The sequence below is a fragment of the Zea mays genome, chromosome 4 (assembly GCF_902167145.1).
Source record: "Zea mays cultivar B73 chromosome 4, Zm-B73-REFERENCE-NAM-5.0, whole genome shotgun sequence".
NCBI lineage: Eukaryota > Viridiplantae > Streptophyta > Magnoliopsida > Poales > Poaceae > Zea > Zea mays.
In genome coordinates this window covers 107,414,384-107,486,472 of record NC_050099.1, presented here as the reverse complement: position 1 = coordinate 107,486,472, position 72,089 = coordinate 107,414,384, and positions in this window count along the sequence as shown.

Genomic DNA, 72,089 nt, shown 5'->3' with positions numbered 1-72,089 from the left:
TAAACACTAAACGCTAAACCCCAAACCTTGAACTCGAAACCCTAAACGCCAAACCCTAAACCCTATGTATCTAAGGATAACTCATATGGCTTTTTGACCATTATGGTGTCCACTAAAGAACCAAGATTGTGATTTGTGTCCAACCTAAACATCAAACCCTAAACCCTATGTATCGAATGCTTACACCTATGGATTTTTTACCATTAAATGGTTTCCACCAAAAACCCAAGAATGTGATTTGTGTCCAACCAATATTAAAATATAAACCAAGTAATAGTAAAATACAGAGACCATAAACAAACTAAGTGCAAACCATAGTAAAATTTTAGAGATAGTACAATTTATCAAAACCTTTATAAATGTCTAGAGACAGAAAAAATTTGCCCAAACACTAAACACTAAAACACAAACCCTTAACTCGAAACTCTAAACCCCAAACCCTAAACCCTGTGTATCGAAGGATAACTCACATGGCTTTTTTACCATTATGGTCTCCACTAAAGAACCAAGATTGTGATTTGTGTAAAACCTATAGTAAAATTTAACCAAAAGAGTAGCAAAATCTAGAAATCGAAAAATTTTAGGCCGAACCATAGTAGGATTGAAGAGATAGTACTATTTATCCAAACATTAATAAATGTATAAAGACAGAAAAATTTGCCTAAAGCCTAAATCCTTAACCCTAAGCACTAAACGCAGAACCCCAAACCTTGAACTCGAAACCCTAAACGCCAAACCCTAAACCCTATGTATCTAAGGATAACTCATATGGCTTTTTGACCATTATGGTCTCCACTAAAGAACCAAGATTGTGATTTGTGTCCAACCTAAACATCAAACCCTAAACCCTATGTATCGAATGCTTACACCTATGGATTTTTTACCATTAAATGGTTTCCACCAAAAACCCAAGAATGTGATTTGTGTCCAACCAATATTAAAATATAAACCAAGTAATAGTAAAATACAGAGACCATAAACAAACTAAGTGCAAACCATAGTAAAATTTTAGAGATAGTACAATTTATCCAAACCTTAATAAATGTCTAGAGACAGAAAAAATTTGGCCAAACCATAAATCCTGAACCCTAAACACTGAAAGCCAAACCCTCAACTCGAAACCCTAAACCCCAAACCTTAAACCCTATGTATCGAAGGATAACTCATATGGCTTTTTGACCATTATGGTCTCCACTAAAGAACCAAGATTGTGATTTGTGTCCAAACACTAAACACTTAATCATAACCCTCAACCCTAAACACGAAACACCAGACCCCAAACACTTAACCCTAAACCCTAACGCCAAACCTAAACATCATAACCTAGACCCTATGTATCGAATGCTTACACCTATACATTTTTTAGCATTAAATGGTTCCCACAAAAAACCCAAGAATGCGAATTGTGTCCAACCAATATTAAAATGTAATCCAAGTAATAGTAAAATACAAAGATCATAAAAAAATTAAGTGCAAACCATTGTAAAATTTTAGAGATAGTACAATTTATCCAAACCTTAATAAATGTCTAGAGATAGAAAATTTTTGCCCAAACACTAAACACTAAAACACAAACCCTTAACTCGAAACTCTAAACCCCAAACCCTAAACCCTGTGTATCGAAGGATAACTCATATGGCCTTTTGACCATTATGGTCTCCACTAAAGAACCAAGATTGTGATTTGTGTCCAACCTATAGTAAAATTTAACCAAAAGAGTAGCAAAATCTAGAAATCGAAAAATTTTAGGCCGAACCATAGTAGGATTGAAGAGATAGTACTATTTATCCAAACATTAATAAATGTATAAAGACAGAAAAATTTGCCTAAAGCCTAAATCCTTAACCTAAGCACTAAACGCTAAACCCCAAACCTTGAACTCGAAATCCTAAACGCCAAACCCTAAACCCTATGTATCTAAGGATAACTCATATGGCTTTTTGACCATTATGGTCTCCACTAAAGAACCAAGATTTGTGTCCAACCTAAACATCAAACCCTAAACCCTATGTATCGAATGCTTACACCTATGGATTTTTTACCATTAAATGGTTTCCACCAAAAACCCAAGAATGTGATTTGTGTCCAACCAATATTAAAATATAAACCAAGTAATAGTAAAATACAGAGACCATAAACAAACTAAGTGCAAACCATAGTAAAATTTTAGAGATAGTACAATTTATCCAAACCTTAATAAATATCTAGAGACAGAAAAAATTTGCCCAAACACTAAACACTAAACACTAAAACACAAACCCTTAACTCGAAACTCTAAACCCCAAACCCTAAACCCTGTGTATCGAAGGATAACTCACATGGCTTTTTGACCATTATGGTCTCCACTAAAGAACCAAGATTGTGATTTGTGTCCAACCTATAGTAAAATTTAACCAAAAGAGTAGCAAAATCTAGAAATCAAAAAATTTTAGGCCGAACCATAGTAGGATTGAAGAGATAGTACTATTTATCCAAACATTAATAAATGTATAAAGACAGAAAAATTTGCCTAAAGCCTAAATCCTTAACCCTAAGCACCAAACGCTGAACCCCAAACCTTGAACTCGAAACCCTAAACGCCAAACCCTAAACCCTATGTATCTAAGGATAACTCATATGGCTTTTTGACCATTATGGTCTCCACTAAAGAACCAAGATTGTGATTTGTGTCCAACCTAAACATCAAACCCTAAACCCTATGTATCGAATGCTTACACCTATGGATTTTTTACCATTAAATGGTTTCCACCAAAAACCCAAGAATGTGATTTGTGTCCAACCAATATTAAAATATAAACCAAGTAATAGTAAAATACAGAGACCATAAACAAACTAAGTGCAAACCATAGTAAAATTTTAGAGATAGTACAATTTATCAAAACCTTAATAAATGTCTAGAGACAGAAAAAATTTGCCCAAACACTAAACACTAAAACACAAACCCTTAACTCGAAACTCTAAACCCCAAACCCTAAACCCTATGTATCGAAGGATAACTCACATGGCTTTTTTACCATTATGGTCTCCACTAAAGAACCAAGATTGTGATTTGTGTCCAACCTATAGTAAAATTTAACCAAAAGAGTAGCAAAATCTAGAAATCGAAAAATTTTAGGCCGAACCATAGTAGGATTGAAGAGATAGTACTATTTATCCAAACATTAATAAATGTATAAAGACAGAAAAATTTGCCTAAATCCTAAATCCTTAACCCTAAGCACTAAACGCAGAACCCCAAACCTTGAACTCGAAACCCTAAACGCCAAACCCTAAACCCTATGTATCTAAGGATAACTCATATGGCTTTTTGACCATTATGGTCTCCACTAAAGAACCAAGATTGTGATTTGTGTCCAACCTAAACATCAAACCCTAAACCCTATGTATCGAATGCTTACACCTATGGATTTTTTACCATTAAATGGTTTCCACCAAAAACCCAAGAATGTGATTTGTGTCCAACCAATATTAAAATATAAACCAAGTAATAGTAAAATACAGAGACCATAAACAAACTAAGTGCAAACCATAGTAAAATTTTAGAGATAGTACAATTTATCCAAACCTTAATAAATGTCTAGAGACAGAAAAAATTTGGCCAAACCATAAATCCTGAACCCTAAACACTGAAAGCCAAACCCTCAACTCGAAACCCTAAACCCCAAACCTTAAACCCTATGTATCGAAGGATAACTCATATGGCTTTTTGACCATTATGGTCTCCACTAAAGAACCAAGATTGTGATTTGTGTCCAAACACTAAACACTTAATCATAACCCTCAACCCTAAACACGAAACACCAGACCCCAAACACTTAACCCTAAACCCTAACGCCAAACCTAAACATCATAACCTAGACCCTATGTATCGAATGCTTACACCTATACATTTTTTAGCATTAAATGGTTCCCACAAAAAACCCAAGAATGCGAATTGTGTCCAACCAATATTAAAATGTAATCCAAGTAATAGTAAAATACAAAGATCATAAAAAAATTAAGTGCAAACCATTGTAAAATTTTAGAGATAGTACAATTTATCCAAACCTTAATAAATGTCTAGAGACAGAAAATTTTTGCCCAAACACTAAACACTAAAACACAAACCCTTAACTCGAAACTCTAAACCCCAAACCCTGTGTATCGAAGGATAACTCATATGGCCTTTTGACCATTATGGTCTCCACTAAAGAACCAAGATTGTGATTTGTGTCCAACCTATAGTAAAATTTAACCAAAAGAGTAGCAAAATCTAGAAATCGAAAAATTTTAGGCCGAACCATAGTAGGATTGAAGAGATAGTACTATTTATCCAAACATTAATAAATGTATAAAGACAGAAAAATTTGCCTAAAGCCTAAATCCTTAACCCTAAACACTAAACGCTAAACCCCAAACCTTGAACTCGAAACCCTAAACGCCAAACCCTAAACCCTATGTATCTAAGGATAACTCATATGGCTTTTTGACCATTATGGTGTCCACTAAAGAACCAAGATTGTGATTTGTGTCCAACCTAAACATCAAACCCTAAACCCTATGTATCGAATGCTTACACCTATGGATTTTTTACCATTAAATGGTTTCCACCAAAAACCCAAGAATGTGATTTGTGTCCAACCAATATTAAAATATAAACCAAGTAATAGTAAAATACAGAGACCATAAACAAACTAAGTGCAAACCATAGTAAAATTTTAGAGATAGTACAATTTATCAAAACCTTAATAAATGTCTAGAGACAGAAAAAATTTGCCCAAACACTAAACACTAAAACACAAACCCTTAACTCGAAACTCTAAACCCCAAACCCTAAACCCTGTGTATCGAAGGATAACTCACATGGCTTTTTTACCATTATGGTCTCCACTAAAGAACCAAGATTGTGATTTGTGTCCAACCTATAGTAAAATTTAACCAAAAGAGTAGCAAAATCTAGAAATCGAAAAATTTTAGGCCGAACCATAGTAGGATTGAAGAGATAGTACTATTTATCCAAACATTAATAAATGTATAAAGACAGAAAAATTTGCCTAAAGCCTAAATCCTTAACCCTAAGCACTAAACGCAGAACCCCAAACCTTGAACTCGAAACCCTAAACGCCAAACCCTAAACCCTATGTATCTAAGGATAACTCATATGGCTTTTTGACCATTATGGTCTCCACTAAAGAACCAAGATTGTGATTTGTGTCCAACCTAAACATCAAACCCTAAACCCTATGTATCGAATGCTTACACCTATGGATTTTTTACCATTAAATGGTTTCCACCAAAAACCCAAGAATGTGATTTGTGTCCAACCAATATTAAAATATAAACCAAGTAATAGTAAAATACAGAGACCATAAACAAACTAAGTGCAAACCATAGTAAAATTTTAGAGATAGTACAATTTATCCAAACCTTAATAAATGTCTAGAGACAGAAAAAATTTGGCCAAACCATAAATCCTGAACCCTAAACACTGAAAGCCAAACCCTCAACTCGAAACCCTAAACCCCAAACCTTAAACCCTATGTATCGAAGGATAACTCATATGGCTTTTTGACCATTATGGTCTCCACTAAAGAACCAAGATTGTGATTTGTGTCCAAACACTAAACACTTAATCATAACCCTCAACCCTAAACACGAAACACCAGACCCCAAACACTTAACCCTAAACCCTAACGCCAAACCTAAACATCATAACCTAGACCCTATGTATCGAATGCTTACACCTATACATTTTTTAGCATTAAATGGTTCCCACAAAAAACCCAAGAATGCGAATTGTGTCCAACCAATATTAAAATGTAATCCAAGTAATAGTAAAATACAAAGATCATAAAAAAATTAAGTGCAAACCATTGTAAAATTTTAGAGATAGTACAATTTATCCAAACCTTAATAAATGTCTAGAGACAGAAAATTTTTGCCCAAACACTAAACACTAAAACACAAACCCTTAACTCGAAACTCTAAACCCCAAACCCTGTGTATCGAAGGATAACTCATATGGCCTTTTGACCATTATGGTCTCCACTAAAGAACCAAGATTGTGATTTGTGTCCAACCTATAGTAAAATTTAACCAAAAGAGTTGCAAAATCTAGAAATCGAAAAATTTTAGGCCGAACCATAGTAGGATTGAAGAGATAGTACTATTTATCCAAACATTAATAAATGTATAAAGACAGAAAAATTTGCCTAAAGCCTAAATCCTTAACCCTAAACACTAAACGCTAAACCCCAAACCTTGAACTCGAAACCCTAAACGCCAAACCCTAAACCCTATGTATCTAAGGATAACTCATATGGCTTTTTGACCATTATGGTGTCCACTAAAGAACCAAGATTGTGATTTGTGTCCAACCTAAACATCAAACCCTAAACCCTATGTATCGAATGCTTACACCTATGGATTTTTTACCATTAAATGGTTTCCACCAAAAACCCAAGAATGTGATTTGTGTCCAACCAATATTAAAATATAAACCAAGTAATAGTAAAATACAGAGACCATAAACAAACTAAGTGCAAACCATAGTAAAATTTTAGAGATAGTACAATTTATCAAAACCTTTATAAATGTCTAGAGACAGAAAAAATTTGCCCAAACACTAAACACTAAAACACAAACCCTTAACTCGAAACTCTAAACCCCAAACCCTAAACCCTGTGTATCGAAGGATAACTCACATGGCTTTTTTACCATTATGGTCTCCACTAAAGAACCAAGATTGTGATTTGTGTCCAACCTATAGTAAAATTTAACCAAAAGAGTAGCAAAATCTAGAAATCGAAAAATTTTAGGCCGAACCATAGTAGGATTGAAGAGATAGTACTATTTATCCAAACATTAATAAATGTATAAAGACAGAAAAATTTGCCTAAAGCCTAAATCCTTAACCCTAAGCACTAAACGCAGAACCCCAAACCTTGAACTCGAAACCCTAAACGCCAAACCCTAAACCCTATGTATCTAAGGATAACTCATATGGCTTTTTGACCATTATGGTCTCCACTAAAGAACCAAGATTGTGATTTGTGTCCAACCTAAACATCAAACCCTAAACCCTATGTATCGAATGCTTACACCTATGGATTTTTTACCATTAAATGGTTTCCACCAAAAACCCAAGAATGTGATTTGTGTCCAACCAATATTAAAATATAAACCAAGTAATAGTAAAATACAGAGACCATAAACAAAATAAGTGCAAACCATAGTAAAATTTTAGAGATAGTACAATTTATCCAAACCTTAATAAATGTCTAGAGACAGAAAAAATTTGGCCAAACCATAAATCTTGAACCCTAAACACTGAAAGCCAAACCCTCAACTCGAAACTCTAAACCCCAAACCTTAAACCCTATGTATCGAAGGATAACTCATATGGATTTTTGACCATTATGGTCTCCACTAAAGAACCAAGATTGTGATTTGTGTCCAAACACTAAACACTTAATCATAACCCTCAACCCTAAACACGAAACACCAAACCCCAAACACTTAACCCTAAACCCTAACGCCAACCCTAAACATCATAACCTAGACCCTATGTATCGAATGCTTACACCTATACATTTTTTAGCATTAAATGGTTTCCACAAAAAACCCAAGAATGCGAATTGTGTCCAACCAATATTAAAATGTAATCCAAGTAATAGTAAAATACAAAGATCATAAAAAAATTAAGTGCAAACCATTGTAAAATTTTAGAGATAGTACAATTTATCCAAACCTTAATAAATGTCTAGAGATAGAAAATTTTTGCCCAAACACTAAACACTAAAACACAAACCCTTAACTCGAAACTCTAAACCCCAAACACTAAACCCTGTGTATCCAAGGATAACTCATATGGCCTTTTGACCATTATGGTCTCCACTAAAGAACCAAGATTGTGATTTGTGTCCAACCTATAGTAAAATTTAACCAAAATAGTAGCAAAATCTAGAAATCGAAAAATTTTAGGCCGAACCATAGTAGGATTGAAGAGATAGTACTATTTATCCAAACATTAATAAATGTATAAAGACAGAAAAATTTGCCTAAAGCCTAAATCCTTAACCCTAAGCACTAAACGCTAAACCCCAAACCTTGAACTCGAAATCCTAAACGCCAAACCCTAAACCCTATGTATCTAAGGATAACTCATATGGCTTTTTGACCATTATGGTCTCCACTAAAGAACCAAGATTTGTGTCCAACCTAAACATCAAACCCTAAACCCTATGTATCGAATGCTTACACCTATGGATTTTTTACCATTAAATGGTTTCCACCAAAAACCCAAGAATGTGATTTGTGTCCAACCAATATTAAAATATAAACCAAGTAATAGTAAAATACAGAGACCATAAACAATCTAAGTGCAAACCATAGTAAAATTTTAGAGATAGTACAATTTATCCAAACCTTAATAAATATCTAGAGACAGAAAAAATTTGCCCAAACACTAAACACTAAACACTAAAACACAAACCCTTAACTCGAAACTCTAAACCCGAAACCCTAAACCCTGTGTATCGAAGGATAACTCACATGGCTTTTTGACCATTATGGTCTCCACTAAAGAACCAAGATTGTGATTTGTGTCCAACCTATAGTAAAATTTAACCAAAAGAGTAGCAAAATCTAGAAATCAAAAAATTTTAGGCCGAACCATAGTAGGATTGAAGAGATAGTACTATTTATCCAAACATTAATAAATGTATAAAGACAGAAAAATTTGCCTAAAGCCTAAATCCTTAACCCTAAGCACCAAACGCTGAACCCCAAACCTTGAACTCGAAACCCTAAACGCCAAACCCTAAACCCTATGTATCTAAGGATAACTCATATGGCTTTTTGACCATTATGGTCTCCACTAAAGAACCAAGATTGTGATTTGTGTCCAACCTAAACATCAAACCCTAAACCCTATGTATCGAATGCTTACACCTATGGATTTTTTACCATTAAATGGTTTCCACCAAAAACCCATGAATGTGATTTGTGTCCAACCAATATTAAAATATAAACCAAGTAATAGTAAAATACAGAGACCATAAACAAACTAAGTGCAAACCATAGTAAAATTTTAGAGATAGTACAATTTATCAAAACCTTAATAAATGTCTAGAGACAGAAAAAATTTGCCCAAACACTAAACACTAAAACACAAACCCTTAACTCGAAACTCTAAACCCCAAACCCTAAACCCTATGTATCGAAGGATAACTCACATGGCTTTTTTACCATTATGGTCTCCACTAAAGAACCAAGATTGTGATTTGTGTCCAACCTATAGTAAAATTTAACCAAAAGAGTAGCAAAATCTAGAAATCGAAAAATTTTAGGCCGAACCATAGTAGGATTGAAGAGATAGTACTATTTATCCAAACATTAATAAATGTATAAAGACAGAAAAATTTGCCTAAAGCCTAAATCCTTAACCCTAAGCACTAAACGCAGAACCCCAAACCTTGAACTCGAAACCCTAAACGCCAAACCCTAAACCCTATGTATCTAAGGATAACTCATATGGCTTTTTGACCATTATGGTCTCCACTAAAGAACCAAGATTGTGATTTGTGTCCAACCTAAACATCAAACCCTAAACCCTATGTATCGAATGCTTACACCTATGGATTTTTTACCATTAAATGGTTTCCACCAAAAACCCAAGAATGTGATTTGTGTCCAACCAATATTAAAATATAAACCAAGTAATAGTAAAATACAGAGACCATAAACAAACTAAGTGCAAACCATAGTAAAATTTTAGAGATAGTACAATTTATCCAAACCTTAATAAATGTCTAGAGACAGAAAAAATTTGGCCAAACCATAAATCCTGAACCCTAAACACTGAAAGCCAAACCCTCAACTCGAAACTCTAAACCCCAAACCTTAAACCCTATGTATCGAAGGATAACTCATATGGCTTTTTGACCATTATGGTCTCCACTAAAGAACCAAGATTGTGATTTGTGTCCAAACACTAAACACTTAATTATAACTCTCAACCCTAAACACGAAACACCAGACCCCAAACACGTAACCCTAAACCCTAACGCCAACCCTAAACATCATAACCTAGACCCTATGTATCGAATGCTTACACCTATACATTTTTTAGCATTAAATGGTTTCCACAAAAAACCCAAGAATGCGAATTGTGTCCAACCAATATTAAAATGTAATCCAAGTCATAGTAAAATACAAAGATCATAAAAAAATTAAGTGCAAACCATTGTAAAATTTTAGAGATAGTACAATTTATCCAAACCTTAATAAATGTCTAGAGATAGAAAATTTTTGCCCAAACACTAAACACTAAAACACAAACCCTTAACTCGAAACTCTAAACCCCAAACCCTAAACCCTGTGTATCGAAGGATAACTCATATGGCCTTTTGACCATTATGGTCTCCACTAAAGAACCAAGATTGTGATTTGTGTCCAACCTATAGTAAAATTTAACCAAAAGAGTAGCAAAATCTAGAAATCGAAAAATTTTAGGCTGAACCATAGTAGGATTGAAGAGATAGTACTATTTATCCAAACATTAATAAATGTATAAAGACAGAAAAATTTGCCTAAAGCCTAAATCCTTAACCCTAAGCACTAAACGCAGAACCCCAAACCTTGAACTCGAAACCCTAAACGCCAAACCCTAAACCCTATGTATCTAAGGATAACTCATATGGCTTTTTGACCATTATGGTCTCCACTAAAGAACCAAGATTGTGATTTGTGTCCAACCTAAACATCAAACCCTAAACCCTTTGTATCGAATGCTTACACCTATAGATTTTTTACCATTAAATGGTTTCCACCAAAAACCCAAGAATGTGATTTGTGTCCAACCAATATTAAAATATAAACCAAGTAATAGTAAAATACAGAGACCATAAACAAACTAAGTGCAAACCATAGTAAAATTTTAGAGATAGTACAATTTATCCAAACCTTAATAAATGTCTAGAGATAGAAAAAATTTGGCCAAACCATAAATCCTGAACCCTAAACACTGAAAGCCAAACCCTCAACTCGAAACTCTAAACCCCAAACCTTAAACCCTATGTATCGAAGGATAACTCATATGGCTTTTTGACCATTATGGACTCCACTAAAGAACCAAGATTGTGATTTGTGTCCAAACACTAAACACTTAATCATAACCCTCAACCCTAAACACGAAACACCAGACCCCAAACACGTAACCCTAAACCCTAACGCCAACCCTAAACATCATAACCTAGACCCTATGTATCGAATGCTTACACCTATACATTTTTTAGCATTAAATGGTTTCCACAAAAAACCCAAGAATGCGAATTGTGTCCAACCAATATTAAAATGTAATCCAAGTAATAGTAAAATACAAAGATCATAAAAAAATTAAGTGCAAACCATTGTAAAATTTTAGAGATAGTACAATTTATCCAAACCTTAATAAATGTCTAGAGATAGAAAATTTTTGCCCAAACACTAAACACTAAAACACAAACCCTTAACTCGAAACTCTAAACCCCAAACCCTAAACCCTGTGTATCGAAGGATAACTCATATGGCCTTTTGACCATTATGGTCTCCACTAAAGAACCAAGATTGTGATTTGTGTCCAACCTATAGTAAAATTTAACCAAAAGAGTAGCAAAATCTAGAAATCGAAAAATTTTAGGCCGAACCATAGTAGGATTGAAGAGATAGTACTATTTATCCAAACATTAATAAATGTATAAAGACAGAAAAATTTGCCTAAAGCCTAAATCCTTAACCCTAAGCACTAAACGCAGAACCCCAAACCTTGAACTCGAAACCCTAAACGCCAAACCCTAAACCCTATGTATCTAAGGATAACTCATATGGCTTTTTGACGATTATGGTCTCCACTAAAGAACCAAGATTGTGATTTGTGTCCAACCTAAACATCAAACCCTAAACCCTATGCATCGAATGCTTACACCTATGGATTTTTTACCATTAAATGGTTTCCACCAAAAACCCAAGAATGTGATTTGTGTCCAACCAATATTAAAATATAAACCAAGTAATAGTAAAATACAGAGACCATAAACAAACTAAGTGCAAACCATAGTAAAATTTTAGAGATACTACAATTTATCCAAACCTTAATAAATGTCTAGAGACAGAAAAAATTTGGCCAAACCATAAATCCTGAACCATAAACACTGAAAGCCAAACCCTCAACTCGAAACTCTAAACCCCAAACCTTAAACCCTATGTATCGAAGGATAACTCATATGGCTTTTTGACCATTATGGTCTCCACTAAAGAACCAAGATTGTGATTTGTGTCCAAACACTAAACACTTAATCATAACCCTCAACCCTAAACATGAAACACCAGACCCCAAACACGTAACCCTAAACCCTAACGCCAACCCTAAACATCATAACCTAGACCCTATGTATCGAATGCTTACACCTATACATTTTTTAGCATTAAATGGTTTCCACAAAAAACCCAAGAATGCGAATTGTGTCCAACCAATATTAAAATGTAATCCAAGTAATAGTAAAATACAAAGATCATAAAAAAATTAAGTGCAAACCATTGTAAAATTTTAGAGATAGTACAATTTATCCAAACCTTAATAAATGTCTAGAGATAGAAAATTTTTGCCCAAACACTAAACACTAAAACACAAACCCTTAACTCGAAACTCTAAACCCCAAACCCTAAACCCTGTGTATCGAAGGATAACTCTATGGCCTTTTGACCATTATGGTCTCCACTAAAGAACCAAGATTGTGATTTGTGTCCAACCTATAGTAAAATTTAACCAAAAGAGTAGCAAAATCTAGAAATCGAAAAATTTTAGGCCGAACCATAGTAGGATTGAAGAGATAGTACTATTTATCCAAACATTAATAAATGTATAAAGACAGAAAAATTTGCCTAAAGCCTAAATCCTTAACCCTAAGCACTAAACGCTAAACCCCAAACCTTGAACTCGAAACCCTAAACGCCAAACCCTAAACCCTATGTATCTAAGGATAACTCATATGGCTTTTTGACCATTATGGTCTCCACTAAAGAACCAAGATTGTGATTTGTGTCCAACCTAAACATCAAACCCTAAACCCTATGTATCGAATGCTTACACCTATGGATTTTTTACCATTAAATGGTTTCCACCAAAAACCCAAGAATGTGATTTTGTGTCCAACCAATATTAAAATATAAACCAAGTAATAGTAAAATACAGAGACCATAAACAAACTAAGTGCAAACCATAGTAAAATTTTAGAGATAGTACAATTTATCCAAACCTTAATAAATGTCTAGAGACAGAAAAAATTTGCCCAAACACTAAACACTAAACACTAAAACACAAACCCTTAACTCGAAACTCTAAACCCCAAACCCTAAACCCTGTGTATCGAAGGATAACTCACATGGCTTTTTGACCATTATGGTCTCCACTAAAGAACCAAGATTGTGATTTGTGTCCAACCTATAGTAAAATTTAACCAAAAGAGTAGCAAAATCTAGAAATCGAAAAATTTTAGGCCGAACCATAGTAGGATTGAAGAGATAGTACTATTTATCCAAACATTAATAAATGTATAAAGACAGAAAAATTTGCCTAAAGCCTAAATCCTTAACCCTAAGCACTAAACGCAGAACCCCAAACCTTGAACTCGAAACCCTAAACGCCAAACCCTAAACCCTATGTATCTAAGGATAACTCATATGGCTTTTTGACCATTAGGGTCTCCACTAAAGAACCAATATTGTGATTTGTGTCCAACCTAAACATCAAACCCTAAACCCTATGTATCGAATGCTTACACCTATGGATTTTTTACCATTAAATGGTTTCCACCAAAAACCCAAGAATGTGATTTGTGTCCAACCAATATTAAAATATAAACCAAGTAATAGTAAAATACAGAGACCATAAACAAACTAAGTGCAAACCATAGTAAAATTTTAGAGATACTACAATTTATCCAAACCTTAATAAATGTCTAGAGACAAAAAATTTGGCCAAACCATAAATCCTGAACCCTAAACACTGAAAGCCAAACCCTCAACTCGAAACTCTAAACCCCAAACCTTAAACCCTATGTATCGAAGGATAACTCATATGGCTTTTTGACCATTATGGTCTCCACTAAAGAACCAAGATTGTGATTTGTGTCCAAACACTAAACACTTAATCATAACCCTCAACCCTAAACACTAAACACCAGACCCCAAACACTTAACCCTAAACCCTAACGCCAACCCTAAACATCATAACCTAGACCCTATGTATCGAATGCTTACACCTATGCATTTTTTAGCATTAAATGGTTTCCACTAAAAACCCAAGAATGCGAATTGTGTCCAACCAATATTAAAATGTAATCCAAGTAATAGTAAAATACAAAGATCATAAAAAATTAAGTGCAAACCATTGTTAAAATTTAGAGATAGTACAATTTATCAAAACCTTAATAAATGTCTAGAGACAGAAAAAATTTGCCCAAACACTAAACACTAAACACTAAAACACAAACCCTTAACTCGAAACTCTAAACCCCAAACCCTAAACCCTATGTATCGAAGGATAACTCATATGGCTTTTTGACCATTATGGTCTCCACGAAAGAACCAAGATTGTGATTTGTGTCCAACATATAGTAAAATTTAACCAAAAGAGTAGCAAAATCTAGAAATCGAAAAATTTTAGGCCGAACCATAGTAGGATTGAAGAGATAGTACTATTTATCCAAACATTAATAAATGTATAAAGACAGAAAAATTTGCCTAAAGCTTAAATCCTTAACCCTAAGCACCAAACGCTGAACCCCAAACCTTGAACTCGAAACCCTAAACGCCAAACCCTAAACCCTATGTATCTAAGGATAACTCATATGGCTTTTTGACCATTATGGTCTCCACTAAAGAACCAAGATTGTGGTTTGTGTCCAACCTAAACATCAAACTCTAAACCCTATGTATCGAATGCTTACACCTATGGATTTTTGACCATTAAATGGTTTCCACCAAAAACCCAAGAATGTGATTTGTGTCCAACCAATATTAAAATATAAACCAAGTAATAGTAAAATACAGAGACCATAAACAAACTAAGTGCAAACCATAGTAAAATTTTTGAGATAGTACAATTTATCCAAACCTTAATAAATGTCTAGAGACAGAAAAAATTTGGCCAAACCATAAATCCTGAACCGTAAACACTGAAAGCCAAACCCTCAACTCGAAACTCTAAACCCCAAACCTTAAACCCTATGTATCGAATGATAACTCATATGGCTTTTTGACCATTATGGTCTCCACTAAAGAACCAAGATTGTGATTTGTGTCCAAACACTAAACACTTAATCATAACCGTCAACCCTAAACACGAAACACCAGACCCCAAACACTTAACCCTAAACCCTAACGCCAACCCTAAACATCATAACCTAGACCCTATGTATCGAATGCTTACACCTATACATTTTTTAGCATTAAATGGTTTCCACAAAAAACCCAAGAATGCGAATTGTGTCCAACCAATATTGAAATGTAATCCATGTAATAGTAAAATACAAAGATCATAAAAAAATTAAGTGCAAACCATTGTAAAATTTTAGAGATAGTACAATTTATCCAAACCATAATAAATGTCTAGAGACAGAAAAATTTTGCCCAAACACTAAACACTAAAACACAAACCCTTAACTCGAAACTCTAAACCCCAAACCCTAAACCCTATGTATCGAAGGATAACTCATATGGCCTTTTGACCATTACGGTCTCCACTAAAGAACCAAGATTGTGATTTGTGTCCAACCTATAGTAAAATTTAACCAAAAGAGTAGCAAAATCTAGAAATCGAAAAATTTTAGGCCGAACCATAGTAGGATTGAAGAGATAGTGCTATTTATCCAAACATTAATAAATGTATAAAGACAGAAAAATTTGCCCAAAGCCTAAATCCTTCACCCTAAGCACTAAACGCTGAACCCCAAACCTTGAACTCAAAACCCTAAACGCCAAACCCTAAACCCTATGTATTTAAGGATAACTCATATGGCTTTTTGACCATTATGGTCTCCACTAAAGAACCAAGATTGTGATTTATGTCCAACAACTAAACACTTAATCGTAACCCTCAACCCTAAACACTAAACACCATACCCCAAACACTTAACCCTAAACCCTAACGCCAGCCCTAAACATCATAACCTAGACCCTATGTATCGAATGCTTACACCTATGAATTTTTTAGCATTAAATGGTTTCCACAAAAAACCAAAGAATGTGAATTGTGTCCAACCAATATTAAAATGTAATCCAAGTAATAGTAAAATACAAAGATCATAAAAAAATTAAGTGCAAACCATTGTAAAATTTTAGAGATAGTACAATTTATCCAAACCTTAATAAATGTCTAGAGACAGAAAAAATTTGCCCAAACACTAAACACTAAACACTAAAACACAAACCCTTAACTCGAAACTCTAAACCCCAAACCTTAAACCCTGTGTATCGAAGGATAACTCATATGGCTTTTTGACTATTATGGTCTCCACTAAAGAACTAAGATTGTGATTTGTGTCCAACCTATAGTAAAATTTAACCAAAAGAGTAGCAAAATCTAGAAATCGAAAAATTTTAGGCCGAACCATAGTAGGATTGAAGAGATAGTACAATTTTATCTAGGCCATAATAAATGTCTAGAGATAGATAAAATTTTCCCAAACCCTAAAGACTTAACTATAACCCTCAATCATATACACTAAACACCGGACCCCAAACCCAAATACCTAAACCGTAACACCCAAACCCTCAACATATTTATCCAAACCTTAATAAATGTCTAGAGACAGAAAAAATTGGCCAAACCATAAATCCTGAACCCTAAACACTGAAAGCCAAACCCTTAACTCGAAACTCTAAACCCCAAACCCCAAACCCTAAACCCTATGTATCGAAGGATAACTCATATGGCTTTTTGACCATTATGGTCTCCACTAAAGAACCAAGATTGTGATTTATGTCCAACAACTAAACACTTAATCGTAACCCTCAACCCTAAACACTAAACACCATACCCCAAACACTTAACCCTAAACCCTAACGCCAGCCCTAAACATCATAACCTAGACCCTATGTATCGAATGCTTACACCTATGAATTTTTTAGCATTAAATGGTTTCCACAAAAAACCCAAGAATGCGAATTGTGTCCAACAAGTATTAAAATGTAATCCAAGTAATAGTAAAATACAAAGATCATAAAAAAATTAAGTGCAAACCATTGTAAAATTTTAGAGATAGTACAATTTATCCAAACCTTAATAAATGTCTAGAGACAGAAAAAATTTGCCCAAACACTAAACACTAAACACTAAAACACAAACCCTTAACTCGAAACTCAAACCCCAAACCTTAAACCCTGTGTATCGAAGGATAACTCATATGGCTTTTTGACCATTATGGTCTCCACTAAAGAACTAAGATTGTGATTTGTGTCCAACCTATAGTAAAATTTAACCAAAAGAGTAGCAAAATCTAGAAATCGAAAAATTTTAGGCCGAACCATAGTAGGATTGAAGAGATAGTACAATTTTATCTAGGCCATAATAAATGTCTAGAGATAGATAAAATTTTCCCAAACCCTAAAGACTTAACTATAACCCTCAATCATATACACTAAACACCGGACCCCAAACCCAAATACCTAAACCGTAACACCCAAACCCTCAACATATTTATCCAAACCTTAATAAATGTCTAGAGACAGAAAAAATTGGCCAAACCATAAATCCTGAACCCTAAACACTGAAAGCCAAACCCTTAACTCGAAACTCTAAACCCCAAACCCCAAACCCTAAACCCTATGTATCGAAGGATAACTCATATGGCTTTTTGACCATTATGGTCTCCACTAAAGAACCAAGATTGTGATTTATGTCCAACAACTAAACACTTAATCGTAACCCTCAACCCTAAACACTAAACACCATACCCCAAACACTTAACCCTAAACCCTAACGCCAGCCCTAAACATCATAACCTAGACCCTATGTATCGAATGCTTACACCTATGAATTTTTTAGCATTAAATGGTTTCCACAAAAAACCCAAGAATGCGAATTGTGTCCAACAAGTATTAAAATGTAATCCAAGTAATAGTAAAATACAAAGATCATAAAAAAATTAAGTGCAAACCATTGTAAAATTTTAGAGATAGTACAATTTATCCAAACCTTAATAAATGTCTAGAGACAGAAAAAATTTGCCCAAACACTAAACACTAAACACTAAAACACAAACCCTTAACTCGAAACTCTAAACCCCAAACCTTAAACCCTGTGTATCGAAGGATAACTCATATGGCTTTTTGACCATTATGGTCTCCACTAAAGAACTAAGATTGTGATTTGTGTCCAACCTATAGTAAAATTTAACCAAAAGAGTAGCAAAATCTAGAAATCGAAAAATTTTAGGCCGAACCATAGTAGGATTGAAGAGATAGTACTATTTATCCAAACATTAATAAATGTATAAAGACAGAAAAATTTGCCTAAAGCCTAAATCCTTAACCCTAAGCACCAAACGCTGAACCCCAAACCTTGAACTCGAAACCCTAAACGCCAAACCCTAAACCCTATGTATCTAAGGATAACTCATATGGCTTTTTGACCATTATGGTCTCCACTAAAGAACCAAGATTGTGATTTGTGTGCAACCTAAACATCAAACCCTAAACCCTATGTATCGAATGCTTACACCTATGGATTTTTTACCATTAAATGGTTTCCACCAAAAACCCAAGAATGTGATTTGTGTCCAACCAATATTAAAATATAAACCAAGTAATAGTAAAATACAGAGACCATAAACAAACTAAGTGCAAACCATAGTAAAATTTTAGAGATAGTACAATTTATCCAAACCTTAATAAATGTCTAGAGATAGAAAATTTTTGCCCAAACACTAAACACTAAAACACAAACCCTTAACTCGAAACTCTAAACCCCAAACCCTAAACCCTGTGTATCGAAGGATAACTCATATGGCCTTTTGACCATTATGGTCTCCACTAAAGAACCAAGATTGTGATTTGTGTCCAACCTATAGTAAAATTTAACCAAAAGAGTAGCAAAATCTAGAAATCGAAAAATTTTAGGCCGAACCATAGTAGGATTGAAGAGAGTGTACTATTTATCCAAACATTAATAAATGTATAAAGACAGAAAAATTTGCCTAAAGCCTAAATCCTTAACCCTAAGCACTAAACGCAGAACCCCAAACCTTGAACTCGAAACCCTAAACGCCAAACCCTAAACCCTATGTATCTAAGGATAACTCATATGGCTTTTTGACCATTATGGTCTCCACTAAAGAACCAAGATTGTGATTTGTGTCCAACCTAAACATCAAACCCTAAACCCTATGTATCGAATGCTTACACCTATGGATTTTTTACCATTAAATGGTTTCCACCAAAAACCCAAGAATGTGATTTGTGTCCAACCAATATTAAAATATAAACCAAGTTATAGTAAAATACAGAGACCATAAACAAACTAAGTGCAAACCATAGTAAAATTTTAGAGATAGTACAATTTATCCAAACCTTAATAAATGTCTAGAGACAGAAAAAATTTGCCCAAACACTAAACACTAAACACTAAAACACAAACCCTTAACTCGAAACTCTAAACCCCAAACCCTAAACCCTGTGTATCGAAGGATAACTCACATGGCTTTTTGACCATTATTGTCTCCACTAAAGAACCAAGATTGTGATTTGTGACCAACCTATAGTAAAATTTAACCAAAAGAGTAGCAAAATCTAGAAATCGAAAAATTTTAGGCCGAACCATAGTAGGATTGAAGAGATAGTACTATTTATCCAAACATTAATAAATGTATAAAGACAGAAAAATTTGCCTAAAGCCTAAATCCTTAACCCTAAGCACCAAACGCTGAACCCCAAACCTTGAACTCGAAACCCTAAACGCCAAACCCTAAACCCTATGTATCTAAGGATAACTCATATGGCTTTTTGACCATTATGGTCTCCACTAAAGAACCAAGAGTGTGATTTGTGTCCAACCTAAACATCAAACCCTAAACCCTATGTATCGAATGCTTACACCTATGGAATTTTTTACCATTAAACGGTTTCCACCAAAAACCCAAGAATGTGATTTGTGTCCAACCAATATTAAAATATAAACCAAGTAATAGTAAAATACAGAGACCATAAACAAACTAAGTGCAAACCATAGTAAAATTTTAGAGATAGTACAATTTATCCAAACCTTAATAAATGTCTAGAGACAGAAAAAATTTGCCCAAACACTAAACACTAAAACACAAACCCTTAACTCGAAACTCTAAACCCCAAACCCTAAACCCTGTGTATCGAAGGATAACTCACATGGCTTTTTGACCATTATTGTCTCCACTAAAGAACCAAGATTGTGATTTGTGACCAACCTATAGTAAAATTTAACCAAAAGAGTAGCAAAATCTAGAAATCGAAAAATTTTAGGCCGAACCATAGTAGGATTGAAGAGATAGTACTATTTATCCAAACATTAATAAATGTATAAAGACAGAAAAATTTGCCTAAAGCCTAAATCCTTAACCCTAAGCACCAAACGCTGAACCCCAAACCATGAACTCGAAACCCTAAACGCCAAACCCTAAACCCTATGTATCTAAGGATAACTCATATGGCTTTTTGACCATTAGGGTCTCCACTAAAGAACCAAGAGTGTGATTTGTGTCCAACCTAAACATCAAACCCTAAACCCTATGTATCGAATGCTTACACCTATGGAATTTTTTACCATTAAATGGTTTCCACCAAAAACCCAAGAATGTGATTTGTGTCCAACCAATATTAAAATATAAACCAAGTAATAGTAAAATACAGAGACCATAAACAAACTAAGTGCAAACCATAGTAAAGTTTTAGAGATAGTACAATTTATCCAAACCTTAATAAATGTCTAGAGATAGAAAAAATTTGGCCAAACCATAAATCCTGAACCCTAAACACTGAAAGCCAAACCCTCAACTCGAAACTCTAAACCCCAAACCTTAAACCCTATGTATCGAAGGATAACTCATATGGCTTTTTGACCATTATGGTCTCCACTAAAGAACCAAGATTGTGATTTGTGTCCAAACACTAAACACTTAATCATAACCCTCAACCCTAAACACTAAACACCAGACCCCAAACACTTAACCCTAAACCCTAACGCCAACCCTAAACATCATAACCTAGACCCTATGTATCGAATGCTTACACCTATGCATTTTTTAGCATTAAATGGTTTCCACTAAAAACCCAAGAATGCGAATTGTGTCCAACCAATATTAAAATGTAATCCAAGTAATAGTAAAATACAAAGATCATAAAAAATTAAGTGCAAACCATTGTTAAATTTTAGAGATAGTACAATTTATCAAAACCTTAATAAATGTCTAGAGACAGAAAATATTTGCCCAAACACTAAACACTAAAACACAAACCCTTAACTCGAAACTCTAAACCCCAAACCCTAAACCCTGTGTATCGAAGGATAACTCACATGGCCTTTTTGACCATTATGGTCTCCACTAAAGAACCAAGATTGTGATTTGTGACCAACCTATAGTAAAATTTAACCAAAAGAGTAGCAAAATCTAGAAATCGAAAAATTTTAGGCCGAACCATAGTAGGATTGAAGAGATAGTACTATTTATCCAAACATTAATAAATGTATAAAGACAGAAAAATTTGCCTAAAGCCTAAATCCTTAACCCTAAGCACCAAACGCTGAACCCCAAACCTTGAACTCGAAACCCTAAACGCCAAACCCTAAACCCTATGTATCTAAGGATAACTCATATGGCTTTTTGACCATTATGGTCTCCACTAAAGAACCAAGATTGTGATTTGTGTGCAACCTAAACATCAAACCCTAAACCCTATGTATCGAATGCTTACACCTATGGATTTTTGACCATTAAATGGTTTCCACCAAAAACCCAAGAATGTGATTTGTGTCCAACCAATATTAAAATATAAACCAAGTAATAGTAAAATACAGAGACCATAAACAAACTAAGTGCAAACCATAGTAAAATTTTAGAGATAGTACAATTTATCCAAACCTTAATAAATGTCTAGAGACAGAAAAAAATTGGCCAAACCATAAATCCTGAACCGTAAACACTGAAAGCCAAACCCTCAACTCGAAACTCTAAACACCAAACCTTAAACCCTATGTATCGAATGATAACTCATATGGCTTTATGACCATTATGGTCTCCACTAAAGAACCAAGATTGTGATTTGTGTCCAAACACTAAACACTCAATCATAACCCTCAACCCTAAACACGAAACACCAGACCCCAAACACTTAACCCTAAACCCTAACGCCAACCCTAAACATCATAACCTAGACCCTATGTATCGAATGCTTACACCTATACATTTTTTAGCATTAAATGGTTTCCACAAAAAACCCAAGAATGCGAATTGTGTCCAACCAATATTGAAATGTAATCCATGTAATAGTAAAATACAAAGATCATAAAAAAATTAAGTGCAAACCATTGTAAAATTTTAGAGATAGTACAATTTATCCAAACCATAATAAATGTCTAGAGACAGAAAAATTTTGCCCAAACACTAAACACTAAAACACAAACCCTTAACTCGAAACTCTAAACCCCAAACCCTAAACCCTATGTATCGAAGGATAACTCATATGGCCTTTTGACCATTACGGTCTCCACTAAAGAACCAAGATTGTGATTTGTGTCCAACCTATAGTAAAATTTAACCAAAAGAGTAGCAAAATCTAGAAATCGAAAAATTTTAGGCCGAACCATAGTAGGATTGAAGAGATAGTGCTATTTATCCAAACATTAATAAATGTATAAAGACAGAAAAATTTGCCCAAAGCCTAAATCCTTCACCCTAAGCACTAAACGCTGAACCCCAAACCTTGAACTCAAAACCCTAAACGCCAAACCCTAAACCCTATGTATTTAAGGATAACTCATATGGCTTTTTGACCATTATGGTCTCCACTAAAGAACCAAGATTGTGATTTATGTCCAACAACTAAACACTTAATCGTAACCCTCAACCCTAAACACTAAACACCATACCCCAAACACTTAACCCTAAACCCTAACGCCAGCCCTAAACATCATAACCTAGACCCTATGTATCGAATGCTTACACCTATGAATTTTTTAGCATTAAATGGTTTCCACAAAAAACCAAAGAATGTGAATTGTGTCCAACCAATATTAAAATGTAATCCAAGTAATAGTAAAATACAAAGATCATAAAAAAATTAAGTGCAAACCATTGTAAAATTTTAGAGATAGTACAATTTATCCAAACCTTAATAAATGTCTAGAGACAGAAAAAATTTGCCCAAACACTAAACACTAAACACTAAAACACAAACCCTTAACTCGAAACTCTAAACCCCAAACCTTAAACCCTGTGTATCGAAGGATAACTCATATGGCTTTTTGACTATTATGGTCTCCACTAAAGAACTAAGATTGTGATTTGTGTCCAACCTATAGTAAAATTTAACCAAAAGAGTAGCAAAATCTAGAAATCGAAAAATTTTAGGCCGAACCATAGTAGGATTGAAGAGATAGTACAATTTTATCTAGGCCATAATAAATGTCTAGAGATAGATAAAATTTTCCCAAACCCTAAAGACTTAACTATAACCCTCAATCATATACACTAAACACCGGACCCCAAACCCAAATACCTAAACCGTAACACCCAAACCCTCAACATATTTATCCAAACCTTAATAAATGTCTAGAGACAGAAAAAATTGGCCAAACCATAAATCCTGAACCCTAAACACTGAAAGCCAAACCCTTAACTCGAAACTCTAAACCCCAAACCCCAAACCCTAAACCCTATGTATCGAAGGATAACTCATATGGCTTTTTGACCATTATGGTCTCCACTAAAGAACCAAGATTGTGATTTATGTCCAACAACTAAACACTTAATCGTAACCCTCAACCCTAAACACTAAACACCATACCCCAAACACTTAACCCTAAACCCTAACGCCAGCCCTAAACATCATAACCTAGACCCTATGTATCGAATGCTTACACCTATGAATTTTTTAGCATTAAATGGTTTCCACAAAAAACCCAAGAATGCGAATTGTGTCCAACAAGTATTAAAATGTAATCCAAGTAATAGTAAAATACAAAGATCATAAAAAAATTAAGTGCAAACCATTGTAAAATTTTAGAGATAGTACAATTTATCCAAACCTTAATAAATGTCTAGAGACAGAAAAAATTTGCCCAAACACTAAACACTAAACACTAAAACACAAACCCTTAACTCGAAACTCAAACCCCAAACCTTAAACCCTGTGTATCGAAGGATAACTCATATGGCTTTTTGACCATTATGGTCTCCACTAAAGAACTAAGATTGTGATTTGTGTCCAACCTATAGTAAAATTTAACCAAAAGAGTAGCAAAATCTAGAAATCGAAAAATTTTAGGCCGAACCATAGTAGGATTGAAGAGATAGTACAATTTTATCTAGGCCATAATAAATGTCTAGAGATAGATAAAATTTTCCCAAACCCTAAAGACTTAACTATAACCCTCAATCATATACACTAAACACCGGACCCCAAACCCAAATACCTAAACCGTAACACCCAAACCCTCAACATATTTATCCAAACCTTAATAAATGTCTAGAGACAGAAAAAATTGGCCAAACCATAAATCCTGAACCCTAAACACTGAAAGCCAAACCCTTAACTCGAAACTCTAAACCCCAAACCCCAAACCCTAAACCCTATGTATCGAAGGATAACTCATATGGCTTTTTGACCATTATGGTCTCCACTAAAGAACCAAGATTGTGATTTATGTCCAACAACTAAACACTTAATCGTAACCCTCAACCCTAAACACTAAACACCATACCCCAAACACTTAACCCTAAACCCTAACGCCAGCCCTAAACATCATAACCTAGACCCTATGTATCGAATGCTTACACCTATGAATTTTTTAGCATTAAATGGTTTCCACAAAAAACCCAAGAATGCGAATTGTGTCCAACAAGTATTAAAATGTAATCCAAGTAATAGTAAAATACAAAGATCATAAAAAAATTAAGTGCAAACCATTGTAAAATTTTAGAGATAGTACAATTTATCCAAACCTTAATAAATGTCTAGAGACAGAAAAAATTTGCCCAAACACTAAACACTAAACACTAAAACACAAACCCTTAACTCGAAACTCTAAACCCCAAACCTTAAACCCTGTGTATCGAAGGATAACTCATATGGCTTTTTGACCATTATGGTCTCCACTAAAGAACTAAGATTGTGATTTGTGTCCAACCTATAGTAAAATTTAACCAAAAGAGTAGCAAAATCTAGAAATCGAAAAATTTTAGGCCGAACCATAGTAGGATTGAAGAGATAGTACTATTTATCCAAACATTAATAAATGTATAAAGACAGAAAAATTTGCCTAAAGCCTAAATCCTTAACCCTAAGCACCAAACGCTGAACCCCAAACCTTGAACTCGAAACCCTAAACGCCAAACCCTAAACCCTATGTATCTAAGGATAACTCATATGGCTTTTTGACCATTATGGTCTCCACTAAAGAACCAAGATTGTGATTTGTGTGCAACCTAAACATCAAACCCTAAACCCTATGTATCGAATGCTTACACCTATGGATTTTTTACCATTAAATGGTTTCCACCAAAAACCCAAGAATGTGATTTGTGTCCAACCAATATTAAAATATAAACCAAGTAATAGTAAAATACAGAGACCATAAACAAACTAAGTGCAAACCATAGTAAAATTTTAGAGATAGTACAATTTATCCAAACCTTAATAAATGTCTAGAGATAGAAAATTTTTGCCCAAACACTAAACACTAAAACACAAACCCTTAACTCGAAACTCTAAACCCCAAACCCTAAACCCTGTGTATCGAAGGATAACTCATATGGCCTTTTGACCATTATGGTCTCCACTAAAGAACCAAGATTGTGATTTGTGTCCAACCTATAGTAAAATTTAACCAAAAGAGTAGCAAAATCTAGAAATCGAAAAATTTTAGGCCGAACCATAGTAGGATTGAAGAGAGTGTACTATTTATCCAAACATTAATAAATGTATAAAGACAGAAAAATTTGCCTAAAGCCTAAATCCTTAACCCTAAGCACTAAACGCAGAACCCCAAACCTTGAACTCGAAACCCTAAACGCCAAACCCTAAACCCTATGTATCTAAGGATAACTCATATGGCTTTTTGACCATTATGGTCTCCACTAAAGAACCAAGATTGTGATTTGTGTCCAACCTAAACATCAAACCCTAAACCCTATGTATCGAATGCTTACACCTATGGATTTTTTACCATTAAATGGTTTCCACCAAAAACCCAAGAATGTGATTTGTGTCCAACCAATATTAAAATATAAACCAAGTTATAGTAAAATACAGAGACCATAAACAAACTAAGTGCAAACCATAGTAAAATTTTAGAGATAGTACAATTTATCCAAACCTTAATAAATGTCTAGAGACAGAAAAAATTTGCCCAAACACTAAACACTAAACACTAAAACACAAACCCTTAACTCGAAACTCTAAACCCCAAACCCTAAACCCTGTGTATCGAAGGATAACTCACATGGCTTTTTGACCATTATTGTCTCCACTAAAGAACCAAGATTGTGATTTGTGACCAACCTATAGTAAAATTTAACCAAAAGAGTAGCAAAATCTAGAAATCGAAAAATTTTAGGCCGAACCATAGTAGGATTGAAGAGATAGTACTATTTATCCAAACATTAATAAATGTATAAAGACAGAAAAATTTGCCTAAAGCCTAAATCCTTAACCCTAAGCACCAAACGCTGAACCCCAAACCTTGAACTCGAAACCCTAAACGCCAAACCCTAAACCCTATGTATCTAAGGATAACTCATATGGCTTTTTGACCATTATGGTCTCCACTAAAGAACCAAGAGTGTGATTTGTGTCCAACCTAAACATCAAACCCTAAACCCTATGTATCGAATGCTTACACCTATGGAATTTTTTACCATTAAACGGTTTCCACCAAAAACCCAAGAATGTGATTTGTGTCCAACCAATATTAAAATATAAACCAAGTAATAGTAAAATACAGAGACCATAAACAAACTAAGTGCAAACCATAGTAAAATTTTAGAGATAGTACAATTTATCCAAACCTTAATAAATGTCTAGAGACAGAAAAAATTTGCCCAAACACTAAACACTAAAACACAAACCCTTAACTCGAAACTCTAAACCCCAAACCCTAAACCCTGTGTATCGAAGGATAACTCACATGGCTTTTTGACCATTATTGTCTCCACTAAAGAACCAAGATTGTGATTTGTGACCAACCTATAGTAAAATTTAACCAAAAGAGTAGCAAAATCTAGAAATCGAAAAATTTTAGGCCGAACCATAGTAGGATTGAAGAGATAGTACTATTTATCCAAACATTAATAAATGTATAAAGACAGAAAAATTTGCCTAAAGCCTAAATCCTTAACCCTAAGCACCAAACGCTGAACCCCAAACCATGAACTCGAAACCCTAAACGCCAAACCCTAAACCCTATGTATCTAAGGATAACTCATATGGCTTTTTGACCATTAGGGTCTCCACTAAAGAACCAAGAGTGTGATTTGTGTCCAACCTAAACATCAAACCCTAAACCCTATGTATCGAATGCTTACACCTATGGAATTTTTTACCATTAAATGGTTTCCACCAAAAACCCAAGAATGTGATTTGTGTCCAACCAATATTAAAATATAAACCAAGTAATAGTAAAATACAGAGACCATAAACAAACTAAGTGCAAACCATAGTAAAGTTTTAGAGATAGTACAATTTATCCAAACCTTAATAAATGTCTAGAGATAGAAAAAATTTGGCCAAACCATAAATCCTGAACCCTAAACACTGAAAGCCAAACCCTCAACTCGAAACTCTAAACCCCAAACCTTAAACCCTATGTATCGAAGGATAACTCATATGGCTTTTTGACCATTATGGTCTCCACTAAAGAACCAAGATTGTGATTTGTGTCCAAACACTAAACACTTAATCATAACCCTCAACCCTAAACACTAAACACCAGACCCCAAACACTTAACCCTAAACCCTAACGCCAACCCTAAACATCATAACCTAGACCCTATGTATCGAATGCTTACACCTATGCATTTTTTAGCATTAAATGGTTTCCACTAAAAACCCAAGAATGCGAATTGTGTCCAACCAATATTAAAATGTAATCCAAGTAATAGTAAAATACAAAGATCATAAAAAATTAAGTGCAAACCATTGTTAAATTTTAGAGATAGTACAATTTATCAAAACCTTAATAAATGTCTAGAGACAGAAAATATTTGCCCAAACACTAAACACTAAAACACAAACCCTTAACTCGAAACTCTAAACCCCAAACCCTAAACCCTGTGTATCGAAGGATAACTCACATGGCCTTTTGACCATTATGGTCTCCACTAAAGAACCAAGATTGTGATTTGTGACCAACCTATAGTAAAATTTAACCAAAAGAGTAGCAAAATCTAGAAATCGAAAAATTTTAGGCCGAACCATAGTAGGATTGAAGAGAGAGTACTATTTATCCAAACATTAATAAATGTATAAAGACAGAAAAATTTGCCTAAAGCCTAAATCCTTAACCCTAAGCACCAAACGCAGAACCCCAAACCTTGAACTCGAAACCCTAAACGCCAAACCCTAAACCCTATGTATCTAAGGATAACTCATATGGCTTTTTGACCATTATGGTCTCCACTAAAGAACCAAGAGTGTGATTTGTGTCCAACCTAAACATCAAACCCTAAACCCTATGTATCGAATGCTTACACCTATGGAATTTTTTACCATTAAATGGTTTCCACCAAAAACCCAAGAATGTGATTTGTGTCCAACCAATATTAAAATATAAACCAAGTAATAGTAAAATACAGAGACCATAAACAAACTAAGTGCAAACCATAGTAAAATTTTAGAGATAGTACAATTTATCCAAACCTTAATAAATGTCTAGAGACAGAAAAAATTTGCCCAAACACTAAACACTAAACACTAAAACACAAACCCTTAACTCGAAACTCTAAACCCCAAACCCTAAACCCTGTGTATCGAAGGATAACTCACATGGCTTTTTGACCATTATTGTCTCCACTAAAGAACCAAGATTGTGATTTGTGACCAACCTATAGTAAAATTTAACCAAAAGAGTAGCAAAATCTAGAAATCGAAAAATTTTAGGCCGAACCATAGTAGGATTGAAGAGATAGTACTATTTATCCAAACATTAATAAATGTATAAAGACAGAAAAATTTGCCTAAAGCCTAAATCCTTAACCCTAAGCACCAAACGCTGAACCCCAAACCTTGAACTCGAAACCCTAAACGCCAAACCCTAAACCCTATGTATCTAAGGATAACTCATATGGCTTTTTGACCATTATGGTCTCCACTAAAGAACCAAGAGTGTGATTTGTGTCCAACCTAAACATCAAACCCTAAACCCTATGTATCGAATGCTTACACCTATGGAATTTTTTACCATTAAACGGTTTCCACCAAAAACCCAAGAATGTGATTTGTGTCCAACCAATATTAAAATATAAACCAAGTAATAGTAAAATACAGAGACCATAAACAAACTAAGTGCAAACCATAGTAAAATTTTAGAGATAGTACAATTTATCCAAACCTTAATAAATGTCTAGAGACAGAAAAAATTTGCCCAAACACTAAACACTAAAACACAAACCCTTAACTCGAAACTCTAAACCCCAAACCCTAAACCCTGTGTATCGAAGGATAACTCACATGGCTTTTTGACCATTATTGTCTCCACTAAAGAACCAAGATTGTGATTTGTGACCAACCTATAGTAAAATTTAACCAAAAGAGTAGCAAAATCTAGAAATCGAAAAATTTTAGGCCGAACCATAGTAGGATTGAAGAGATAGTACTATTTATCCAAACATTAATAAATGTATAAAGACAGAAAAATTTGCCTAAAGCCTAAATCCTTAACCCTAAGCACCAAACGCTGAACCCCAAACCATGAACTCGAAACCCTAAACGCCAAACCCTAAACCCTATGTATCTAAGGATAACTCATATGGCTTTTTGACCATTAGGGTCTCCACTAAAGAACCAAGAGTGTGATTTGTGTCCAACCTAAACATCAAACCCTAAACCCTATGTATCGAATGCTTACACCTATGGAATTTTTTACCATTAAATGGTTTCCACCAAAAACCCAAGAATGTGATTTGTGTCCAACCAATATTAAAATATAAACCAAGTAATAGTAAAATACAGAGACCATAAACAAACTAAGTGCAAACCATAGTAAAGTTTTAGAGATAGTACAATTTATCCAAACCTTAATAAATGTCTAGAGATAGAAAAAATTTGGCCAAACCATAAATCCTGAACCCTAAACACTGAAAGCCAAACCCTCAACTCGAAACTCTAAACCCCAAACCTTAAACCCTATGTATCGAAGGATAACTCATATGGCTTTTTGACCATTATGGTCTCCACTAAAGAACCAAGATTGTGATTTGTGTCCAAACACTAAACACTTAATCATAACCCTCAACCCTAAACACTAAACACCAGACCCCAAACACTTAACCCTAAACCCTAACGCCAACCCTAAACATCATAACCTAGACCCTATGTATCGAATGCTTACACCTATGCATTTTTTAGCATTAAATGGTTTCCACTAAAAACCCAAGAATGCGAATTGTGTCCAACCAATATTAAAATGTAATCCAAGTAATAGTAAAATACAAAGATCATAAAAAATTAAGTGCAAACCATTGTTAAATTTTAGAGATAGTACAATTTATCAAAACCTTAATAAATGTCTAGAGACAGAAAATATTTGCCCAAACACTAAACACTAAAACACAAACCCTTAACTCGAAACTCTAAACCCCAAACCCTAAACCCTGTGTATCGAAGGATAACTCACATGGCCTTTTGACCATTATGGTCTCCACTAAAGAACCAAGATTGTGATTTGTGACCAACCTATAGTAAAATTTAACCAAAAGAGTAGCAAAATCTAGAAATCGAAAAATTTTAGGCCGAACCATAGTAGGATTGAAGAGAGAGTACTATTTATCCAAACATTAATAAATGTATAAAGACAGAAAAATTTGCCTAAAGCCTAAATCCTTAACCCTAAGCACCAAACGCAGAACCCCAAACCTTGAACTCGAAACCCTAAACGCCAAACCCTAAACCCTATGTATCTAAGGATAACTCATATGGCTTTTTGACCATTATGGTCTCCACTAAAGAACCAAGAGTGTGATTTGTGTCCAACCTAAACATCAAACCCTAAACCCTATGTATCGAATGCTTACACCTATGGAATTTTTTACCATTAAATGGTTTCCACCAAAAACCCAAGAATGTGATTTGTGTCCAACCAATATTAAAATATAAACCAAGTAATAGTAAAATACAGAGACCATAAACAAACTAAGTGCAAACCATAGTAAAATTTTAGAGATAGTACAATTTATCCAAACCTTAATAAATGTCTAGAGACAGAAAAAATTTGCCCAAACACTAAACACTAAACACTAAAACACAAACCCTTAACTCGAAACTCTAAACCCCAAACCCTAAACCCTGTGTATCGAAGGATAACTCACATGGCTTTTTGACCATTATTGTCTCCACTAAAGAACCAAGATTGTGATTTGTGACCAACCTATAGTAAAATTTAACCAAAAGAGTAGCAAAATCTAGAAATCGAAAAATTTTAGGCCGAACCATAGTAGGATTGAAGAGATAGTACTATTTATCCAAACATTAATAAATGTATAAAGACAGAAAAATTTGCCTAAAGCCTAAATCCTTAACCCTAAGCACCAAACGCTGAACCCCAAACCATGAACTCGAAACCCTAAACGCCAAACCCTAAACCCTATGTATCTAAGGATAACTCATATGGCTTTTTGACCATTAGGGTCTCCACTAAAGAACCAAGAGTGTGATTTGTGTCCAACCTAAACATCAAACCCTAAACCCTATGTATCGAATGCTTACACCTATGGAATTTTTTACCATTAAATGGTTTCCACCAAAAACCCAAGAATGTGATTTGTGTCCAACCAATATTAAAATATAAACCAAGTAATAGTAAAATACAGAGACCATAAACAAACTAAGTGCAAACCATAGTAAAGTTTTAGAGATAGTACAATTTATCCAAACCTTAATAAATGTCTAGAGATAGAAAAAATTTGGCCAAACCATAAATCCTGAACCCTAAACACTGAAAGCCAAACCCTCAACTCGAAACTCTAAACCCCAAACCTTAAACCCTATGTATCGAAGGATAACTCATATGGCTTTTTGACCATTATGGTCTCCACTAAAGAACCAAGATTGTGATTTGTGTCCAAACACTAAACACTTAATCATAACCCTCAACCCTAAACACTAAACACCAGACCCCAAACACTTAACCCTAAACCCTAACGCCAACCCTAAACATCATAACCTAGACCCTATGTATCGAATGCTTACACCTATGCATTTTTTAGCATTAAATGGTTTCCACTAAAAACCCAAGAATGCGAATTGTGTCCAACCAATATTAAAATGTAATCCAAGTAATAGTAAAATACAAAGATCATAAAAAATTAAGTGCAAACCATTGTTAAATTTTAGAGATAGTACAATTTATCAAAACCTTAATAAATGTCTAGAGACAGAAAATATTTGCCCAAACACTAAACACTAAAACACAAACCCTTAACTCGAAACTCTAAACCCCAAACCCTAAACCCTGTGTATCGAAGGATAACTCACATGGCCTTTTGACCATTATGGTCTCCACTAAAGAACCAAGATTGTGATTTGTGACCAACCTATAGTAAAATTTAACCAAAAGAGTAGCAAAATCTAGAAATCGAAAAATTTTAGGCCGAACCATAGTAGGATTGAAGAGAGAGTACTATTTATCCAAACATTAATAAATGTATAAAGACAGAAAAATTTGCCTAAAGCCTAAATCCTTAACCCTAAGCACCAAACGCAGAACCCCAAACCTTGAACTCGAAACCCTAAACGCCAAACCCTAAACCCTATGTATCTAAGGATAACTCATATGGCTTTTTGACCATTATGGTCTCCACTAAAGAACCAAGAGTGTGATTTGTGTCCAACCTAAACATCAAACCCTAAACCCTATGTATCGAATGCTTACACCTATGGAATTTTTTACCATTAAATGGTTTCCACCAAAAACCCAAGAATGTGATTTGTGTCCAACCAATATTAAAATATAAACCAAGTAATAGTAAAATACAGAGACCATAAACAAACTAAGTGCAAACCATAGTAAAATTTTAGAGATAGTACAATTTATCCAAACCTTAATAAATGTCTAGAGACAGAAAAAATTTGCCCAAACACTAAACACTAAACACTAAAACACAAACCCTTAACTCGAAACTCTAAACCCCAAACCCTAAACCCTGTGTATCGAAGGATAACTCACATGGCTTTTTGACCATTATTGTCTCCACTAAAGAACCAAGATTGTGATTTGTGACCAACCTATAGTAAAATTTAACCAAAAGAGTAGCAAAATCTAGAAATCGAAAAATTTTAGGCCGAACCATAGTAGGATTGAAGAGATAGTACTATTTATCCAAACATTAATAAATGTATAAAGACAGAAAAATTTGCCTAAAGCCTAAATCCTTAACCCTAAGCACCAAACGCTGAACCCCAAACCTTGAACTCGAAACCCTAAACGCCAAACCCTAAACCCTATGTATCTAAGGATAACTCATATGGCTTTTTGACCATTATGGTCTCCACTAAAGAACCAAGAGTGTGATTTGTGTCCAACCTAAACATCAAACCCTAAACCCTATGTATCGAATGCTTACACCTATGGGATTTTTTACCATTAAATGGTTTCCACCAAAAACCCAAGAATGTGATTTGTGTCCAACCAATATTAAAATAAAAACCAAGTAATAGTAAAATACAGAGACCATAAACAAACTAAGTGCAAACCATAGTAAAATTTTAGAGATAGTACAATTTATCCAAACCTTAATAAATGTCTAGACACAGAAAAAATTTGGCCAAACCATAAATCCTGAACCCTAAACACTGAAAGCCAAACCCTCAACTCGAAACTCTAAACCCCAAACCTTAAACCCTATGTATCGAAGGATAACTCATATGGCTTTTTGACCATTATGGTCTCCACTAAAGAACCAAGATTGTGATTTGTGTCCAAACACTAAACACTTAATCATAACCCTCAACCCTAAACACTAAACACCAGACCCCAAACACTTAACCCTAAACCCTAACGCCAACCCTAAACATCATAACCTAGACCCTATGTATCGAATGCTTACACCTATGCATTTTTTAGCATTAAATGGTTTCCACTAAAAACCCAAGAATGCGAATTGTGTCCAACCAATATTAAAATGTAATCCAAGTAATAGTAAAATACAAAGATCATAAAAAATTAAGTGCAAACCATTGTTAAATTTTAGAGATAGTACAATTTATCAAAACCTTAATAAATGTCTAGAGACAGAAAAAATTTGCCCAAACACTAAACACTAAAACACAAACCCTTAACTCGAAACTATAACCCCAAACCCTAAACCCTGTGTATCGAAAGATAACTCATATGGCTTTTTGACCATTATGGTCTCCACTAAAGAACCAAGATTGTGATTTGTGTCCAACATATAGTAAAATTTAACCAAAAGAGTAGCAAAATCTAGAAATCGAAAAATTTTAGGCCGAACCATAGTAGGATTGAAGAGATAGTACTATTTATCCAAACATTAATAAATGTATAAAGACAGAAAAATTTGCCTAAAGCCTAAATCCTTAACCCTAAGCACCAAACGCTGAACCCCAAACCTTGAACTCGAAACCCTAAACGCCAAACCCTAAACCCTATGTATCTAAGGATAACTCATATGGCTTTTTGACCATTATGGTCTCCACTAAAGAACCAAGATTGTGATTTGTGTGCAACCTAAACATCAAACCCTAAACCCTATGTATCGAATGCTTACACCTATGGATTTTTGACCATTAAATGGTTTCCACCAAAAACCCAAGAATGTGATTTGTGTCCAACCAATATTAAAATATAAACCAAGTAATAGTAAAATACAGAGACCATAAACAAACTAAGTGCAAACCATAGTAAAATTTTAGAGATAGTACAATTTATCCAAACCTTAATAAATGTCTAGAGACAGAAAAAAATTGGCCAAACCATAAATCCTGAACCGTAAACACTGAAAGCCAAACCCTCAACTCGAAACTCTAAACACCAAACCTTAAACCCTATGTATCGAATGATAACTCATATGGCTTTATGACCATTATGGTCTCCACTAAAGAACCAAGATTGTGATTTGTGTCCAAACACTAAACACTCAATCATAACCCTCAACCCTAAACACGAAACACCAGACCCCAAACACTTAACCCTAAACCCTAACGCCAACCCTAAACATCATAACCTAGACCCTATGTATCGAATGCTTACACCTATACATTTTTTAGCATTAAATGGTTTCCACAAAAAACCCAAGAATGCGAATTGTGTCCAACCAATATTAAAATGTAATCCAAGTAATAGTAAAATACAAAGATCATAAAAAAATTAAGTGCAAACCATTGTAAAATTTTAGAGATAGTACAATTTATCCAAACCTTAATAAATGTCTAGAGACAGAAAAATTTTGCCCAAACACTAAACACTAAAACACAAACCCTTAACTCGAAACTCTAAACCCCAAACCCTAAACCCTGTGTATCGAAGGATAACTCATATGGCCTTTTGACCATTACGGTCTCCACTAAAGAACCAAGATTGTGATTTATGTCCAACCTATAGTAAAATTTAACCAAAAGAGTAGCAAAATCTAGAAATCGAAAAATTTTAGGCCGAACCATAGTAGGATTGAAGAGATAGTACTATTTATCCAAACATTAATAAATGTATAAAGACAGAAAAATTTGCCCAAAGCCTAAATCCTTCACCCTAAGCACTAAACGCTGAACCCCAAACCTTGAACTCAAAACCCTAAACGCCAAACCCTAAACCCTATGTATCTAAGGATAACTCATATGGCTTTTTGACCATTATGGTCTCCACTAAAGAACCAAGATTGTGATTTGTGTCCAACCTAAACATCAAACCCTAAACCCTATGTATCGAATGCTTACACCTATGGATTTTTTACCATTAAATGGTTTCCACCAAAAACCCAAGAATGTGATTTGTGTCCAACCAATATTAAAATATAAACCAAGTAATAGTAAAATACAGAGACCATAAACAAACTAAGTGAAAACCATAGTAAAATTTTAGAGATAGTACAATTTATCCAAACCTTAATAAATGTCTAGAGACAGAAAAAAATTGGCCAAACCATAAATCCTGAACCCTAAACACTGAAAGCCAAACCCTTAACTCGAAACTCTAAACCCCAAACCCCAAACCCTAAACCCTATGTATCGAAGGATAACTCATATGGCTTTTTGACCATTATGGTCTCCACTAAAGAATCAAGATTGTGATTTATGTCCAACAACTAAACACTTAATCGTAACCCTCAACCCTAAACACTAAACACCATACCCCAAACACTTAACCCTAAACCCTAACGCCAGCCCTAAACATCATAACCTAGACCCTATGTATCGAATGCTTACACCTATGCATTTTTTAGCATTAAATGGTTTCCACAAAAAACCCAAGAATGCGAATTGTGTCCAACCAATATTAAAATGTAATCCAAGTAATAGTAAAATACAAAGATCATAAAAAAATTAAGTGCAAACCATTGTAAAATTTTAGAGATAGTACAATTTATCCAAACCTTAATAAATGTCTAGAGACAGAAAACATTTGCCCAAACACTAAACACTAAACACTAAAACACAAACCCTTAACTCGAAACTCTAAACCCCAAACCTTAAACCCTGTGTATCGAAGGATAACTCATATGGCTTTTTGACCATTATGGTCTCCACTAAAGAACTAAGATTGTGATCTGTGTCCAACCTATAGTAAAATTTAACCAAAAGAGTAGCAAAATCTAGAAATCGAAAAATTTTAGGCCGAACCATAGTAGGATTGAAGAGATAGTACAATTTTATCTAGGCCATAATAAATGTCTAGAGATAGATAAAATTTTCCCAAACCCTAAAGACTTAACTATAACCCTCAATCATATACACTAAACACCGGACCCCAAACCCAAATACCTAAACCGTAACACCCAAACCCTAAACATCAAACCCTATACCCTATATACCGAATGCTTACACCTATGGATTTTTTACCATTAAATGGTCTCGACTAAATAGGATTGAAGAGATAGTACAATTTTATCTAGGCCTTAATAAATGTCTAGAGATAAATAAAATTTTCCCAAACCCTAAAGACTTAACCATAACCCTCAATCGTATACACTAAACATCGGACCCCAAACCCAAATCCCTAAACCGTAACGCCCAAACCCTAAACATCAAACCCTAAACCCTATATACCGAATGCTTACACCTATGGATTTTTTGCCATTAAATGGTCTCCACTAAAAACCCAAGAATGTGATTTGTGTCCAACCCATATTAAAATGTAAACCAAGTAATACTAAAATCCAAATCATAAAGAATTAAGGGCAAACCATAGTAAAATTGTAGAGATAGTACTATTTATCCAAACATTAATAAATGTATAAAGACAAAAAAATTTGCCCAAATCCTAAATCTTTAACCCTAAGCACTAAACGCTGAACCCCAAACCTTGAACTCGAAACCCTAAACGCCAAACCCTAAACCCTAAGTATCGAAGGATAACTCATATGGCTTTTTGACCATTATGGTCTCCACTAAAGAACCAAGATTGTGATTTGTGTCCAACATAAACATCAAACCCTAAACCCTATGTATCGAATGCTTACACCTATGGATTTTTTACCATTAAATGGTTTCCACCAAAAACCCAAGAATGTGATTTGTGTCCAACCAATATTAAAATATAAACCAAGTAATAGTAAAATACAGAAATCATAAACAAACTAAGTGCAAACCATAGTAAAATTTTAGAGATAGTACAATTTATCCAAACATTAATAAATGTCTAGAGACAGAAAAAATTTGGCCAAACCATAAATCCTGAACCCTAAACACTGAAAGCCAAACCCTTACTCGAAACTCTAAACCCCAAACCCCAAACCCTATGTATCGAAGAATAACTCATATGGCTTTTTACCATTATGGTCTCCACTAAAGAACCAAGATTGTGATTTATGTCCAAACACTAAACACTTAATCATAACCCTCAACCCTAAACACTAAACACCAGACCCCAAACACTTAACCCTAAACCCTAACGCCAGCCCTAAACATCATAACCTAGACCCTATGTATCGAATGCTTACACCTATGCATTTTTTAGCATTAAATGATTTCCACAAAAAACCCAAGAATGCGAATTGTGTCCAACCAATATTAAAATGTAATCCAAGTAATAGTAAAATACAAAGATCATAAAAAAATTAAGTGCAAACCATTGTAAAATTTTAGAGATAGTACAATTTATCCAAACCTTAATAAATATCTAGAGACAGAAAAAATTTGCCCAAACAATAAACACTAAACACTAAAACACAAACCCTTAACTCGAAACTCTAAACCCCAAACCTTAAACCCTGTGTATCGAAGGATAACTCATATCGCTTTTTGACCATTATGATCTCCACTAAAGAACCAAGATTGTGATTTGTGTCCAACCTATATTAAAATTTAACCAAAAGAGTAGCAAAATCTAGAAATCGAAAAATTTTAGGCCGAACCATAGTAGGATTGAAGAGATAGTACAATTTTATCTAGGCCATAATAAATGTCTAGAGATAGATAAAATTTTCCCAAACCCTAAAGACTTAACCATAACCCTCAATCGTATACACTAAACACCGGACCCCAAACCCAAATCCCTAAACCGTAACACCCAAACCCTAAACGTCAAACCCTATACCCTATATACCGAATGCTTACACATATGGATTTTTTACCATTAAATGGTCTCCACTAAATTGGATTGAAGATATAATACATTTTATCTAGGCCTTAATAAATGTCTAGAGATAGATAAAATTTTCCCAAACCCTAAAGACTTAACCATAACCCTCAATCGTATACACTAAACACCGGGCCCCAAACCCAAATCCCTAAACCGTAACGCCCAAACCCTAAACATCAAACCCTAAACCCTATATACCGAATGCTTATACCTATGGATTTTTTACCATTAAATGGTCTCCACTAAAAACCCAAGAATGTGATTTGTGTCCAACCCATATTAAAATGTAAACCAAGTAATACTAAAATCCAAAGATCATAAAGAATTAAGGGCAAACAATAGTAAAATTGTAGAGATAGTACTATTTATCCAAACATTAATAAATGTATAAAGACAGAAAAATTTGCCCAAAGCCTTAATCTTTAACCCTATGCACTAAACGCTGAACCCCAAACCTTGAACTCGAAACCCTAAACGCCAAACCCTAAACCCTATGTATCGAAGGATAACTCATATGGCTTTTTGACCATTATGGTCTCCACTAAAGAACCAAGATTGTGATTTGTGTCCAACGTAAACATCAAACCCTAAACCCTATGTATCGAATGCTTACACCTATGGATTTTTTACCATTAAATGGTTTCCACCAAAAACCCAAGAATGAGATTTGTGTCCAACCAATATTAAAATATAAACCAAGTAATAGTAAAATACAGAGACCATAAACAAAATAAGTGCAAACCATAGTAAAATTTTAGAGATAGTACAATTTATCCAAACCTTAATAAATGTCTAGAGATAGAAATAAAATTTGGCCAAACCATAAATCCTGAACCCTAAACACTCAAAGCCAAACCCTTAACTCGAAACTCTAAGCCCCAAACCCTAAACCCTTTGTATCGAAGGATAACTCATAAGGCTTTTTGACCATTATGGTCTCCACTAAAGAACCAAGATTGTGATTTGTGTCCAAACACTAAACACTTAATCATAACCCTCAACCCTAAACACTAAACACCAGACCCAAAACACTTAAACCTAAACCCTAACGCCAACCCTAAACATTATAACCTCGACCCTATGTATCGAATGCTTACACCTATGGATTTTTTACCATTAAATGGTTTCCACCAAAAACCCAAGAATGTGATTTGTGTCCAACCAATATTAAAATATAAACCAAGTAATAGTAAAATACAGAGACCATAAACAAACTAAGTGCAAACCATAGTAAAATTTTAGAGATAGTACAATTTATCCAAACCTTAATAAATGTCTAGAGACAGAAAAAATTTGCCCAAACACTAAACACTAAACACTAAAACACAAACCCTTAACTCGAAACTCTAAACCCCAAACCGTAAACCCTGTGTATCGAAGGATAACTCACATGGCTTTTTGACCATTATTGTCTCCACTAAAGAACCAAGATTGTGATTTGTGTCCATCCTATAGTAAAATTTAACCAAAAGAGTAGCAAAATCTAGAAATCGAAAAATTTTAGGCCGAACCATAGTAGGATTGAAGAGATAGTACTATTTATCCAAACATTAATAAATGTATAAAGACAGAAAAATTTGCCTAAAGCCTAAATCCTTAACCCTAAGCACCAAACGCTGAACCCCAAACCTTGAACTCGAAACCCTAAACGCCAAACCCTAAACCCTATGTATCTAAGGATAACTCATATGGCTTTTTGACCATTATGGTCTCCACTAAAGAACCAAGAGTGTGATTTGTGTCCAACCTAAACATCAAACCCTAAACCCTATGTATCGAATGCTTACACCTATGGAATTTTTTACCATTAAATGGTTTCCACCAAAAACCCAAGAATGTGATTTGTGTCCAACCAATATTAAAATATAAACCAAGTAATAGTAAAATACAGAGACCATAAACAAACTAAGTGCAAACCATAGTAAAATTTTAGAGATAGTACAATTTATCCAAACATTAATAAATGTCTAGAGACAGAAAAAATTTGGCCAAACCATAAATCCTGAACCCTAAACACTGAAAGCCAAACCCTTACTCGAAACTCTAAACCCCAAACCCCAAACCCTATGTATCGAAGAATAACTCATATGGCTTTTTACCATTATGGTCTCCACTAAAGAACCAAGATTGTGATTTATGTCCAAACACTAAACACTTAATCATAACCCTCAACCCTAAACACTAAACACCAGACCCCAAACACTTAACCCTAAACCCTAACGCCAACCCTAAACATCATAACCTAGACCCTATGTATCGAATGCTTACACCTATGCATTTTTTAGCATTAAATGGTTTCCACAAAAAACCCAAGAATGCGAATTGTGTCCAACCAATATTAAAATGTAATCCAAGTAATAGTAAAATACAAAGATCATAAAAAAATTAAGTGCAAACCATTGTAAAATTTTAGAGATAGTACAATTTATCCAAACCTTAATAAATGTCTAGAGACAGAAAAAATTTGCCCAAACACTAAACACTAAACACTAAAACACAAACCCTTAACTCGAAACTCTAAACCCCAAACCTTAAACCCTGTGTATCGAAGGATAACTCATATCGCTTTTTGACCATTATGATCTCCACTAAAGAACCAAGATTGTGATTTGTGTCCAACCTATATTAAAATTTAACCAAAAGAGTAGCAAAATCTAGAAATCGAAAAATTTTAGGCCGAACCATAGTAGGATTGAAGAGATAGTACAATTTTATCTAGGCCATAATAAATGTCTAGAGATAGATAAAATTTTCCCAAACCCTAAAGACTTAACCATAACCCTCAATCGTATACACTAAACACCGGACCCCAAACCCAAATCCCTAAACCGTAACACCCAAACCCTAAACATCAAACCCTATACCCTATATACCGAATGCTTACACATATGGATTTTTTACCATTAAATGGTCTCCACTAAATTGGATTGAAGATATAATACATTTTATCTAGGCCTTAATAAATGTCTAGAGATAGATAAAATTTTCCCAAACCCTAAAGACTTAACCATAACCCTCAATCGTATACACTAAACACCGGACCCCAAACCCAAATCCCTAAACCGTAACGCCCAAACCCTAAACATCAAACCCTAAACCCTATATACCGAATGCTTATACCTATGGATTTTTTACCATTAAATGGTCTCCACTAAAAACCCAAGAATGTGATTTGTGTCCAACCCATATTAAAATGTAAACCAAGTAATACTAAAATCCAAAGATCATAAAGAATTAAGGGCAAACAATAGTAAAATTGTAGAGATAGTACTATTTATCCAAACATTAATAAATGTATAAAGACAGAAAAATTTGCCCAAAGCCTTAATCTTTAACCCTATGCACTAAACGCTGAACCCCAAACCTTGAACTCGAAACCCTAAACGCCAAACCCTAAACCCTATGTATCGAAGGATAACTCATATGGCTTTTTGACCATTATGGTCTCCACTAAAGAACCAAGATTGTGATTTGTGTCCAACGTAAACATCAAACCCTAAACCCTATGTATCGAATGCTTACACCTATGGATTTTTTACCATTAAATGGTTTCCACCAAAAACCCAAGAATGAGATTTGTGTCCAACCAATATTAAAATATAAACCAAGTAATAGTAAAATACAGAGACCATAAACAAAATAAGTGCAAACCATAGTAAAATTTTAGAGATAGTACAATTTATCCAAACCTTAATAAATGTCTAGAGATAGAAAAAAAATTTGGCCAAACCATAAATCCTGAACCCTAAACACTCAAAGCCAAACCCTTAACTCGAAACTCTAAGCCCCAAACCCTAAACCCTTTGTATCGAAGGATAACTCATAAGGCTTTTTGACCATTATGGTCTCCACTAAAGAACCAAGATTGTGATTTGTGTCCAAACACTAAACACTTAATCATAACCCTCAACCCTAAACACTAAACACCAGACCCAAAACACTTAACCCTAAACCCTAACGCCAACCCTAAACATTATAACCTCGACCCTATGTATCGAATGCTTACACCTATGGATTTTTTACCATTAAAAGGTTTCCACCAAAAACCCAAGAATGTGATTTGTGTCCAACCAATATTAAAATATAAACCAAGTAATAGTAAAATACAGAGACCATAAACAAACTAAGTGCAAACCATAGTAAAATTTTAGAGATAGTACAATTTATCCAAACCTTAATAAATGTCTAGAGATAGAAAAAAAATTTGGCCAAACCATAAATCCTGAACCCTAAACACTCAAAGCCAAACCCTTAACTCGAAACTCTAAGCCCCAAACCCTAAACCCTTTGTATCGAAGGATAACTCATAAGGCTTTTTGACCATTATGGTCTCCACTAAAGAACCAAGATTGTGATTTGTGTCCAAACACTAAACACTTAATCATAACCCTCAACCCTAAACACTAAACACCAGACCCAAAACACTTAACCCTAAACCCTAACGCCAACCCTAAACATTATAACCTCGACCCTATGTATCGAATGCTTACACCTATGGATTTTTTACCATTAAATGGTTTCCACCAAAAACCCAAGAATGTGATTTGTGTCCAACCAATATTAAAATATAAACCAAGTAATAGTAAAATACAGAGACCATAAACAAACTAAGTGCAAACCATAGTAAAATTTTAGAGATAGTACAATTTATCCAAACCTTAATAAATGTCTAGAGACAGAAAAAATTTGCCCAAACACTAAACACTAAACACTAAAACACAAACCCTTAACTCGAAACTCTAAACCCCAAACCCTAAACCCTGTGTATCGAAGGATAACTCACATGGCTTTTTGACCATTATTGTCTCCACTAAAGAACCAAGATTGTGATTTGTGTCCAACCTATAGTAAAATTTAACCAAAAGAGTAGCAAAATCTAGAAATCGAAAAATTTTAGGCCGAACCATAGTAGGATTGAAGAGATAGTACTATTTATCCAAACATTAATAAATGTATAAAGACAAAAAAATTTGCCCAAATCCTAAATCTTTAACCCTAAGCACTAAACGCTGAACCCCAAACCTTGAACTCGAAACCCTAAACGCCAAACCATAAACCCTAAGTATCGAAGGATAACTCATATGGCTTTTTGACCATTATGGTCTCCACTAAAGAACCAAGATTGTGATTTGTGTCCAACATAAACATCAAACCCTAAACCCTATGTATCGAATGCTTACACCTATGGATTTTTTACCATTAAATGGTTTCCACCAAAAACCCAAGAATGTGATTTGTGTCCAACCAATATTAAAATATAAACCAAGTAATAGTAAAATACAGAAATCATAAACAAACTAAGTGCAAACCATAGTAAAATTTTAGAGATAGTACAATTTATCCAAACATTAATAAATGTCTAGAGACAGAAAAAATTTGGCCAAACCATAAATCCTGAACCCTAAACACTGAAAGCCAAACCCTTACTCGAAACTCTAAACCCCAAACCCCAAACCCTATGTATCGAAGAATAACTCATATGGCTTTTTACCATTATGGTCTCCACTAAAGAACCAAGATTGTGATTTATGTCCAAACACTAAACACTTAATCATAACCCTCAACCCTAAACACTAAACACCAGACCCCAAACACTTAACCCTAAACCCTAACGCCAGCCCTAAACATCATAACCTAGACCCTATGTATCGAATGCTTACACCTATGCATTTTTTAGCATTAAATGGTTTCCACAAAAAACCCAAGAATGCGAATTGTGTCCAACCAATATTAAAATGTAATCCAAGTAATAGTAAAATACAAAGATCATAAAAAAATTAAGTGCAAACCATTGTAAAATTTTAGAGATAGTACAATTTATCCAAACCTTAATAAATGTCTAGAGACAGAAAAAATTTGCCCAAACACTAAACACTAAACACTAAAACACAAACCCTTAACTCGAAACTCTAAACCCCAAACCTTAAACCCTGTGTATCGAAGGATAACTCATATCGCTTTTTGACCATTATGATCTCCACTAAAGAACCAAGATTGTGATTTGTGTCCAACCTATATTAAAATTTAACCAAAAGAGTAGCAAAATCTAGAAATCGAAAAATTTTAGGCCGAACCATAGTAGGATTGAAGAGATAGTACAATTTTATCTAGGCCATAATAAATGTCTAGAGATAGATAAAATTTTCCCAAACCCTAAAGACTTAACCATAACCCTCAATCGTATACACTAAACACCGGACCCCAAACCCAAATCCCTAAACCGTAACACCCAAACCCTAAACATCAAACCCTATACCCTATATACCGAATGCTTACACATATGGATTTTTTACCATTAAATGGTCTCCACTAAATTGGATTGAAGATATAATACATTTTATCTAGGCCTTAATAAATGTCTAGAGATAGATAAAATTTTCCCAAACCCTAAAGACTTAACCATAGCCCTCAATCGTATACACTAAACACCGGACCCCAAACCCAAATCCCTAAACCGTAACGCCCAAACCCTAAACATCAAACCCTAAACCCTATATACCGAATGCTTATACCTATGGATTTTTTACCATTAAATGGTCTCCACTAAAAACCCAAGAATGTGATTTGTGTCCAACCCATATTAAAATGTAAACCAAGTAATACTAAAATCCAAAGATCATAAAGAATTAAGGGCAAACAATAGTAAAATTGTAGAGATAGTACTATTTATCCAAACATTAATAAATGTATAAAGACAGAAAAATTTGCCCAAAGCCTTAATCTTTAACCCTATGCACTAAACGCTGAACCCCAAACCTTGAACTCGAAACCCTAAACGCCAAACCCTAAACCCTATGTATCGAAGGATAACTCATATGGCTTTTTGACCATTATGGTCTCCACTAAAGAACCAAGATTGTGATTTGTGTCCAACGTAAACATCAAACCCTAAACCCTATGTATCGAATGCTTACACCTATGGATTTTTTACCATTAAATGGTTTCCACCAAAAACCCAAGAATGAGATTTGTGTCCAACCAATATTAAAATATAAACCAAGTAATAGTAAAATACAGAGACCATAAACAAAATAAGTGCAAACCATAGTAAAATTTTAGAGATAGTACAATTTATCCAAACCTTAATAAATGTCTAGAGATAGAAAAAAAATTTGGCCAAACCATAAATCCTGAACCCTAAACACTCAAAGCCAAACCCTTAACTCGAAACTCTAAGCCCCAAACCCTAAACCCTTTGTATCGAAGGATAACTCATAAGGCTTTTTGACCATTATGGTCTCCACTAAAGAACCAAGATTGTGATTTGTGTCCAAACACTAAACACTTAATCATAACCCTCAACCCTAAACACTAAACACCAGACCCAAAACACTTAACCCTAAACCCTAACGCCAACCCTAAACATTATAACCTCGACCCTATGTATCGAATGCTTACACCTATGGATTTTTTACCATTAAATGGTTTCCACCAAAAACCCAAGAATGTGATTTGTGTCCAACCAATATTAAAATATAAACCAAGTAATAGTAAAATACAGAGACCATAAACAAACTAAGTGCAAACCATAGTAAAATTTTAGAGATAGTACAATTTATCCAAACCTTAATAAATGTCTAGAGACAGAAAAAATTTGCCCAAACACTAAACACTAAACACTAAAACACAAACCCTTAACTCGAAACTCTAAACCCCAAACCCTAAACCCTGTGTATCGAAGGATAACTCACATGGCTTTTTGACCATTATTGTCTCCACTAAAGAACCAAGATTGTGATTTGTGTCCAACCTATAGTAAAATTTAACCAAAAGAGTAGCAAAATCTAGAAATCGAAAAATTTTAGGCCGAACCATAGTAGGATTGAAGAGATAGTACTATTTATCCAAACATTAATAAATGTATAAAGACAGAAAAATTTGCCTAAAGCCTAAATCCTTAACCCTAAGCACCAAACGCTGAACCCCAAACCTTGAACTCGAAACCCTAAACGCCAAACCCTAAACCCTATGTATCTAAGGATAACTCATATGGCTTTTTGACCATTATGGTCTCCACTAAAGAACCAAGAGTGTGATTTGTGTCCAACCTAAACATCAAACCCTAAACCCTATGTATCGAATGCTTACACCTATGGAATTTTTTACCATTAAATGGTTTCCACCAAAAACCCAAGAATGTGATTTGTGTCCAACCAATATTAAAATATAAACCAAGTAATAGTAAAATACAGAGACCATAAACAAACTAAGTGCAAACCATAGTAAAATTTTAGAGATAGTACAATTTATCCAAACATTAATAAATGTCTAGAGACAGAAAAAATTTGGCCAAACCATAAATCCTGAACCCTAAACACTGAAAGCCAAACCCTTACTCGAAACTCTAAACCCCAAACCCCAAACCCTATGTATCGAAGAATAACTCATATGGCTTTTTACCATTATGGTCTCCACTAAAGAACCAAGATTGTGATTTATGTCCAAACACTAAACACTTAATCATAACCCTCAACCCTAAACACTAAACACCAGACCCCAAACACTTAACCCTAAACCCTAACGCCAGCCCTAAACATCATAACCTAGACCCTATGTATCGAATGCTTACACCTATGCATTTTTTAGCATTAAATGGTTTCCACAAAAAACCCAAGAATGCGAATTGTGTCCAACCAATATTAAAATGTAATCCAAGTAATAGTAAAATACAAAGATCATAAAAAAATTAAGTGCAAACCATTGTAAAATTTTAGAGATAGTACAATTTATCCAAACCTTAATAAATGTCTAGAGACAGAAAAAATTTGCCCAAACACTAAACACTAAACACTAAAACACAAACCCTTAACTCGAAACTCTAAACCCCAAACCTTAAACCCTGTGTATCGAAGGATAACTCATATCGCTTTTTGACCATTATGATCTCCACTAAAGAACCAAGATTGTGATTTGTGTCCAACCTATATTAAAATTTAACCAAAAGAGTAGCAAAATCTAGAAATCGAAAAATTTTAGGCCGAACCATAGTAGGATTGAAGAGATAGTACAATTTTATCTAGGCCATAATAAATGTCTAGAGATAGATAAAATTTTCCCAAACCCTAAAGACTTAACCATAACCCTCAATCGTATACACTAAACACCGGACCCCAAACCCAAATCCCTAAACCGTAACACCCAAACCCTAAACATCAAACCCTATACCCTATATACCGAATGCTTACACATATGGATTTTTTACCATTAAATGGTCTCCACTAAATTGGATTGAAGATATAATACATTTTATCTAGGCCTTAATAAATGTCTAGAGATAGATAAAATTTTCCCAAACCCTAAAGACTTAACCATAGCCCTCAATCGTATACACTAAACACCGGACCCCAAACCCAAATCCCTAAACCGTAACGCCCAAACCCTAAACATCAAACCCTAAACCCTATATACCGAATGCTTATACCTATGGATTTTTTACCATTAAATGGTCTCCACTAAAAACCCAAGAATGTGATTTGTGTCCAACCCATATTAAAATGTAAACCAAGTAATACTAAAATCCAAAGATCATAAAGAATTAAGGGCAAACAATAGTAAAATTGTAGAGATAGTACTATTTATCCAAACATTAATAAATGTATAAAGACAGAAAAATTTGCCCAAAGCCTTAATCTTTAACCCTATGCACTAAACGTTGAACCCCAAACCTTGAACTCGAAACCCTAAACGCCAAACCCTAAACCCTATGTATCGAAGGATAACTCATATGGCTTTTTGACCATTATGGTCTCCACTAAAGAACCAAGATTGTGATTTGTGTCCAACGTAAACATCAAACCCTAAACCCTATGTATCGAATGCTTACACCTATGGATTTTTTACCATTAAATGGTTTCCACCAAAAACCCAAGAATGAGATTTGTGTCCAACCAATATTAAAATATAAACCAAGTAATAGTAAAATACAGAGACCATAAACAAAATAAGTGCAAACCATAGTAAAATTTTAGAGATAGTACAATTTATCCAAACCTTAATAAATGTCTAGAGATAGAAAAAAAATTTGGCCAAACCATAAATCCTGAACCCTAAACACTCAAAGCCAAACCCTTAACTCGAAACTCTAAGCCCCAAACCCTAAACCCTTTGTATCGAAGGATAACTCATAAGGCTTTTTGACCATTATGGTCTCCACTAAAGAACCAAGATTGTGATTTGTGTCCAAACACTAAACACTTAATCATAACCCTCAACCCTAAACACTAAACACCAGACCCAAAACACTTAACCCTAAACCCTAACGCCAACCCTAAACATTATAACCTCGACCCTATGTATCGAATGCTTACACCTATGGATTTTTTACCATTAAATGGTTTCCACCAAAAACCCAAGAATGTGATTTGTGTCCAACCAATATTAAAATATAAACCAAGTAATAGTAAAATACAGAGACCATAAACAAACTAAGTGCAAACCATAGTAAAATTTTAGAGATAGTACAATTTATCCAAACCTTAATAAATGTCTAGAGACAGAAAAAATTTGCCCAAACACTAAACACTAAACACTAAAACACAAACCCTTAACTCGAAACTCTAAACCCCAAACCCTAAACCCTGTGTATCGAAGGATAACTCACATGGCTTTTTGACCATTATTGTCTCCACTAAAGAACCAAGATTGTGATTTGTGTCCAACCTATAGTAAAATTTAACCAAAAGAGTAGCAAAATCTAGAAATCGAAAAATTTTAGGCCGAACCATAGTAGGATTGAAGAGATAGTACTATTTATCCAAACATTAATAAATGTATAAAGACAGAAAAATTTGCCTAAAGCCTAAATCCTTAACCCTAAGCACCAAACGCTGAACCCCAAACCTTGAACTCGAAACCCTAAACGCCAAACCCTAAACCCTATGTATCTAAGGATAACTCATATGGCTTTTTGACCATTATGGTCTCCACTAAAGAACCAAGAGTGTGATTTGTGTCCAACCTAAACATCAAACCCTAAACCCTATGTATCGAATGCTTACACCTATGGAATTTTTTACCATTAAATGGTTTCCACCAAAAACCCAAGAATGTGATTTGTGTCCAACCAATATTAAAATATAAACCAAGTAATAGTAAAATACAGAGACCATAAACAAACTAAGTGCAAACCATAGTAAAATTTTAGAGATAGTACAATTTATCCAAACATTAATAAATGTCTAGAGACAGAAAAAATTTGGCCAAACCATAAATCCTGAACCCTAAACACTGAAAGCCAAACCCTTACTCGAAACTCTAAACCCCAAACCCCAAACCCTATGTATCGAAGAATAACTCATATGGCTTTTTACCATTATGGTCTCCACTAAAGAACCAAGATTGTGATTTATGTCCAAACACTAAACACTTAATCATAACCCTCAACCCTAAACACTAAACACCAGACCCCAAACACTTAACCCTAAACCTTAACGCCAGCCCTAAACATCATAACCTAGACCCTATGTATCGAATGCTTACACCTATGCATTTTTTAGCATTAAATGGTTTCCACAAAAAACCCAAGAATGCGAATTGTGTCCAACCAATATTAAAATGTAATCCAAGTAATAGTAAAATACAAAGATCATAAAAAAATTAAGTGCAAACCATTGTAAAATTTTAGAGATAGTACAATTTATCCAAACCTTAATAAATGTCTAGAGACAGAAAAAATTTGCCCAAACACTAAACACTAAACACTAAAACACAAACCCTTAACTCGAAACTCTAAACCCCAAACCTTAAACCCTGTGTATCGAAGGATAACTCATATCGCTTTTTGACCATTATGATCTCCACTAAAGAACCAAGATTGTGATTTGTGTCCAACCTATATTAAAATTTAACCAAAAGAGTAGCAAAATCTAGAAATCGAAAAATTTTAGGCCGAACCATAGTAGGATTGAAGAGATAGTACAATTTTATCTAGGCCATAATAAATGTCTAGAGATAGATAAAATTTTCCCAAACCCTAAAGACTTAACCATAACCCTCAATCGTATACACTAAACACCGGACCCCAAACCCAAATCCCTAAACCGTAACACCCAAACCCTAAACATCAAACCCTATACCCTATATACCGAATGCTTACACATATGGATTTTTTACCATTAAATGGTCTCCACTAAATTGGATTGAAGATATAATACATTTTATCTAGGCCTTAATAAATGTCTAGAGATAGATAAAATTTTCCCAAACCCTAAAGACTTAACCATAACCCTCAATCGTATACACTAAACACCGGACCCCAAACCCAAATCCCTAAACCGTAACGCCCAAACCCTAAACATCAAACCCTAAACCCTATATACCGAATGCTTATACCTATGGATTTTTTACCATTAAATGGTCTCCACTAAAAACCCAAGAATGTGATTTGTGTCCAACCCATATTAAAATGTAAACCAAGTAATACTAAAATCCAAAGATCATAAAGAATTAAGGGCAAACAATAGTAAAATTGTAGAGATAGTACTATTTATCCAAACATTAATAAATGTATAAAGACAGAAAAATTTGCCCAAAGCCTTAATCTTTAACCCTATGCACTAAACGCTGAACCCCAAACCTTGAACTCGAAACCCTAAACGCCAAACCCTAAACCCTATGTATCGAAGGATAACTCATATGGCTTTTTGACCATTATGGTCTCCACTAAAGAACCAAGATTGTGATTTGTGTCCAACGTAAACATCAAACCCTAAACCCTATGTATCGAATGCTTACACCTATGGATTTTTTACCATTAAATGGTTTCCACCAAAAACCCAAGAATGAGATTTGTGTCCAACCAATATTAAAATATAAACCAAGTAATAGTAAAATACAGAGACCATAAACAAAATAAGTGCAAACCGTAGTAAAATTTTAGAGATAGTACAATTTATCCAAACCTTAATAAATGTCTAGAGATAGAAAAAAATTTGGCCAAACCATAAATCCTGAACCCTAAACACTCAAAGCCAAACCCTTAACTCGAAACTCTAAGCCCCAAACCCTAAACCCTTTGTATCGAAGGATAACTCATAAGGCTTTTTGACCATTATGGTCTCCACTAAAGAACCAAGATTGTGATTTGTGTCCAAACACTAAACACTTAATCATAACCCTCAACCCTAAACACTAAACACCAGACCCAAAACACTTAACCCTAAACCCTAACGCCAACCCTAAACATTATAACCTCGACCCTATGTATCGAATGCTTACACCTATGGATTTTTTACCATTAAATGGTTTCCACCAAAAACCCAAGAATGTGATTTGTGTCCAACCAATATTAAAATATAAACCAAGTAATAGTAAAATACAGAGACCATAAACAAACTAAGTGCAAACCATAGTAAAATTTTAGAGATAGTACAATTTATCCAAACCTTAATAAATGTCTAGAGACAGAAAAAATTTGCCCAAACACTAAACACTAAACACTAAAACACAAACCCTTAACTCGAAACTCTAAACCCCAAACCCTAAACCCTGTGTATCGAAGGATAACTCACATGGCTTTTTGACCATTATTGTCTCCACTAAAGAACCAAGATTGTGATTTGTGTCCAACCTATAGTAAAATTTAACCAAAAGAGTAGCAAAATCTAGAAATCGAAAAATTTTAGGCCGAACCATAGTAGGATTGAAGAGATAGTACTATTTATCCAAACATTAATAAATGTATAAAGACAGAAAAATTTGCCTAAAGCCTAAATCCTTAACCCTAAGCACCAAACGCTGAACCCCAAACCTTGAACTCGAAACCCTAAACGCCAAACCCTAAACCCTATGTATCTAAGGATAACTCATATGGCTTTTTGACCATTATGGTCTCCACTAAAGAACCAAGAGTGTGATTTGTGTCCAACCTAAACATCAAACCCTAAACCCTATGTATCGAATGCTTACACCTATGGAATTTTTTTACCATTAAATGGTTTCCACCAAAAACCCAAGAATGTGATTTGTGTCCAACCAATATTAAAATATAAACCAAGTAATAGTAAAATACAGAGACCATAAACAAACTAAGTGCAAACCATAGTAAAATTTTAGAGATAGTACAATTTATCCAAACATTAATAAATGTCTAGAGACAGAAAAAATTTGGCCAAACCATAAATCCTGAACCCTAAACACTGAAAGCCAAACCCTTACTCGAAACTCTAAACCCCAAACCCCAAACCCTATGTATCGAAGAATAACTCATATGGCTTTTTACCATTATGGTCTCCACTAAAGAACCAAGATTGTGATTTATGTCCAAACACTAAACACTTAATCATAACCCTCAACCCTAAACACTAAACACCAGACCCCAAACACTTAACCCTAAACCCTAACGCCAGCCCTAAACATCATAACCTAGACCCTATGTATCGAATGCTTACACCTATGCATTTTTTAGCATTAAATGGTTTCCACAAAAAACCCAAGAATGCGAATTGTGTCCAACCAATATTAAAATGTAATCCAAGTAATAGTAAAATACAAAGATCATAAAAAAATTAAGTGCAAACCATTGTAAAATTTTAGAGATAGTACAATTTATCCAAACCTTAATAAATGAATAGAGACAGAAAAAATTTGCCCAAACACTAAACACTAAACACTAAAACACAAACCCTTAACTCGAAACTCTAAACCCCAAACCTTAAACCCTGTGTATCGAAGGATAACTCATATCGCTTTTTGACCATTATGATCTCCACTAAAGAACCAAGATTGTGATTTGTGTCCAACCTATATTAAAATTTAACCAAAAGAGTAGCAAAATCTAGAAATCGAAAAATTTTAGGCCGAACCATAGTAGGATTGAAGAGATAGTACAATTTTATCTAGGCCATAATAAATGTCTAGAGATAGATAAAATTTTCCCAAACCCTATACCCTATATACCGAATGCTTACACATATGGATTTTTTACCATTAAATGGTCTCCACTAAATTGGATTGAAGATATAATACATTTTATCTAGGCCTTAATAAATGTCTAGAGATAGATAAAATTTTCCCAAACCCTAAAGACTTAACCATAACCCTCAATCGTATACACTAAACACCGGACCCCAAACCCAAATCCCTAAACCGTAACGCCCAAACCCTAAACATCAAACCCTAAACCCTATATACCGAATGCTTATACCTATGGATTTTTTACCATTAAATGGTCTCCACTAAAAACCCAAGAATGTGATTTGTGTCCAACCCATATTAAAATGTAAACCAAGTAATACTAAAATCCAAAGATCATAAAGAATTAAGGGCAAACAATAGTAAAATTGTAGAGATAGTACTATTTATCCAAACATTAATAAATGTATAAAGACAGAAAAATTTGCCCAAAGCCTTAATCTTTAACCCTATGCACTAAACGCTGAACCCCAAACCTTGAACTCGAAACCCTAAACGCCAAACCCTAAACCCTATGTATCGAAGGATAACTCATATGGCTTTTTGACCATTATGGTCTCCACTAAAGAACCAAGATTGTGATTTGTGTCCAACGTAAACATCAAACCCTAAACCCTATGTATCGAATGCTTACACCTATGGATTTTTTACCATTAAATGGTTTCCACCAAAAACCCAAGAATGAGATTTGTGTCCAACCAATATTAAAATATAAACCAAGTAATAGTAAAATACAGAGACCATAAACAAAATAAGTGCAAACCATAGTAAAATTTTAGAGATAGTACAATTTATCCAAACCTTAATAAATGTCTAGAGATAGAAAAAAAATTTGGCCAAACCATAAATCCTGAACCCTAAACACTCAAAGCCAAACCCTTAACTCGAAACTCTAAGCCCCAAACCCTAAACCCTTTGTATCGAAGGATAACTCATAAGGCTTTTTGACCATTATGGTCTCCACTAAAGAACCAAGATTGTGATTTGTGTCCAAACACTAAACACTTAATCATAACCCTCAACCCTAAACACTAAACACCAGACCCAAAACACTTAACCCTAAACCCTAACGCCAACCCTAAACATTATAACCTCGACCCTATGTATCGAATGCTTACACCTATGGATTTTTTACCATTAAATGGTTTCCACCAAAAACCCAAGAATGTGATTTGTGTCCAACCAATATTAAAATATAAACCAAGTAATAGTAAAATACAGAGACCATAAACAAACTAAGTGCAAACCATAGTAAAATTTTAGAGATAGTACAATTTATCCAAACCTTAATAAATGTCTAGAGACAGAAAAAATTTGCCCAAACACTAAACACTAAACACTAAAACACAAACCCTTAACTCGAAACTCTAAACCCCAAACCCTAAACCCTGTGTATCGAAGGATAACTCACATGGCTTTTTGACCATTATTGTCTCCACTAAAGAACCAAGATTGTGATTTGTGTCCAACCTATAGTAAAATTTAACCAAAAGAGTAGCAAAATCTAGAAATCGAAAAATTTTAGGCCGAACCATAGTAGGATTGAAGAGATAGTACTATTTATCCAAACATTAATAAATGTATAAAGACAGAAAAATTTGCCTAAAGCCTAAATCCTTAACCCTAAGCACCAAACGCTGAACCCCAAACCTTGAACTCGAAACCCTAAACGCCAAACCCTAAACCCTATGTATCTAAGGATAACTCATATGGCTTTTTGACCATTATGGTCTCCACTAAAGAACCAAGAGTGTGATTTGTGTCCAACCTAAACATCAAACCCTAAACCCTATGTATCGAATGCTTACACCTATGGAATTTTTTACCATTAAATGGTTTCCACCAAAAACCCAAGAATGTGATTTGTGTCCAACCAATATTAAAATATAAACCAAGTAATAGTAAAATACAGAGACCATAAACAAACTAAGTGCAAACCATAGTAAAATTTTAGAGATAGTACAATTTATCCAAACATTAATAAATGTCTAGAGACAGAAAAAATTTGGCCAAACCATAAATCCTGAACCCTAAACACTGAAAGCCAAACCCTTACTCGAAACTCTAAACCCCAAACCCCAAACCCTATGTATCGAAGAATAACTCATATGGCTTTTTACCATTATGGTCTCCACTAAAGAACCAAGATTGTGATTTATGTCCAAACACTAAACACTTAATCATAACCCTCAACCCTAAACACTAAACACCAGACCCCAAACACTTAACCCTAAACCCTAACGCCAGCCCTAAACATCATAACCTAGACCCTATGTATCGAATGCTTACACCTATGCATTTTTTAGCATTAAATGGTTTCCACAAAAAACCCAAGAATGCGAATTGTGTCCAACCAATATTAAAATGTAATCCAAGTAATAGTAAAATACAAAGATCATAAAAAAATTAAGTGCAAACCATTGTAAAATTTTAGAGATAGTACAATTTATCCAAACCTTAATAAATGTCTAGAGACAGAAAAAATTTGCCCAAACACTAAACACTAAACACTAAAACACAAACCCTTAACTCGAAACTCTAAACCCCAAACCTTAAACCCTGTGTATCGAAGGATAACTCATATCGCTTTTTGACCATTATGATCTCGACTAAAGAACCAAGATTGTGATTTGTGTCCAACCTATATTAAAATTTAACCAAAAGAGTAGCAAAATCTAGAAATCGAAAAATTTTAGGCCGAACCATAGTAGGATTGAAGAGATAGTACAATTTTATCTAGGCCATAATAAATGTCTAGAGATAGATAAAATTTTCCCAAACCCTAAAGACTTAACCATAACCCTCAATCGTATACACTAAACACCGGACCCCAAACCCAAATCCCTAAACCGTAACACCCAAACCCTAAACATCAAACCCTATACCCTATATACCGAATGCTTACACATATGGATTTTTTACCATTAAATGGTCTCCACTAAATTGGATTGAAGATATAATACATTTTATCTAGGCCTTAATAAATGTCTAGAGATAGATAAAATTTTCCCAAACCCTAAAGACTTAACCATAACCCTCAATCGTATACACTAAACACCGGACCCCAAACCCAAATCCCTAAACCGTAACGCCCAAACCCTAAACATCAAACCCTAAACCCTATATACCGAATGCTTATACCTATGGATTTTTTACCATTAAATGGTCTCCACTAAAAACCCAAGAATGTGATTTGTGTCCAACCCATATTAAAATGTAAACCAAGTAATACTAAAATCCAAAGATCATAAAGAATTAAGGGCAAACAATAGTAAAATTGTAGAGATAGTACTATTTATCCAAACATTAATAAATGTATAAAGACAGAAAAATTTGCCCAAAGCCTTAATCTTTAACCCTATGCACTAAACGCTGAACCCCAAACCTTGAACTCGAAACCCTAAACGCCAAACCCTAAACCCTATGTATCGAAGGATAACTCATATGGCTTTTTGACCATTATGGTCTCCACTAAAGAACCAAGATTGTGATTTGTGTCCAACGTAAACATCAAACCCTAAACCCTATGTATCGAATGCTTACACCTATGGATTTTTTACCATTAAATGGTTTCCACCAAAAACCCAAGAATGAGATTTGTGTCCAACCAATATTAAAATATAAACCAAGTAATAGTAAAATACAGAGACCATAAACAAAATAAGTGCAAACCATAGTAAAATTTTAGAGATAGTACAATTTATCCAAACCTTAATAAATGTCTAGAGATAGAAAAAAAATTTGGCCAAACCATAAATCCTGAACCCTAAACACTCAAAGCCAAACCCTTAACTCGAAACTCTAAGCCCCAAACCCTAAACCCTTTGTATCGAAGGATAACTCATAAGGCTTTTTGACCATTATGGTCTCCACTAAAGAACCAAGATTGTGATTTGTGTCCAAACACTAAACACTTAATCATAACCCTCAACCCTAAACACTAAACACCAGACCCAAAACACTTAACCCTAAACCCTAACGCCAACCCTAAACATTATAACCTCGACCCTGTGTATCGAATGCTTACACCTATGGATTTTTTACCATTAAATGGTTTCCACCAAAAACCCAAGAATGTGATTTGTGTCCAACCAATATTAAAATATAAACCAAGTAATAGTAAAATACAGAGACCATAAACAAACTAAGTGCAAACCATAGTAAAATTTTAGAGATAGTACAATTTATCCAAACCTTAATAAATGTCTAGAGACAGAAAAAATTTGCCCAAACACTAAACACTAAACACTAAAACACAAACCCTTAACTCGAAACTCTAAACCCCAAACCCTAAACCCTGTGTATCGAAGGATAACTCACATGGCTTTTTGACCATTATTGTCTCCACTAAAGAACCAAGATTGTGATTTGTGTCCAACCTATAGTAAAATTTAACCAAAAGAGTAGCAAAATCTAGAAATCGAAAAATTTTAGGCCGAACCATAGTAGGATTGAAGAGATAGTACTATTTATCCAAACATTAATAAATGTATAAAGACAGAAAAATTTGCCTAAAGCCTAAATCCTTAACCCTAAGCACCAAACGCTGAACCCCAAACCTTGAACTCGAAACCCTAAACGCCAAACCCTAAACCCTATGTATCTAAGGATAACTCATATGGCTTTTTGACCATTATGGTCTCCACTAAAGAACCAAGAGTGTGATTTGTGTCCAACCTAAACATCAAACCCTAAACCCTATGTATCGAATGCTTACACCTATGGAATTTTTTACCATTAAATGGTTTCCACCAAAAACCCAAGAATGTGATTTGTGTCCAACCAATATTAAAATATAAACCAAGTAATAGTAAAATACAGAGACCATAAACAAACTAAGTGCAAACCATAGTAAAATTTTAGAGATAGTACAATTTATCCAAACATTAATAAATGTCTAGAGACAGAAAAAATTTGGCCAAACCATAAATCCTGAACCCTAAACACTGAAAGCCAAACCCTTACTCGAAACTCTAAACCCCAAACCCCAAACCCTATGTATCGAAGAATAACTCATATGGCTTTTTACCATTATGGTCTCCACTAAAGAACCAAGATTGTGATTTATGTCCAAACACTAAACACTTAATCATAACCCTCAACCCTAAACACTAAACACCAGACCCCAAACACTTAACCCTAAACCCTAACGCCAGCCCTAAACATCATAACCTAGACCCTATGTATCGAATGCTTACACCTATGCATTTTTTAGCATTAAATGGTTTCCACAAAAAACCCAAGAATGCGAATTGTGTCCAACCAATATTAAAATGTAATCCAAGTAATAGTAAAATACAAAGATCATAAAAAAATTAAGTGCAAACCATTGTAAAATTTTAGAGATAGTACAATTTATCCAAACCTTAATAAATGTCTAGAGACAGAAAAAATTTGCCCAAACACTAAACACTAAACACTAAAACACAAACCCTTAACTCGAAACTCTAAACCCCAAACCTTAAACCCTGTGTATCGAAGGATAACTCATATCGCTTTTTGACCATTATGATCTCCACTAAAGAACCAAGATTGTGATTTGTGTCCAACCTATATTAAAATTTAACCAAAAGAGTAGCAAAATCTAGAAATCGAAAAATTTTAGGCCGAACCATAGTAGGATTGAAGAGATAGTACAATTTTATCTAGGCCATAATAAATGTCTAGAGATAGATAAAATTTTCCCAAACCCTAAAGACTTAACCATAACCCTCAATCGTATACACTAAACACCGGACCCCAAACCCAAATCCCTAAACCGTAACACCCAAACCCTAAACATCAAACCCTAAACCCTATGTATCGAATGCTTACACCTATGGAATTTTTTACCATTAAATGGTTTCCACCAAAAACCCAAGAATGTGATTTGTGTCCAACCAATATTAAAATATAAACCAAGTAATAGTAAAATACAGAGACCATAAACAAACTAAGTGCAAACCATAGTAAAATTTTAGAGATAGTACAATTTATCCAAACATTAATAAATGTCTAGAGACAGAAAAAATTTGGCCAAACCATAAATCCTGAACCCTAAACACTGAAAGCCAAACCCTTACTCGAAACTCTAAACCCCAAACCCCAAACCCTATGTATCGAAGAATAACTCATATGGCTTTTTACCATTATGGTCTCCACTAAAGAACCAAGATTGTGATTTATGTCCAAACACTAAACACTTAATCATAACCCTCAACCCTAAACACTAAACACCAGACCCCAAACACTTAACCCTAAACCCTAACGCCAGCCCTAAACATCATAACCTAGACCCTATGTATCGAATGCTTACACCTATGCATTTTTTAGCATTAAATGGTTTCCACAAAAAACCCAAGAATGCGAATTGTGTCCAACCAATATTAAAATGTAATCCAAGTAATAGTAAAATACAAAGATCATAAAAAAATTAAGTGCAAACCATTGTAAAATTTTAGAGATAGTACAATTTATCCAAACCTTAATAAATGTCTAGAGACAGAAAAAATTTGCCCAAACACTAAACACTAAACACTAAAACACAAACCCTTAACTCGAAACTCTAAACCCCAAACCTTAAACCCTGTGTATCGAAGGATAACTCATATCGCTTTTTGACCATTATGATCTCCACTAAAGAACCAAGATTGTGATTTGTGTCCAACCTATATTAAAATTTAACCAAAAGAGTAGCAAAATCTAGAAATCGAAAAATTTTAGGCCGAACCATAGTAGGATTGAAGAGATAGTACAATTTTATCTAGGCCATAATAAATGTCTAGAGATAGATAAAATTTTCCCAAACCCTAAAGACTTAACCATAACCCTCAATCGTATACACTAAACACCGGACCCCAAACCCAAATCCCTAAACCGTAACACCCAAACCCTAAACATCAAACCCTATACCCTATATACCGAATGCTTACACATATGGATTTTTTACCATTAAATGGTCTCCACTAAATTGGATTGAAGATATAATACATTTTATCTAGGCCTTAATAAATGTCTAGAGATAGATAAAATTTTCCCAAACCCTAAAGACTTAACCATAACCCTCAATCGTATACACTAAACACCGGACCCCAAACCCAAATCCCTAAACCGTAACGCCCAAACCCTAAACATCAAACCCTAAACCCTATATACCGAATGCTTATACCTATGGATTTTTTACCATTAAATGGTCTCCACTAAAAACCCAAGAATGTGATTTGTGTCCAACCCATATTAAAATGTAAACCAAGTAATACTAAAATCCAAAGATCATAAAGAATTAAGGGCAAACAATAGTAAAATTGTAGAGATAGTACTATTTATCCAAACATTAATAAATGTATAAAGACAGAAAAATTTGCCCAAAGCCTTAATCTTTAACCCTATGCACTAAACGCTGAACCCCAAACCTTGAACTCGAAACCCTAAACGCCAAACCCTAAACCCTATGTATCGAAGGATAACTCATATGGCTTTTTGACCATTATGGTCTCCACTAAAGAACCAAGATTGTGATTTGTGTCCAACGTAAACATCAAACCCTAAACCCTATGTATCGAATGCTTACACCTATGGATTTTTTACCATTAAATGGTTTCCACCAAAAACCCAAGAATGAGATTTGTGTCCAACCAATATTAAAATATAAACCAAGTAATAGTAAAATACAGAGACCATAAACAAAATAAGTACAAACCATAGTAAAATTTTAGAGATAGTACAATTTATCCAAACCTTAATAAATGTCTAGAGATAGAAAAAAAATTTGGCCAAACCATAAATCCTGAACCCTAAACACTCAAAGCCAAACCCTTAACTCGAAACTCTAAGCCCCAAACCCTAAACCCTTTGTATCGAAGGATAACTCATAAGGCTTTTTGACCATTATGATCTCCACCAAAGAACCAAGATTGTGATTTGTGTCCAAACACTAAACACTTAATCATAACCCTCAACCCTAAACACTAAACACCAGACCCAAAACACTTAACCCTAAACCCTAACGCCAACCCTAAACATTATAACCTCGACCCTATGTATCGAATGCTTACACCTATGGATTTTTTACCATTAAATGGTTTCCACCAAAAACCCAAGAATGTGATTTGTGTCCAACCAATATTAAAATATAAACCAAGTAATAGTAAAATACAGAGACCATAAACAAACTAAGTGCAAACCATAGTAAAATTTTAGAGATAGTACAATTTATCCAAACCTTAATAAATGTCTAGAGACAGAAAAAATTTGCCCAAACACTAAACACTAAACACTAAAACACAAACCCTTAACTCGAAACTCTAAACCCCAAACCCTAAACCCTGTGTATCGAAGGATAACTCACATGGCTTTTTGACCATTATTGTCTCCACTAAAGAACCAAGATTGTGATTTGTGTCCAACCTATAGTAAAATTTAACCAAAAGAGTAGCAAAATCTAGAAATCGAAAAATTTTAGGCCGAACCATAGTAGGATTGAAGAGATAGTACTATTTATCCAAACATTAATAAATGTATAAAGACAGAAAAATTTGCCTAAAGCCTAAATCCTTAACCCTAAGCACCAAACGCTGAACCCCAAACCTTGAACTCGAAACCCTAAACGCCAAACCCTAAACCCTATGTATCTAAGGATAACTCATATGGCTTTTTGACCATTATGGTCTCCACTAAAGAACCAAGAGTGTGATTTGTGTCCAACCTAAACATCAAACCCTAAACCCTATGTATCGAATGCTTACACCTATGGAATTTTTTACCATTAAATGGTTTCCACCAAAAACCCAAGAATGTGATTTGTGTCCAACCAATATTAAAATATAAACCAAGTAATAGTAAAATACAGAGACCATAAACAAACTAAGTGCAAACCATAGTAAAAATTTAGAGATAGTACAATTTATCCAAACCTTAATAAATGTCTAGAGACAGAAAAAATTTGGCCAAACCATAAATCCTGAACCCTAAACACTGAAAGCCAAACCCTCAACTCGAAACTCTAAACCCCAAACCTTAAACCCTATGTATCGAAAGATAACTCATATGGCTTTTTGACCATTATGGTCTCCACTAAAGAACCAAGATTGTGATTTGTGTCCAAACACTAAACACTTAATCATAACCCTCAACCCTAAACACTAAACACCAGACCCCAAACACTTAACCCTAAACCCTAACGCCAACCCTAAACATCATAACCTAGACCCTATGTATCGAATGCTTACACCTATGCATTTTTTAGCATTAAATGGTTTCCACAAAAAACCCAAGAATGCGAATTGTGTCCAACCAATATTAAAATGTAATCCAAGTAATAGTAAAATACAAAGATCATAAAAAAATTAAGTGCAAACCATTGTAAAATTATAGAGATAGTACAATTTATCCAAACCTTAATAAATGTCTAGAGACAGAAAAAATTTGCCCAAACACTAAACACTAAACACTAAAACACAAACCCTTAACTCGAAACTCTAAACCCCAAACCTTAAACCCTGTGTATCGAAGGATAACTCATATCGCTTTTTGACCATTATGATCTCCACTAAAGAACCAAGATTGTGATTTGTGTCCAACCTATATTAAAATTTAACCAAAAGAGTAGCAAAATCTAGAAATCGAAAAATTTTAGGCCGAACCATAGTAGGATTGAAGAGATAGTACAATTTTATCTAGGCCATAATAAATGTCTAGAGATAGATAAAATTTTCCCAAACCCTAAAGACTTAACCATAACCCTCAATCGTATACACTAAACACCGGACCCCAAACCCAAATCCCTAAACCGTAACACCCAAACCCTAAACATCAAACCCTATACCCTATATACCGAATGCTTACACATATGGATTTTTTACCATTAAATGGTCTCCACTAAATTGGATTGAAGATATAATACATTTTATCTAGGCCTTAATAAATGTCTAGAGATAGATAAAATTTTCCCAAACCCTAAAGACTTAACCATAACCCTCAATCGTATACACTAAACACCGGACCCCAAACCCAAATCCCTAAACCGTAACGCCCAAACCCTAAACATCAAACCCTAAACCCTATATACCGAATGCTTATACCTATGGATTTTTTACCATTAAATGGTCTCCACTAAAAACCCAAGAATGTGATTTGTGTCCAACCCATATTAAAATGTAAACCAAGTAATACTAAAATCCAAAGATCATAAAGAATTAAGGGCAAACAATAGTAAAATTGTAGAGATAGTACTATTTATCCAAACATTAATAAATGTATAAAGACAGAAAAATTTGCCCAAAGCCTTAATCTTTAACCCTATGCACTAAACGCTGAACCCCAAACCTTGAACTCGAAACCCTAAACGCCAAACCCTAAACCCTATGTATCGAAGGATAACTCATATGGCTTTTTGACCATTATGGTCTCCACTAAAGAACCAAGATTGTGATTTGTGTCCAACGTAAACATCAAACCCTAAACCCTATGTATCGAATGCTTACACCTATGGATTTTTTACCATTAAATGGTTTCCACCAAAAACCCAAGAATGAGATTTGTGTCCAACCAATATTAAAATATAAACCAAGTAATAGTAAAATACAGAGACCATAAACAAAATAAGTGCAAACCATAGTAAAATTTTAGAGATAGTACAATTTATCCAAACCTTAATAAATGTCTAGAGATAGAAAAAAAATTTGGCCAAACCATAAATCCTGAACCCTAAACACTCAAAGCCAAACCCTTAACTCGAAACTCTAAGCCCCAAACCCTAAACCCTTTGTATCGAAGGATAACTCATAAGGCTTTTTGACCATTATGATCTCCACCAAAGAACCAAGATTGTGATTTGTGTCCAAACACTAAACACTTAATCATAACCCTCAACCCTAAACACTAAACACCAGACCCAAAACACTTAACCCTAAACCCTAACGCCAACCCTAAACATTATAACCTCGACCCTATGTATCGAATGCTTACACCTATGGATTTTTTACCATTAAATGGTTTCCACCAAAAACCCAAGAATGTGATTTGTGTCCAACCAATATTAAAATATAAACCAAGTAATAGTAAAATACAGAGACCATAAACAAACTAAGTGCAAACCATAGTAAAATTTTAGAGATAGTACAATTTATCCAAACCTTAATAAATGTCTAGAGACAGAAAAAATTTGCCCAAACACTAAACACTAAACACTAAAACACAAACCCTTAACTCGAAACTCTAAACCCCAAACCCTAAACCCTGTGTATCGAAGGATAACTCACATGGCTTTTTGACCATTATTGTCTCCACTAAAGAACCAAGATTGTGATTTGTGTCCAACCTATAGTAAAATTTAACCAAAAGAGTAGCAAAATCTAGAAATCGAAAAATTTTAGGCCGAACCATAGTAGGATTGAAGAGATAGTACTATTTATCCAAACATTAATAAATGTATAAAGACAGAAAAATTTGCCTAAAGCCTAAATCCTTAACCCTAAGCACCAAACGCTGAACCCCAAACCTTGAACTCGAAACCCTAAACGCCAAACCCTAAACCCTATGTATCTAAGGATAACTCATATGGCTTTTTGACCATTATGGTCTCCACTAAAGAACCAAGAGTGTGATTTGTGTCCAACCTAAACATCAAACCCTAAACCCTATGTATCGAATGCTTACACCTATGGAATTTTTTACCATTAAATGGTTTCCACCAAAAACCCAAGAATGTGATTTGTGTCCAACCAATATTAAAATATAAACCAAGTAATAGTAAAATACAGAGACCATAAACAAACTAAGTGCAAACCATAGTAAAAATTTAGAGATAGTACAATTTATCCAAACCTTAATAAATGTCTAGAGACAGAAAAAATTTGGCCAAACCATAAATCCTGAACCCTAAACACTGAAAGCCAAACCCTCAACTCGAAACTCTAAACCCCAAACCTTAAACCCTATGTATCGAAAGATAACTCATATGGCTTTTTGACCATTATGGTCTCCACTAAAGAACCAAGATTGTGATTTGTGTCCAAACACTAAACACTTAATCATAACCCTCAACCCTAAACACTAAACACCAGACCCCAAACACTTAACCCTAAACCCTAACGCCAACCCTAAACATCATAACCTAGACCCTATGTATCGAATGCTTACACCTATGCATTTTTTAGCATTAAATGGTTTCCACAAAAAACCCAAGAATGCGAATTGTGTCCAACCAATATTAAAATGTAATCCAAGTAATAGTAAAATACAAAGATCATAAAAAAATTAAGTGCAAACCATTGTAAAATTATAGAGATAGTACAATTTATCCAAACCTTAATAAATGTCTAGAGACAGAAAAAATTTGCCCAAACACTAAACACTAAACACTAAAACACAAACCCTTAACTCGAAACTCTAAACCCCAAACCTTAAACCCTGTGTATCGAAGGATAACTCATATCGCTTTTTGACCATTATGATCTCCACTAAAGAACCAAGATTGTGATTTGTGTCCAACCTATATTAAAATTTAACCAAAAGAGTAGCAAAATCTAGAAATCGAAAAATTTTAGGCCGAACCATAGTAGGATTGAAGAGATAGTACAATTTTATCTAGGCCATAATAAATGTCTAGAGATAGATAAAATTTTCCCAAACCCTAAAGACTTAACCATAACCCTCAATCGTATACACTAAACACCGGACCCCAAACCCAAATCCCTAAACCGTAACACCCAAACCCTAAACATCAAACCCTATACCCTATATACCGAATGCTTACACATATGGATTTTTTACCATTAAATGGTCTCCACTAAATTGGATTGAAGATATAATACATTTTATCTAGGCCTTAATAAATGTCTAGAGATAGATAAAATTTTCCCAAACCCTAAAGACTTAACCATAACCCTCAATCGTATACACTAAACACCGGACCCCAAACCCAAATCCCTAAACCGTAACGCCCAAACCCTAAACATCAAACCCTAAACCCTATATACCGAATGCTTATACCTATGGATTTTTTACCATTAAATGGTCTCCACTAAAAACCCAAGAATGTGATTTGTGTCCAACCCATATTAAAATGTAAACCAAGTAATACTAAAATCCAAAGATCATAAAGAATTAAGGGCAAACAATAGTAAAATTGTAGAGATAGTACTATTTATCCAAACATTAATAAATGTATAAAGACAGAAAAATTTGCCCAAAGCCTTAATCTTTAACCCTATGCACTAAACGCTGAACCCCAAACCTTGAACTCGAAACCCTAAACGCCAAACCCTAAACCCTATGTATCGAAGGATAACTCATATGGCTTTTTGACCATTATGGTCTCCACTAAAGAACCAAGATTGTGATTTGTGTCCAACGTAAACATCAAACCCTAAACCCTATGTATCGAATGCTTACACCTATGGATTTTTTACCATTAAATGGTTTCCACCAAAAACCCAAGAATGAGATTTGTGTCCAACCAATATTAAAATATAAACCAAGTAATAGTAAAATACAGAGACCATAAACAAAATAAGTGCAAACCATAGTAAAATTTTAGAGATAGTACAATTTATCCAAACCTTAATAAATGTCTAGAGATAGAAAAAAAATTTGGCCAAACCATAAATCCTGAACCCTAAACACTCAAAGCCAAACCCTTAACTCGAAACTCTAAGCCCCAAACCCTAAACCCTTTGTATCGAAGGATAACTCATAAGGCTTTTTGACCATTATGATCTCCACCAAAGAACCAAGATTGTGATTTGTGTCCAAACACTAAACACTTAATCATAACCCTCAACCCTAAACACTAAACACCAGACCCAAAACACTTAACCCTAAACCCTAACGCCAACCCTAAACATTATAACCTCGACCCTATGTATCGAATGCTTACACCTATGGATTTTTTACCATTAAATGGTTTCCACCAAAAACCCAAGAATGTGATTTGTGTCCAACCAATATTAAAATATAAACCAAGTAATAGTAAAATACAGAGACCATAAACAAACTAAGTGCAAACCATAGTAAAATTTTAGAGATAGTACAATTTATCCAAACCTTAATAAATGTCTAGAGACAGAAAAAATTTGCCCAAACACTAAACACTAAACACTAAAACACAAACCCTTAACTCGAAACTCTAAACCCCAAACCCTAAACCCTGTGTATCGAAGGATAACTCACATGGCTTTTTGACCATTATTGTCTCCACTAAAGAACCAAGATTGTGATTTGTGTCCAACCTATAGTAAAATTTAACCAAAAGAGTAGCAAAATCTAGAAATCGAAAAATTTTAGGCCGAACCATAGTAGGATTGAAGAGATAGTACTATTTATCCAAACATTAATAAATGTATAAAGACAGAAAAATTTGCCTAAAGCCTAAATCCTTAACCCTAAGCACCAAACGCTGAACCCCAAACCTTGAACTCGAAACCCTAAACGCCAAACCCTAAACCCTATGTATCTAAGGATAACTCATATGGCTTTTTGACCATTATGGTCTCCACTAAAGAACCAAGAGTGTGATTTGTGTCCAACCTAAACATCAAACCCTAAACCCTATGTATCGAATGCTTACACCTATGGAATTTTTTACCATTAAATGGTTTCCACCAAAAACCCAAGAATGTGATTTGTGTCCAACCAATATTAAAATATAAACCAAGTAATAGTAAAATACAGAGACCATAAACAAACTAAGTGCAAACCATAGTAAAAATTTAGAGATAGTACAATTTATCCAAACCTTAATAAATGTCTAGAGACAGAAAAAATTTGGCCAAACCATAAATCCTGAACCCTAAACACTGAAAGCCAAACCCTCAACTCGAAACTCTAAACCCCAAACCTTAAACCCTATGTATCGAAAGATAACTCATATGGCTTTTTGACCATTATGGTCTCCACTAAAGAACCAAGATTGTGATTTGTGTCCAAACACTAAACACTTAATCATAACCCTCAACCCTAAACACTAAACACCAGACCCCAAACACTTAACCCTAAACCCTAACGCCAACCCTAAACATCATAACCTAGACCCTATGTATCGAATGCTTACACCTATGCATTTTTTAGCATTAAATGGTTTCCACTAAAAACCCAAGAATGCGAATTGTGTCCAACCAATATTAAAATGTAATCCAAGTAATAGTAAAATACAAAGATCATAAAAAATTAAGTGCAAACCATTGTTAAATTTTAGAGATAGTACAATTTATCAAAACCTTAATAAATGTCTAGAGACAGAAAAAATTTGCCCAAACAATAAACACTAAACACTAAAACACAAACCCTTAACTCGAAACTCTAAACCCCAAACCCTAAACCCTATGTATCGAAGGATAACTCATATGGCTTTTTGACCATTATGGTCTCCACTAAAGAACCAAGATTGTGATTTGTGTCCAACATATAGTAAAATTTAACCAAAAGAGTAGCAAAATCTAGAAATCAAAAAATTTTAGGCCGAACCATAGTAGGATTCAAGAGATAGTACTATTTATCCAAACATTAATAAATGTATAAAGACAGAAAAATTTGCCAAAAGCCTAAATCCTTAACCCTAAGCACCAAACGCTGAACCCCAAACCTTGAACTCGAAACCCTAAACGCCAAACCCTGAACCCTATGTATCTAAGGATAACTCATATGGCTTTTTGACCATTATGGTCTCCACTAAAGAACCAAGATTGTGATTTGTGTGCAACCTAAACATCAAACCCTAAACCCTATGTATCGAATGCTTACACCTATGGATTTTTGACCATTAAATGGTTTCCACCAAAAACCCAAGAATGTGATTTGTGTCCAACCAATATTAAAATATAAACCAAGTAATACTAAAATACAGAGACCATAAACAAACTAAGTGCAAACCATAGTAAAATTTTAGAGATAGTACAATTTATCTAAACCTTAATAAATGTCTAGAGACAGAAAATATTTGGCCAAACCATAAATCCTGAACCGTAAACACTGAAAGCCAAACCCTCAACTCGAAACTCTAAACCCCAAACCTTAAACCCTATGTATCGAATGATAACTCATATGGCTTTTTGACCATTATGGTCTCCACTAAAGAACCAAGATTGTGATTTGTGTCCAAACAGTAAACACTTAATCATAACCCTCAACCCTAAACACGAAACACCAGACCCCAAACACTTAACCCTAAACCCTAACGCCAACCCTAAACATCATAACCTAGACCCTATGTATCGAATGCTTACACCTATACATTTTTTAGCATTAAATGGTTTCCACAAAAAACCCAAGAATGCGAATTGTGTCCAACCAATATTAAAATGTAATCCAAGTAATAGTAAAATACAAAGATCATAAAAAAATTAAGTGCAAACCATTGTAAAATTTTAGAGATAGTACAATTTATCCAAACCTTAATAAATGTCTAGAGACAGAAAAATTTTGCCCAAACACTAAACACTAAAACACAAACCCTTAACTCGAAACTCTAAACCCCAAACCCTAAACCCTGTGTATCGAAGGATAACTCATATGGCCTTTTGACCATTACGGTCTCCACTAAAGAACCAAGATTGTGATTTGTGTCCAACCTATAGTAAAATTTAACCAAAAGAGTAGCAAAATCTAGAAATCGAAAAATTTTAGGCCGAACCATAGTAGGATTGAAGAGATAGTACTATTTATCCAAACATTAATAAATGTATAAAGACAGAAAAATTTGCCCAAAGCCTAAATCCTTCACCCTAAGCACTAAACGCTGAACCCCAAACCTTGAACTCAAAACCCTAAACGCCAAACCCTAAACCCTATGTATCTAAGGATAACTCATATGGCTTTTTGACCATTATGGTCTCCACTAAAGAACCAAGATTGTGATTTGTGTCCAACCTAAACATCAAACCCTAAACCCTATGTATCGAATGCTTACACCTATGGATTTTTTACCATTAAATGGTTTCCACCAAAAACCCAAGAATGTGATTTGTGTCCAACCAATATTAAAATATAAACCAAGTAATAGTAAAATACAGAGACCATAAACAAACTAAGTGAAAACCATAGTAAAATTTTAGAGATAGTACAATTTATCCAAACCTTAATAAATGTCTAGAGACAGAAAAAAATTGGCCAAACCATAAATCCTGAACCCTAAACACTGAAAGCCAAACCCTTAACTCGAAACTCTAAACCCCAAACCCCAAACCCTAAACCCTATGTATCGAAGGATAACTCATATGGCTTTTTGACCATTATGGTCTCCACTAAAGAACCAAGATTGTGATTTATGTCCAACAACTAAACACTTAATCGTAACCCTCAACCCTAAACACTAAACACCATACCCCAAACACTTAACCCTAAACCCTAACGCCAGCCCTAAACATCATAACCTAGACCCTATGTATCGAATGCTTACACCTATGCATTTTTTAGCATTAAATGGTTTCCACAAAAAACCCAAGAATGCGAATTGTGTCCAACCAATATTAAAATGTAATCCAGGTAATAGTAAAATACAAAGATCATAAAAAAATTAAGTGCAAACCATTGTAAAATTTTAGAGATAGTACAATTTATCCAAACCTTAATAAATGTCTAGAGACAGAAAAAATTTGCCCAAACACTAAACACTAAACACTAAAACACAAACCCTTAACTCGAAACTCTAAACCTGTGACGGAACCTCCCAAGTAATTAGGCCCACCTACAGTTGTCCTTGTCTCACAGATATCAGACAACCCTGTAGGTGCCCCTGAACTACTTGACAAGTTCGGTATCTTTCCTTACCTTACTAGGAACGTCTCACCCATCTTGTAGACATTACAAAACATCGGAGATAAAGAAATGCGGAAGCGAATTACATAATCTTACATTTTATTTCAAAAGCAAGCTTGAGTTATGTTATTACAGACCAAACTAAAAGTGAGTGCATAGAAGTAATATTATACAAACCAGGGAGGCACAAACTCCTCCCGAGAAGCTAAAAGCAAAA